The sequence below is a fragment of the Tamandua tetradactyla genome, chromosome 14, assembly GCF_023851605.1.
Source record: "Tamandua tetradactyla isolate mTamTet1 chromosome 14, mTamTet1.pri, whole genome shotgun sequence".
Classification (NCBI taxonomy): Eukaryota; Metazoa; Chordata; class Mammalia; order Pilosa; family Myrmecophagidae; genus Tamandua; species Tamandua tetradactyla.
The window spans coordinates 18,266,631-18,337,694 of NC_135340.1; the positions used below are offsets into that span (position 1 = coordinate 18,266,631).

At 48.9% G+C, this 71,064-nt stretch overlaps 1 protein-coding gene and 1 long non-coding RNA gene across 3 annotated transcripts; both read left to right on the top strand.

Moving 5' to 3' along the window:
- Window positions 1-14,691: 14,691 nt before the first annotated feature.
- NFKBIA (NFKB inhibitor alpha) lies at window positions 14,692-18,044 on the top strand. The gene is made up of 6 exons (XM_077126944.1): window positions 14,692-15,019; window positions 15,679-15,787; window positions 16,133-16,343; window positions 16,629-16,717; window positions 16,842-17,102; window positions 17,456-18,044. Exons 1-6 carry the CDS (start codon window positions 14,793-14,795, stop codon window positions 17,501-17,503), a joined length of 945 nt encoding a protein of 314 aa, XP_076983059.1. The 5' UTR covers window positions 14,692-14,792; the 3' UTR covers window positions 17,504-18,044.
- A 12,231-nt stretch (window positions 18,045-30,275) lies between these two features.
- Window positions 30,276-50,124, top strand: LOC143654826 (uncharacterized). 2 transcript variants are annotated; one of them, XR_013161987.1, is made up of 3 exons: window positions 30,276-30,364; window positions 31,368-31,547; window positions 49,717-50,124. It is a non-coding gene; the product is annotated as an uncharacterized LOC143654826 (long non-coding RNA). The 2 variants fall into 2 exon arrangements; XR_013161988.1 differs by lacking the exon at window positions 49,717-50,124 and adding an exon at window positions 38,104-38,211.
- The last annotated feature ends 20,940 nt before the right edge of the window (window positions 50,125-71,064 follow it).

The window sequence follows — 71,064 nt, forward strand, 5'->3', positions numbered from 1 at the left end:
ACTCAAGAATGGGAGCTAATAGTCCCTCAAAAGTAAATTCACTAAATGTTGTGAAAAATCAATCCCTGGGATCGCAGCATTGATAGAGCTTTCTGTCATCTCTGACTTCAGAGTCCTGTTATTCTTCCCCTGACTCTGTCTACTTCCTCCACACTGACTTCCTGCTGCCCCTCAAGCAGAGACTGCGCCCACCCCAGGGCCTTTGCACTCCCCGAACACCGCCTGGACTGGTGTTCCCTTACACAGCCACGGAGCCTGATCCCTCACGCCCTTCAGGTCTTGACTCTCATGTTGCCTTCTCATCTTCCTGAGCCATGCTGTCCAAAATTTCAGCATGCCCTTCTACTTTGACATTTCTGTTTTTTTATTTTTTCCTCCTTGGCATTAATCAACAACATATATATTTATTGATTTTGTATATCCATGTCTCCCTACACAAGGTAAGCTCCCTGGGGGCAGAGATTTTGACTGTCCCCAATGGCTAAACAGCGAAAGAGTTCAAGACAGTTTTGAATGGATAAATTTCAGATCCATATACCTATTTTGGGCAAAGACATTGATTCTCACCAAGAAAATTCTTTCCAAGCAAACTAATATTACAAAGAAGATTTTCTGAGAGGACAATTAAGCAGTGTTAGAGACCCAACTGCTTTATCTCTCACACCTAAAGTAAGAGATAAAATAACATATAGAACAGTGGTGGGTCTCAAGAACTGTGAGCCTGGCCCAGAAGTGATAGAGAAGCTAAGAAAGTGTAAAAAATGCATTCCTAGGCCCAATCCCAGGCCTACTGAGTAAAAATCTCTGAAGTAAGGCCCAGCAATCTGTGGGTTAGCAAGTCCTCCAGGTAAAGTTTGAAAACCAACCACTGATACAGACCAAAGAACAGTGGGCTAAATATCCAGAGATCTGGATTCTAGTCCTGGTATATTTAATTGTTACTTTGAATCTATCATGTAACGTCATTGAGCCTAGTCTGTTCATTTATAAATTGAAAAGAATACTAAATCTTCATTACAGTATGTATTTCTAATGTGCTAGTGGTAACTCTTTCCATCATAACCCTGAAGGGCCCCTTCAGTTAGCCTTGTAATTGTCTTTGAAAGTCATTAAACACCATGTCTTAAAACTTTCTTTTCTTTCAGTTTGGCCTTTTTCTTCTCAAGTCAGCCTGAACTGGTGAGGTTTACCATATCTGTGCAATTTCATAGAGACACCCAACCTTGCCTCATGACATTTTTACAAGGCTCATATTCTTGAACCTTTTACATCTTTCCGCTTCTGGGACAGCTCTCTCTTCTGATTTTCCTCCCCTCTTTTTGCATGTTCTTTCTCAGTTTCCTTTGCTGGCTTCTCAGCCTCAACTCACCCTTTAAATGCTGTGTTCTCCAGACTTGGTCCTTGAACAAAATTCTTGTGTGGTTTTGTCCTCACCCCAGCTTTAGTACTTCTGGAATAAGCTGATGACTTCCAGATAGCTCAGGCTCTTAAAACTCTCTACCTCAAACTGCCCATCAAATATCCCCAGGCCTCTTCATTTAACATGCCCAAGATGGAACTCATCATCTTTCCCCCAACCTGCTCTTTCTCCTGTTACCCCAACCCACTGTGTTTCCCAAGCCAGAAATGGAGAACAAGTGGACTCCCCCACCGCACTCTGCTTCACCCTCATTCATTCACCAAGATCTGTAGAGCCTTATTCTTAGATCTCTTTTCAGCCATCCTCCCTTCTTAACTTTCTAGCCATAGCCTTTAACCAAACTCATGCCCAAACCACTCCAGGCTATTCTCCACATCGCCATCTACAACACAAACCTGATCAGAGCCACCATTTAAAATCCCTGAGTGGTTCTCAGGGTGACATTCAAGCTTCTCTGCTTGTCATGTCCCCACACGCCACCTCTCCCACCCACCACCCTCACTCATCTCCCTCTACCACATGCCAAACCATGTGGCACTACTCATTTCACATCTCCATGCTCAGCCACAGGCTAGGGCCACTGCATGGCATATCCTTCTTCCCCGTCTCTGTCTAATTGACTTCTATATGTCCTTTAAAAGCCATCTTCAACCAACCCTCACAATCTGATTTAGCTGCCCCTATTCCATGTTCCCAGAGTATTTTATGCTTACTTCAACCCTAGGCCTTATCACTCCACACTAGAATCACTAATTTACCCAATTATTCCCCACCAGCCTATAAGCTCCTTGAAAGCAGGAGCCATGATTTATTTCCTTTGTCCCTCCAGGCCCCAGCGTGGTGCCTGGCACAAAATTAGAACTTAATAAATGTTTGATGAATTAATGTTTGTTTTTTCTTTATTTTAGAGATTCCTTTTTTCACATTAGCCCTCTTGCGTCGATAGTTCACATTACCTTTATCTTGATCTGTCCTTTGACTACCCACAGTTGCAGGCAGTCAGGGACAGATATCTGTGCTCAACCCTGGAGCAGAAACCAAGAAAGTGAATCTACCCTAAGCGAGAGCCTCTGATCAGAGCTCTGGAGGTGGACAGCATGAGAGGCTGTCTGCAGAAGCTGTGACATTCTGAAAGAACCTACCCACGGTCACCTTCGGTGGGGCAGAGGGGCAACAGAGGCGGGGGCTTTTGTCTGCACCCTTGTGGGCAGGGCACAAAGACAGATTTCCCCTGTGAGTTTTCTTTTTATGGTGCCTGTGGCCAGGAAGGAGCCTACCCCAGGAACCCCCTCACCTATTCTTAGCCTAAATTCAACACTACTCTATACACACAACCCTCCCCTAGACATCTTCATTTTCATTATTGCTATTGCCAATATGGATCACCCAGGCTGGTGTGACCAGAAGCGAGAACGAGACCTGAAGTGAGAGAGGAAGCCCTCTCTCAGTGGAAAGTTGCAGCGATGTCCTAATGTTTAATACAGTAACAGCTACCCTGTGCTACTTTCAGAAAACAATTTAGTGAGCTTTCATATATAATAGTATTTGAATGAAGTTCAATACTTCCATATACCGCTTATTCCTCTAAACTAAAACCTTTTTGCCCCAATTTCCTCTTTAATCTCATGCTCCTGGGGAGGTGGAGTAAGCCTCTGGGATCTCCTCGAGCTCCTTAACTAAAGGTTTTGAGGAAAAAGAGTCTTCCCCTTTACCCCGGGTCCCTCCCCAGAAGTTAGTCTCAGGCATCAGGAGGGGGAATGAGAAGAGGGGATGACTACCCCGTCTATTTATAGTCTCTTCAATCCTCCCACTAGCTCTCCAGTCCCCACTCCTGTAGTGCGGCTGGGCCGGGTTTTATGGTGGCTGCGGCTTGCCCCAACCCTCTGCCCTGTCCTCCCAACAGCCTCCATCCCAGAGCGCCCCATTCATGTGTAACATGGAAATTATAACCCTTTATATCACTTGAAGGGAGAAGCTGGACCAAATGACCTCTTGAGATAATTTCCAGACAGAGAAAAGGAAAGTTAATTGGATTAAAGTTTTAACAAAAAAGAGTGAAAGAATAATTATGACAGGTGTGAAGAAAAAGGTGCCCATGCCTTAAATAATGGACTGGGCAAGGAGGACACAGAAGAATTTAATGTTCCACCCCTCCACCCTGGTCTATCCCCACAGTCCCTGTCCCACCCCCCACGACCTTCCTTGTGTCTAATTAGGAATCAAAACGGGAATGAGGAGTTGCTAAGCTGGGTAGGGTCTGACTCTGATAAAGAAAACGACATGAGGAAAATGTGTGCTAGAAACAGCAGCCGAAAGAGTTTTCATTGTACAATTGTAACCCTTTTATACTGCTTGATTTACCTAGCTACTGTTAACTAGGTACAAGTATTGTATCCATTTAAAAACTAATTAATTTCTTTAAACTGTAGACAATACAATATATAATTTATGCCAATACCTTTGAAAATTTCAAAAGCAGGAACCGTCAAGCAACATTGTAGAGCATGGAGATTTACGGGAGGGGCCGCATGAAGCGGTGGGTTCTAATGCTAGTACTGAGGTTTCCTAGCTACAGCCTACTAGTGAATTGCTTCACCTTTCTGAGCCTCAGTTTCCCTTAAAACACTGTGATGGTTTGGAGGTTTTATGGACCCCTGAAAATCATGTTCGTAAAATTATTCCATTCCTGTGGGTATGGACCCATTGCAAGTAGGCTCTCTTTTGTTGAGTAGTATCTTAAGACCTTGTCATGCAGCTAGATCTCAATCCTCTTTTTGTGGTCCTTTAGCCATGGAAGCTGTGAGAGAAAGCCACAGACAGAGCAGCCGGAAGCTGAAGGCAACGAAACCCGGCAAGGCACAAGGCACAAGGCACGTGCCTTGTGCCTTGCCACGTGACAACAGAATCCATGACACGTGCAGCTGGGCTTTAGGGAGAAAGCACCACCTGCTGATGCCTCAATTTGGACATTTTCACAGCCTCAGAATGTAAGCTTGTAAGTTCATCAATCCCCATTGTAAAAGCCAACCCAGTTCTGGTATATTGTGTTTTGGCAGCTTTAGAAAACTAAAACTCTGAGATAACGATACCCACTTGTACTGGTTTGAAAGGATGTATGGACTCTAGAAAAGCCATGTGTTAATCAAAATCCCATTTTGTAAAATGGCAGAATAATCCCTATTCAATACTGTATGTTTGAAACTGTAATCAAATCATCTCCCTGGAGATGTGATTTACAAGAGTAGTTGTTAAGCTGGGTTAGGTGATGGCATGTCTCCACCCATTTGGGTGGGTCTTGAGAAGTTTCTGGAGTCCTATAAAAAGGAAACATTTTGGAGAATGAAAGAGATTCTGAGAGAGCAGAGAACAATGCAGCCATGAGAAGCAGAGTCCACCAGCCAGCGACCTTTGGAAACAAAGAAGGAAAATGTCTCCCGGGGAGCTTCATGAACCAGGAAGCCAGGAGAAGAAGCTAGAAGATGACGCCATGTTTGCCATGTGCCCTTCCAGATGAGAGAGGAATCCTGACCATGTTCACCATGTCCCTTTCCAGATGAGAGAGAAACTGTGACTGTGTTTGCCATGTGCCTTCTCACTAGAGAGAAACCCTGAACTTCATCATTCTTGAACCAAGGTATCTTTCTCTGGATGCCTTTGATTGGACATTTCTATAGACTTGTTGTAACTGGGATATTTTCTTGACCTTAGAACTGTAAACTGGCAACTTATTAAATTTCCCTTTTTAAAAGCCGTTCTGTTTCTGGTATATTGCATTCCAGCAGCTAGCAAACTAGAACACCACTGAACAGAATGGTTGTGAACATAGTGCTGACCCAAGTAAGTATAATGCATAAATAACAAATCAAGAGTATGGTAGAGTATGCACTAACATGGGGACAGTGGAAATGAAAGGGGATGGGCTGGGAGTCATTATAAAAGCAGGATGAACTGAACAGATGGGTGCAGAGACTGCAGGAGAAAAATGCTCAAAGTGGATTTGGTGGCGGAGCAGGGAAGGAATTTCCCTTGGGATTGTAATAAATGACACACTGTAGTCACACCTGAATGTCCAGTCTCAGTGCCACACTTTAAAATGTGATTCCTTAGAAAAAGTTATTCTACAGATGGCCAGCAGATGTCACTGAAGACAGTACTATCCATACTGTGCTCTCATCTTGGGTTTGGATTCTGTTCTGCCTTTCGTGAAGGAAAAATTTACTTCCATTGTGGCGTCTACCTAATGCACTTGCCTCATGCTGTTCCGTGGGTAGCCTCCTCTCTTTCTTCTGTGACTCCCTACCCTTCCTTCTACCTCCGCATCCAAACATCCGGCTTAATGCTTTCCTGATGCTCTGACAGCCTGTAAGGAGGTCTGAGACATTCGGGGCAGTAGAACCAACAGTGACCAGGTTCTGTGTGTGCGTCCCTGCTCGCTCTTCATTATCACATTCATCCCGGTTTATTTATAACACCTGCCCCCTTGCTGTCACCCCCACCCAGATTCCCCTATCCTCTTGGATTCCTATCAGTAGGTACCCCTATTCCCTCTCACATTTTTTAACTCCTTTTCTAAATTGGGCCAGTCTTCAAATATTCACGTTTAAAGATTTGGTGATGCATCAATCTACTATGCTTTTTAAAAAATCCCAGTGTTCTTGGTAAAATAATCCCTGAACTTTGGCCTATAGACAGCCCTGGAATATAGGAAATGATGAGCATTCCTGGGCAACTCTGTGACTTATCCAGAAGGAACATGTCACAGTCATGGGACTGGACTCTGACAGCTGATACCTGATAATAAAGAAAAAATGTTCCACGTCAATTTCCCCCTTTCTCTGTTCATGGGCTTCTGTTTGTGGTTCTTTTTACTCTATCTCTCACTTGCTTCCATTATTTAAAAATCAGCATAAGAATAACTTTCAGAGCCAATATTTTTTATAGGTATCTTTTCTCACTAATAGCTTTAGAGATAAGTTCAGAGATAAATCTAAATTTCTAGTAGTTAACCCAGCAATCTGGGCGCTATCCAGTGAACGAAGGCTCTAAATGGGAATTTGGAAAGAAAATAGTCTTAGTGATTACAAGAAAGAGATGAGGACCAAGTCTCCTGACTTTTCTCCATGTGTATCCTGAAGCAAGTTTTTAGCAGCTCGGATTCTGTTCACCTCTGCCTTAAAACATTCCCAAACAGATGAGTAAAACACATGGATTAAAAATTAATAAATAATAGGGGGAGAAAATGTTAAAATAAATTTGTCAATTGAAATGCTAGTGATCAATGAAAGGGAGGGGTAAGGGGTATGGCACGTATGAATTTTTTCTCTGTTTTCTTTTTATTTCTTTTTCTGAATTGATGCAAATGTTCTAAGAAATGATCATGATGGTGACTATACAACTATGCGATAAAAAAAATGTTCATATTGGATGTTGATTGGTTTTATTAATAAAATTTTTAAAATAAAATAATAAAATAAAAAATATAAACATTCCCAAGACCTTAGAACAGAGTGGGGGGGGGGGGGGATGTTCACTTCCTCTACCTTAATTTCTGCTGATGGACCTAGTTCCTGATGCTAAAAGGTATTATAAGCCCCTCACCTAATGAGATGTCCATGAATAGGGACCTCATATTATTTGGCCCCATATCTGCCAAGGTTTTGTGTGCAACTTGCCTCAGTGCTAGGTCTCCTGGTACCCCGATAAACTCCGGATGAATTTACACCCAAGACAAAATAGCAAACATATTACCTTACAGGGGAAGCAACGTTCTATTAAGCTTCCACCCTCTTCCTGATCCAACTGCTCCTCCCCGGACAAAACAGAACATGAACGATCCTACACACCTACAAACATTACCTGGTTACTGCCAACAAACAGTGAAAAGGGAGAGCCAGGAATCTTGGCCAAGGGTGACACGTGCAGGCCTCCTCCCTCCCCTGCAGCAGGTTACCCAACCAGCTGGCTGGGCATGTGGTTAGGGCACCGCCAAAGGTGATGATTGAAAGAATTCGATTTTAAAGAAAAAAATCTAAGAAGTCTTCCCGCAAGAAATCAGAACTTTGTTGGACTTCTTACCCTTTCTTTTCTTCCCCCCCCCCCTTTTTTTTTTTATAGTTTAGTGTTTTTAAAAATTGCTTTTGGGGAGGGATGACTCTGCAGAATTTAGAACTTCTAAGTCCAGCCCCACCTGTCAGAGCAGACCCACGCTTCCTGGATTGATGCTCTCCAATTCCAGCCTTCCCTTACCTGGGGGAGCAGAGACCCCACTTAAGACAGCGAAGGTGGGTGCCCACCCCCAAAGCGTCACTAAAACATCATACCTTGTCTGAAAGAGAGGCTGTGACCTCAGGGCCTACGGGGTATATCTGTCAAAAGATGCAAAAATACACCTTGTTTGGTTTTCATGATGTTTTAAAAATAGAAAAATTTCACATCAACATCTTTTTTTTTTTTTTTTTTGCCTGAGTTTTTCTTTAACAATGGACGCTTAGCACCAAGCTCAAAGCCCACATGTCAAAAATCATCTGAACTGAGTATGAGGGACATGAATTCTCTGGTTTAAGTTGTTAGATGTACATGGCTTACTTCAGTCAGCTATGAAAGTTGCCTGGTCTCTTCGGGCAGGTATTTGAGTTGGAGACCCCTTAAAGCTCTGCTTCTCATTAAACTGCAGAACCTTTAGCGAAGAGAACATTGAAGTTTTTGGCAGTCTTACCTTCAATTTACTGTGAACGAACGTTCTGACAGCTGCTCTTCTGGGAGGGAAAATCCACAGCCTGGGGACTCTAGGTTCCGAGGGGATGTAGGAGCTTTCTGACCAGGTGGCAGGAAAGAAGATAGAGCCTAAAGTTGGAACCAGAACATCAATTCAGTATTTCACAGCAGAGCTGGCCATCAGGAATGCACTGGCCTCACCTGCCCTTCAGGTCTCCTCTGAGATGTCACGGCTCCCCTCCCTTCAAACCTGGCTGCACTGAGCAATGATTAGCCTGGTTCAGGAACTCAATGTGCTGGGGCCAAAGCATTTTAGGTTTAAACTAGCTAGGACAATTGGCATAGGCCACCCTGACCATGATGTTAAGAAAAGCTGAAGATGTTGGACCATTTGACTGAACTTACAGAAAATCTTCAAGCTGCTGGGCCACTGGGCACACTGGGTAGAAGATTCAGCCTTTTTTGCCCTGTGTATTGCCCACCCAGGGAGAGGGCACTAAATGCCAGTGGCTGCATGGGGCCCTGGTGGTGCTTCTTTTCCCACAATGAAGCCATGGGGCATCACGGCCACCCTGGCATTCCCTATGATTCAACTTGGGCTAAACTACAAAGCAACGTCAAAGTGTGACATGTTAATTCTTTGGCCTTCTGCATTACAAAGGGAAAAAAAGCCAAATTACATTGAAAATTAGTTATCTAAGGTTTTAATATTTTTAAAATGATCAAGGTTGGCTAAAATGTTTGACAATGAAGTGCGGAGAATTCTTCGTGTCTAAGAGTCCATTAAGGTTTTCCTAAAATGCAAACGACACGTTTCCTGTCTCCTTCTGCCCCATCTGCTCATGTTTTCTCATTTCCAAGGGTGTCCCTTTTTACCCACATTGCAATATTTGTTTATTTAAACTGTATAGAGCTATATGTGAAGGGGAAAAAAACTGTGGATCGCATTATTCAACACTGTCTCCCAGGGCTGTAGGAAAACAAAAGCCATCTCTGTGGGAATCCCCACCGTAAGGACAGTTCACCAAACCCAAGACCTCCTCAAATTTCAAAAAGCTTCGTGACAAATCAGGGAACTCCTGGGCCTAACTTTTATCATTAGGTCAGAAATAACGACCCCCAGGTCAGGAGAGCCATCAGGAATATAAAACCACACAAGGCAGTACAAAGAAAGTGATTCTAGAAGACTTATTCCTGTGATACTTTTCACATATGCATGCTTTTTTTTTTTAACTTTATACTTTGAAATACTTTCAAACTAACAGAACACTTAGAAAAAATAATTCAAACCCCATACAGAGAACTCCAACATGTCCCTATTCCATCCTAGATACCCAGACCCACCAATTTTTTTTATTTTTTATTTTTTATTTTTTATTTTTTATTTATTTTTTTTTTTTTTAGAGAGAAAGACAGAGAAGGAAGGAAGGATGGAAGGAAGGAAGGGAGGAAGAAAGGGAAACATCTTTTAAACATTTTCTTATTTTATTATATTTTGTTTGTTTGTTTTGTTTTTTTTTTTTACATGGGCTGGGGCCGGGAATCGAACCGGGGTCCTCCGGCATGGCAGGCAAGCACTCTTGCCCGCTGAGCCACCGCGGCCCGCCCAGACCCACCAATTTTAACATTTTATCACATTGACAATAAAGTTATCTATCCATCATTTTACCTATCTACTTATCAGTCCATTTTCTGAACACTTGAGTGTAGATTCTTGAATCCTTAATACTGCTCTGGACATTTCCTAAGAACAAGGGTATTCACTGATGTATCTGCCCTAAGTGCAGTTATCAAGTTCAAGAAATTTAACATTCATATAATGCCTACAACATATATTCCATTTTTTTCATATGTCCCAATAATATTCTTTTTCAGCCTTCTCACCTCTCTTGCCGGATCCTGTCCAGGATCATGTAATGCTTTTAATTGTCATTGTTTCTTTAGTTGCTTGCTCTTTTTCTTTTTTATTATCATGGGAATGTTTATACAATATAAACTTTTCCACCTCAAGCACTCCCAAGCCTACCACTCAGTGGAATTAATCACATTCCTTATATTGTGCTATCCTCACCACCTTCTATTACTAAAACATTCTTATATCCCAAAGCAGAAACCCTATACACATTTTAAATTAACTCCCCATTTCCCCTGCTCCCTGTCCCTGGCACTCTGTACTCTACGAGTATGTATATTCTCCGATATTTTCTTTGTGTTACCAAGGAGCTTAAATTTAACATCTTAAATCTGGAACAATCTCATTTGCTTTGATACCGACCTAACTTCAATATATACACAAATTATATTTCTATAGCTCTCTGTCTCTCCACATTTTGTAGTTCCTGTCACAAATGAAATGTTTTTACATTATGTCTTAAACCACTGATTTCTCTTTATGTTTTATGAATTTGCCTTTTAAATTCTGTAGAAAGCAAAAAGTGGACTTACAAACCAAAAATACGATAGTACTGGCATTTATATGTACTCATGTCATTACCCTCATTGGAGATCTTAATCTCTTCATATGGCTTTGATCAATTGCCTATTGTCCTGTCTTTTTAAGCTGCAGAACTCTCTTTAGCATCTCTTGTGGTGCTGGTCTTGTGGTGACGAACTCCTCCAGCTGTTGTTTATCTGGAAATGTCTTAACTGCTCCCTTTTGAAAGACAGTTTTGCTGGGTATAGAATTCTTCACTGGCAATTATTTGCTCTCAGTATTTTAACTAAGTCATCCCAATGCCTTCTTGCTGCCAAGGTTTCTGATGAGAAATCCGCACGTAATCTCATTGAGGTTCCCTTATATGTGACAAATAGCTTTTCTCTTGAGGCTTTCAGAATCCACTATCTTTGGCATTTAACAGTTTGATTATAATATAATGCAGTGTGGGTCTATTGGGGTTTATCCTATCTGGAGTTTGTTGAGTGTCTTGGATAGTATGTTCATGTCTTTCATTAAATTTGGGAAGTTCTCAGCCATTATTTCTTTGAATATTCTCTCTGCCCCTTTTTCTCCGTCTTCTTCTGGAACTTCCACAATGAATATATTGGTAGACTTAAAGGTGTTCCACAGGTTCCTTAGGCTTTGTTCATTTTTCTTTCTTCTTTCTGCTCCTCAGATAGAATGATTTCAATTGTCTTCAAGTTCATGGATTCTTTCTTCTACCACTCCCAATCTGCTGTTGAACCCCTCCAGGAAATTATAAATTTCTGTTATTGGGGTCTTCAGCTCTATTTTATTCCTTTTCACAATTTCTATCTCTCTATTGATAATCTCTTTGTGCTCATCTGTCATTTTTCTGATTTTTTAAGTTCTTTGTTCATGTTTTCCTTCAGCTCTTTGAGCATTTTTAGGACATTTTTTAAAAGACTTTGTCTAGTATGTCACAGGTCTGGTCATCCTCATTGATGATTTCTAATACCTTAATTTTCTCCTTTGCCTAGGACATCACTTCCTATTCCTTTGTATGTTTTATAATCTTTGGTTGGAACCTGGGCATTTAATGCTTTAAGGTGTTATCACTGGAATTTAGACTCTGAGGCATCTATTTCCTTAAGCTTGGATCCAGCTAGCATAATGATAGAGCTTTCTTTAAATGCCAGGGCTAAGGGAAAAAATAAAAGACGGGGAAAAAAAAGAAAACACTTTTCCTAGTCTTTACAGATTGACCTCTATGAGTGCTTTTTCTTCAATGCTTATCTATACAAAGAATTTAGTGAATAGCTCCAGGCCAAAGCATGCAACCTCCTTCCTTTCTACCCACGGTCATGTGGCCCTAGGAATTTCCCTGTTTACACAGATACAATGTCCCCTCTTCCCTAGGAAAGAGCCTCCTCAGAGTCCCAGGCACAGCTCTGTATGTCCTAAAGCCAGCAAACCTTTGCCCCAAGCCTCCAACCAGCAATCCTTTGCCCCAGGTCCATGGCTTTATTGGCTGCCCATAGTATGTTGTAGGAGAGCTCCACATGCTGCTTCTTCGCTCAGGGCAAGTTCTGGGACACCACCAAACTGTGCCAGACCTACAGGTTCTGAGTATGTGCACAAGCGTTAACTCTGCTCCCTCTGAAACTGGGACTAAGCATCCACGCCCTGGGAGGATGGGCTGGCTCAGAGCCAAGTTGGTGAGGGCTGGGAAGGTGGCCAGCCAGGATACCAAGAGATTCTAGGCTCTTAAATTGCCTTTTTCTTGATTCAGTGCTCATCCTGTTTCTACAGTCCTTTAACTATTTTCCACTAGATCTTGCTGGTTGTTCAAAGCTTCTGTGGGGACACCTATAATTCTCTTTTTACTTTCTAAATATGAGACCTATAATTCATATTTTTAACTCTTTAGCTAAAAATCCTCTTCTAAGATATACTTTGTAAATAGGGCATTTAGTGTTTGCCATTTCTATAGCTTTTTTTTTTTTTAAAGAAGTTACTGTTCCCAGCTAGGGGAACACCTACCCTCTGTTTTACCTAACAGTTGGAGCAGAAAATACTCGAGTAACTTCCAAATTATAGTATATTCAGTCTCATTTTCACAATGTGTCTTCAAAATTGTTAATACTATGACTGCTTTGCTAAATGGTTAATATATTGGGATAGAAATTAGGTAAACTACCATGGGATGTCTGGGTAAATTTCTCTTTATTTCAGTTTCTTTTTAGGATTAACAATGTGATACATAAAGTGTTGGAGTCCTTACAAAAATTTATACCACAATATGCCAAGAGCTAGGGTCTCCCTTACAAATCAGGGTTAGAGATGCATTTGTGGCGACATAATATAGTTTATTAAGCTGGAAAAAACCCTAAATAGCATTAAACCCAATCTTATTATTTTAAAAGCATGTATGCTACTGAATAGTTAACTATCTACCAAAGTAACATACAGTTAATTAGAGGCAGAGCCTGGGGTTGAGATGCCCTATTTTTAGTCTCTATTCCACTTTGCCTCAAGAATTGTATATTTGCATATCAAATGCCTGCAGAGAGGATGTAGTCTATCCTGACAGTTTTCATTTTAATATATTATCATTGCCACTCTGAAGGCTTTATTTCTTGATTTTACTTTTTGTCCCCTCAGATTTCCTCTCTCAACCCCATTGACCCAGATTCCCCACATTGGCATGTTGGGGGTGGGGGTGAGATGTGGACAGGGGGAAAGTTTCACAGTAATGGCCAGTCAAGGCAAAGATGATTGCAGTAATCACCAGAAAGCTCTGCAGAACTGTAGAACCCACCCCACCCCCCCCCCACCCCCCCGGGGCTAATTCTCAAGACCTCTGACCTAAACTGTTTTCTTTTGCCTGGGCAATTCTATAAGCACATGAATTCAATTTATGGCTTGCTGACTTGGAGGTGGGGATAGGGACAGATAGAGTAAGTTTCTATATTTGCAGTTGAAACCAGAGGATGGTGAGCCCAAATCCCTTTCCCTTCTGTGTGGCTACCCACACTGTATGGGTAGGTCCAGCTGTGTCACCCCCCAGGTCAAGAGTAGCAAGCAAGGGCACCAGCGGGGTAGTGTTGGGGCTGCCTTGAGCCCCATACACGCTAGCTAGCAGCTACTTTTGTGGTGGTCCTTATGGTCCAACCTTGGGTAAGACGCTGCTAAACTCATGCTTCAGCATCCTTCTTCAAATGCTCCAGGGAAATTGCCCATCAGGCACCCAGTAGAAGGTTCTGGGCCTATTCCCTGCAGTTGCACAATGCAAATGAAAGAAAGAGACCTCACTGGTTATTTCTTATAGCAAATCTATAACTCCTCCTGCACAGATTCACAACTTGCCTTACTTCAAATGAATTATGATTATATATTGCACTTTCCAGAAAGAGGGGCAGGAGTGCTTGCCCCTTCCCCAGTCAACAGGATTAACAGTCCCAAGGAAATGATTTGAGGGCTTTCCAAGTATTTAGGTTTAAGGCCAAAGCTTTCACAATTTTTACCTGGGAAGGCAGGAAAAGCTAAATGCCTCTGCTCTGCAAAGAGGCACAGCGTTCCTGGTATTGGCAGGAACACAGTACGGCCCGCGACCTAACCACCTGACCGCCCTTCCCCGCAGACTGAATTTTGGGGAAGCGAATCCCTACACCCAGCCATCATTTCCACTCTTGGGTTTTCAAAAGAGCAAAAAACGGAAAGGCCCTGCAGGTTGGCAAACACCGGTGTGGATCCGCCCAACGGGTCTGCGTCCTGGGGATCGCAGCGCAGACGACCCTAAGTCGAATAAATCAAGGGAAACCCCAGGGAAAGAAGGATTTTTGCAGAGGACAGAATTACTGAGTGCAGACTGCAGGGAAGTACCTGGGGGGAGGGGCCCTTGTCAGAAGGACTTTCCAGCCACCCAGCGCTCATCAAAAAGTTCCCTGTATATGACCCCAGTGGCTCATCGCAGGGAGTTTCTCTGTTGAACCCCAGCACAGGGTTTAGGCTTCTTTTTTTCCCCCCCAGCATAGAATGGGGCCAGTTCTCATTTCTGGTCTGACTGGCTTGGAAATTCCCCGCGCCTGACCCCGCCCCGGAGAAATCCCCTGCCAGCGCTTATAGGGCGCCGGGGCGGCGCTGCCGAGCCACAACAGTGCTAGTCCGCAGCCCCAGCCGCCAGCGACACTGCGAGGAGGCGCGCAGCCCGTGGCCGAGCGCACCTGGGGAGCCGCGCCTGGAGACGGAACCCGCGCCATGTTCCAGCCCGCCGAGCACGCCCAGGCGTGGGCCATGGAGGGCCCCCGGGACGGGCTGAAGAAGGAGCGGCTGCTGGACGACCGCCACGACAGCGGCCTGGACTCCATGAAGGACGAGGAGTACGAGCAGATGGTGAAGGAGCTGCGCGAGATCCGCCTCGAGCCTCAGGAGGCGCCGCGCGGGGCCGAGCCTTGGAAGCAGCAGCTCACGGAGGACGGAGACTCGTAAGTGTGGCCGAGCCGGGGTGGGGAGGGTGGGTGCGCGCCGGGCCTGCAGCGGGAGCCGCCGGGGCCGCGGCGCAGCAGGGCAGGGGCGCGGCAGCGACCCCGGGGCTCGGGCACCGACCGCGAAAACGTTCGGAGCTGCACGTCTGCGCGGCGGGGGGAGGGCTGGGCTTGGGGCTCGCGGGCCCGGCTGCAGCTCGGCGACGCGCTCCGGCGTTTCCTCACACGCCCCCCCTCCTCTGCCTCCTCCCCTTCCCCTCCCCCCTCCTCCTGGAGGCTCGGGCCTCGGGGCCGGGGGCGGGGCGGCGGCGGGGACGCGAAGTCCTGGGTTGCATAAGGGGTGGGGGGGCTGGGTGGGCAGGACTTTCTGCCCCGCTGGCAGGCGCCTCGCAGCCCCGAGGGGAAGTACAGGGCGTTCCGGGCCGGCGCGAGGGCGGGGCGGTCTGGCCGGCGCCCGCCGAGGAGGAGGAAGGGGGGGCCCGGAAAGTCCCTGGGCGCCTGCCAGGAACACTCAGCTCATAATAACCTCGCGGAAAACACCGCGGCCTCGGCCTCCAGAAACCCCGGCCTTGCGCAATCCCCCGCAGCCCGCACCTCCCTGGGCCCCACACGGTGCACTCATCACCCCCTGGTTTTTTTTCCCCCTCTCTTCCCCTCAGGTTCCTGCACTTGGCCATCATTCATGAAGAGAAGGCCCTGACGGTGGAAGTGATCCGCCAAGTGAAGGGGGACCTGGCGTTCCTCAACTTCCAGAACAACCTGCAGCAGGTGCGCTGCTCGCCTAGCCCGGGGCCCTTTCTGACCCTGTGATGGAGCTGGATTGACAAATTGGCCCTGACACAATTGCCACCAAATCCTTTCTAAACCAACAGTCACTGATCTTTAAAGGCCCCGGCCTTTTACATTTTAATCAGCAAATATCCAACAGAGAAAAGCATATCCCATGGACTGGGTGATTTAGAGTCCACCTGGGGCCTCTGGTGTTTTCCTCGCCCCTTGGCCTGTCTGGGAGGAGCAGCACCCACCACTGGGAGGGGCCTGGGGTTTCAGGAGACCCTGACTGCAGGTTTGGCCCATGGTTTATTCTGTTTCTATTCCTTTTTATTTTTGTAGACTCCACTCCATTTGGCTGTGATCACTAACCAGCCAGAAATTGCTGAGGCTCTTTTGCAAGCTGGCTGTGATCCTGAGCTTCGAGACTTTCGAGGAAATACCCCCCTGCACCTTGCCTGTGAGCAGGGCTGCCTGGCCAGCGTGGGAGTCCTGACGCAGAGCTGCCAGGCCCAGCACCTCCACTCCATCCTGCAGGCCACCAACTACAATGGTACGCGAGTCGGCCTGCCCCGCCAGGGGACGGGTGGCATGGAGGAGGGGGGAGGTGGGCCAACAGTCTGAGTCCTGGTGAGACCCTAAACTCTCAACATGAGAAAGTTTGAGAGAATAGACCCACTATTTGATGCCTTTATAATGTTAATTCAGACCCCAAATTCGAGATCCTTCAAATTTAGAAGACATGGCTGATTGTCCCTTAAAAGAATAAGTGGAAGGTTCTGTTTGAGGTGTGAGGCTTGAAACAAATGGTTAAACTTTTTTCCTTTTGTTCTTCTAGGTCACACGTGTCTACACTTAGCCTCTATCCATGGCTACCTGGGCATCGTGGAGCTCTTGGTGTCTTTGGGTGCTGATGTCAATGCTCAGGTGAGTGCTTCCTGCTCCCAGATGGAGTGAGTCCGGCTTTAGAGCCCCTTTCCTGAATAAGACTTCTTGCAAGCAGAAATCCCAAATTCAGCTGTAAGCATCTCTTAATTCTCTTTGGTCTCAGGAGCCCTGTAATGGCCGGACTGCCCTCCACCTTGCAGTGGACCTGCAGAATCCTGACTTGGTGTCCCTCTTGTTGAAGTGTGGGGCTGACGTCAACAGAGTTACCTACCAGGGTTACTCCCCCTACCAGCTCACCTGGGGCCGTCCAAGCACCCGGATACAGCAGCAGCTGGGCCAGCTGACCCTGGAGAACCTTCAGCTGCTGCCAGAGAGTGAAGATGAGGAGAGCTATGACACGGAGTCAGAGTTCACAGAGGACGAGGTGAGTCTCCATTGAACTTCTTCAACACCCACAAAAAAGATGAGGGGCCCGTCACCTTCCCATGCCCCGAGAGCTACTCTTAATCACAGAGTCTCAACAATGAAGTTCTCAAACTTGAGTGCAATAACACTATCCCCGAAGCGTGTCTTTTCTGTTTGTAGCTTAACCTTTTTAGAGGAGAGGAACATTAAAGAAAAACTCCCTCAGCCTGCAAAGTTCATTTATGTTTTGGGTTGTTGAGAATGGAGTCCAAGAAGACTTAAATTATTTCCCAATAGGAATCCTCACTGTCTTCCCAACGTCTTGTTAAAGTTCTGGAAGTTTAATGTGCTTTTCTTCCCTCTCATTTTTAGCTGCCCTATGATGACTGTGTGCTTGGAGGCCAGCGGCTGACATTATAAATGGAACATGTATAAAAGAACCTGGACTTGTATATTTGTACAAAAGGAGAGCTTTATTTTTCTAAAAAAAAGGAAAAAAGAAAAAAATTCAAAGGGTGTACATAAAACCACACTGCCCACTGCTTGGCCCAAAATATTTTACTGTGGTGGATCAGCCTTTATTTTTGTGAATTCTATGAGTGAGACAAGAAAAATCCTTGGACTCCAAAGAAAGCCTATTAAGCTTCACCTTTGTAGAGTTTTTTGTTGTTGTTGTTGTTTGTTTGTTTTCTTGGAGAGGGTTATCCAGAATTGGATAAATTTTATTTATTTTGCTTTTTGACTGAAGCACCATGGATTTAGTGGCTGAATCCAGTTATATCCTGTGACATGTATAACAGCCAGGTGTGTTGTTAACCTTTTCGTAGTGTGGGGTTAAAACCTTAAGGTGCTACCTGTGAAGGTTTGTGTTGCCCTCCTGTAAATGATGTAAATAGTGTATTTTGTTGTATTTTAAATACTTCTAAGATGTATATTTATTAAACAGATTTTTACAAGCAGAGTTATCCTGTTTTTCCCTGGTTGCTGAAATTCACAAAGGGTATAATTCTGAGAGTCGGTGGAGCCTCGGGTGGAGGTGGAGAGTCGTGTGGAAACACTCATTATAGCCACGGAACCCTTTCGGAGAGGAGTTTCTCACGGTGTGCACACCACCGCACTGCGAAGTTTTGTCGGCAGCCCCGAGACCCGGTGCGTGGGAGGCTGCTGCTAGAGCATAGGAAATACCGCTCTCAGGCCCGGGGATGTCAGCAAGCTGCCTGCCTGTGGTTGGAAGGGTCTCCACCGTCAGTCACTTTCATCCCTTTGGGTTAAGCAAATTATTTTGGCAAAGAGGAATATGCTGAATTCACACTTCATGGAGAAAGGATCTCATCTATAATATTGGAAGCTCCTGAGAACATGGGCTCAGGAATGGGGACTCTTGTTTTCCGGCTGACAACGCCTGGTTTAAGTGCATTTCACCTCTAAATTTACTTATTTTGTACTGGCTAGAATATAAAAGTGATAACAAAACCTGGCCGAGTTTAGCAGCTCACAAATCAGTAGAATCAGAATTACAGATGATGTCACAAGGAATCAGTAACTTGTGATACTTTGGTTTAGAGGTGCTCCTCTCAATCATCTCATCCCTAAAACTTATCTCTTGCCTAGGTGGGGAGAGGAGTAAAGGAAAATTTATGGCATTCTGTAAAATGCAGAATGGTGCCTAAACACAATTTGTGGACTTTGGCTTACACCTAAGAAAACATTACGAGGTACCGCCCACAGATGATTGTCAAAAGTCAAATGAGCATGATGGTCGCCTTCCTTTCAGGCCAAAAAGGAGCCAGTGCTTAGTGGATCTTCCATATGTAAAGAGCATTGCTGCAGACCTACTGGTCAAAGCCAGCTCTGTCCGCCTCCTGCAGCCTCAGGAGCCAAGCACTGTGGTGGCCCCTCTACCAGTCTCGTCCTCTCCCAGAGTGCCCCAGTTTCACTGGAATTCCCTGTCCATTCCCAGGACACCTGAACACCAGTGTTAAATTATCTAACAGGAATATGGATTAGGTTCAGGTATCTCAGCTGATGACTAAAAGTAAAGAGGGCTGGGAGCTGAGGAGTAGGGGAGGGGCCACATCTTAACCCCCCGAAACAGCAGGTTGAAAGCTTGTCCTCCCTAGTTTTGGAAGGATGTCCTTAGCACTACTCAGACTGAGTTAGAAGTGTTAGAAATTACAGAATTTCCCCCTGTAATAGTGTTGAACTTGTGCCAAATTGCCCCCACACACAAGCTCTGGGTTAGAGGTTGGGAAAACAGGACAAAAGGATGTGGCCCATTCCTCCTCAGCCTCCTTGGTGTTGAGCTTTTGTGTAGGGTGAAGGAGACTGAAGATTGCTAGGGCAGGAGGAGGCTCTTCTGACCCTCTTGAGCCCCCTTCTTCCTTTCTAGGCTTTTCTCCTATGTAAGAGCCCCAACTTTTCAGTGCATTGGTCATCTGCTTAAATCCTGAGGTATCTGGGCAAAGTTAAGGACTGATGTCTGCCCCAGTTCCTTAGGCTCTCCAGTTCCTCTCCCTATTTCTCCATCTCCTTCCTTCCCTCCTTCCCTCCTTCCCTCCTTCCCTCTCTTCCTCTCCTCCTCCTCCTGCTTTGCTCTTTCTTTTTCAACCTCCTTTCTTTCCTTCATGCCAGTTGCATAGCTGGCTGGAGCCTGGAGATCCCTGGAGTTCAATTTCAGAACTGAAATATTTTAATCTTTAGAAAGTCTTTCTCCAATTTCTAAGTAAACAAGAATAAAAATTTTCAAGAAAAACTTATGCCTACTGAGCAATTTCTTTTATGCACTCTGATTTTCTCCAAGAAGCTAAGGACTCTGTCAGGACAGGTAGAAATAAGGGAGCCTTGGGAAAGAGGGAAGTGAGATAAGGGGGAAATAAATAGTCACGTCAGCAACTTCCTTGAATGTAGTTCCTTGATTTTTTATGCCTGCCTCATCCATCAAGACAAATTCCCTTTATAGATCATGTGTTCCAAGTCCCTTCCAGAAGGAAGGGTTTTTCCTAGTGTTTGTGTTTTTTTTTGAAGAGGAAACAAACTCCAGCTTGAGCAATATGAAGGCTTTATTTCATCTGAGGTCTGGAAATGTTGTTTCCATCCCCTAAGGCTGGGTGCTTGGGGTGATTTGCATTGAAACTTGAATTGTTGCTAGAAGTGATTAAGTGGTGACGGTCAGAAGTGAGTCAGGGTGATGGGTCTTCCGTTGCCTCCCCCCACCTTTCGTCCCAATTTTCATTAACTCACTTTTGAGGTAGCTGAGGTTTCATTTGACAAGTAAGGTCCGAGTTGTTGAACTCAGATCAAACACATGGCCAAGAAGCGTGCCCCCAGCCCCCACTACCTACACAAGAATATCTCAATGAGTTTCCCCAAACAATGTGTGTTTCCTTCCTGGGGAAGTGGGACTCTTCAATGATTCACATTACAAAGCACTACTATCCTCCAGGCCCCACCCTAGGGCCAGAGACACGAAGATGAAATCTTGCACCTGTACAACTTGCGACACCATGACAGCACGGTGACACGTCTGGAGAGCAGAGCAGAGGGTGGGAGAGGGGAATCAAGAGGTTATGCCCAGGTAGCTATTCATGCAGCAGAACTATCTATTCTATTCTCTTATGCCCTGTGTCTCTCATGACCAGTGGCACCCTTTTGACAGGTGGCAGGGAACCAACCTGTGCTCAGAAAAAAACTAACTTCCAGCTTGGGATCAAAACAACCATCCTCAGCAGGCTATGCCATTCAATTATCACAGCTGTGGGTGGCCCCAGATTCCAAAGCTGAGCCAGGAAGGAGTTTGCCACAAGCCACTGAATTAGCAGCAAACCACGTGCATGCTTTAGTTCAGAGCTTCTCAAACTAAATGCGTCCTTGAATCACTAGGAGATCTTTCTGGACCACAGGTTCTAATCCAGGTGCTGGCCTGAGATTCTGCCTTTCTAACAAGCTCCCAGCTGAGGCTAGTGTTGGCAGTTGGGTGGCCACACTCAGAAGAGCTAGGCCTCAGGACTCTCTGCAACCCACCTCGGTGTAACTGCATAGCAGGACAGGTGCTTCTGCAGCTGATCATGAGTGAGGATGATCTAGGATCGGGCAGGGAGGGTCTCTTGAAAGGTAGGACTGAATCCTGAGCACTGATTTTAAAATAGGAGCCAAGGCCAACACACCTGCCATCAAAACAGGTAGTGTAATAAGGGAGGTGGTCAATTCAACGCAAGGCCAAAGGCTTGATCATCTGAGTTCCGAGAAAGGAACAAATGTCATAAAGGAGATGCATTTGAAAGGGTAATTCAATGAAGAAGAAAACCTGGCTTAAAAATGAGTTTATCCTACCTTTGTATGGAGTTCCTGTGCCATGTGGGAGGGGCCCCGGCCAGGCCATGGATAAGCAGCCACTGCCCCATGACCAAGTTCCCATCCTCCTTATAAGAATCTAGGAAGGGTTCACAAGCAGTTGACTGAAGTGCATCAGGGAAAACCTTAAGTGAAGAATAACTTCCCCTTAAGTATTGTCATAATTTCATATTTTCTTTTTGAATTTTTCAAGTATAGCCTATATGGAAGATATTCAGAGGTCAAAAGATCAGTTAAAAAGGACTTCTAAATGGCCATATTATCCTTTTGTACAATATTTTATTCAATGTGTTCTTTAATTACCTATGATAATATAAATCATGGTATAAAAAATGGAATAAATTTCCTTTTTTAATTTATTAAATGCATATATAGCACTCACCACATGTAGACACTATTCTAAGTGGCTTACAAATATTAAATTAACTCCCTTATTCCTCAACCCTCCCTGTAAAGGTGGGTACTATTCTTATTTTCATATTTTAGACAAGGAAATGGAAGCACAGTAAAGTGAGGAGACTCAGCTCAGGTGTCACAGCTAATAGATGGCAAAGGCAGGCTCGGGGCAATTCAGAAGCCCGCGATCCCAACCCATGGTATAAAGCAGATCCCAATGTGTATTGGTATGTTAATGCCACCGGAATGCAATATATCAGAAATGGGTTGGCTTTTATCAAGGGAATTTATTAAGTTGTAAGTTTACAGTTCTAAGGCCATAAAAATGTTCAAACTAAGGCATCCAGAGAAAGATACCTTGACTCAAGAAAGGCTGATGGGTCCAGAACACCCGTCAGCTGGGAAGGCACGTGGCTGGCATCTGCTGGGGTCTTTGGCTTGTGGTTTCAAACAGCTTCCCCAGGGGCATTTACTTTCTGCATCTCCAAACATCCAGGTCTCCTGTGGGCTCTGTGGGCTCTGCTGACCTTGAGCTTTTTCCAAAATGATTCCCCCTAAAGGACTCCAGTAGATGGATTAAGATCCACCCTGAATAGGTGGAGATACATCTCTATGCAAACCAACTAATCAAAAGGTCCCACCCACATTTGGGTGGTTCACATTTCCATGGAAACAACTTAAAATGATTCCACTCAACAATACTGAATGAGGATGAAAGAACACGGCTTTTCCATGTTACACAACAGTTTCAAACCGGCACACAAGGATACATGGGAATTCCCACAACAACAGAGTTCAGGTCATCAATTCTGAATACGTAGTTTCCCCATTTATTACCAAAATCTGAAAAAAATTGGGTACATATTGCAAAAGACAGTTTGACTTTCTGATGCTTCATGTTAATGGAAAAGTTTCTCCTAGATACTGTAACAATGTAGAGAATGCAAACTCTTAGATGATAAGGAAATGCAGTAAACTGAACAGTAATGTGCGACTCAGATAGTACCCAAATCCTATTTCATCGCCTATGAAATTCTGAGCATGTTAAGTTTCATACGGTGCTAAATAAAGGAAGTGAGGTAAGGTCTCTCCTTCCAGGAGTTTCCATTTGTTTGGTCTGTGTTTGCCTCTGACTGAGAAGCTTGGTCTGCCCGTGCAGACCCACATTACCACATTACACATTTTGGTCAGACTTTTAAAAGCTTTGCAGTATTTTAATATTCATCTTCAGGGAAATATAAAACAAACCAGCAAATGCAATTTTTAAGTTCCAAAGAGTGAGCTTTTTTTTTTTTTCAGATGAAATGTTGTAGTCATTCAGTTTTAAACAAAACTGTTGGTTTGGTTTTTGGTTTTCATAAAATAATTTATCCTGAAATGAATCTAGTTATCCTTTCACAAAATGCTCTAGTTCCCCTCCAAGCTTTGCAATTAACATTTTGCATAAACCATAGATCAATCACAACTTGATAAATAACACATACCACATATTTAGGCCATAAGCAGATGCAACATAAGGAAAAGGTGGCAGTGATTAGTAAGTAGTTATTAGAATTAATAGAGTACCTTGGTTTCTGTGCAGATACTTTGATTCCTCTAACCCCCAACACTCAGTTTTCCAAGTAGAGGGTGATGACTACAATATCATTTTGTCATTAACACATTGACAACAAATAAATAAACGGGATGAGTGTTTTGGGATTTCTACTGATTCCATTTTAAGTTGACTTTTAATGTTCTCCTTTGAATGCCTTCCCACCCCCATCACTGGGGGCAACTTCCCAGGACCACGCAGGGGCTGAATTGGGATTGGGAAAGGATCATGACATAGCTGTCCTAGACTGGTGGAAACAGCAAGGGGAAGATTTTTCAGGTGAGGGGTTTGAAACATTTTGAGGCATGAGCTGTCTGTTTGATCAGTCGATGGAAGTTTCCAGAAAGTCCTGTAATGAACAATCAAGTTATTTCCTGGGGAGAAGTTTTGGAGTGATAAAGCTGTAGTAATGAGGATAAGGGAAGAATAAAGTTGACAGCAAACTGGAGGGGGCAGGGAGAGGGCGGGGTATGGAAGTTTGGGCCGCGATCTGACAAGTCCTCAGGCCTCGAGTGAGGTCTCCAGGAAGGGGACACGTCTCTATAGATGAAAGAGGTTAACAGGTTCAGGACAGGGATTGAGCAATAGGGTGCCCCGAGCAGCACAGGGAGTGCAGGGGAAGAGAGGAGGGATCAGAAAACAAGTTTTACCTAGTCTATAATTTCACCCATAACTGATGGATCTCTGCGGTTAGAAAAGTATTAATTCAACCTGGGAAATCCAGCTACTGGTGAATAACAATAACAAAAAAAAATAATAATAAGCCTCATTTAGCAAACATACGTGATTGCTACAACTGGGGAAGAGAAGGGAGGCATTATTATCCCCATTTTACAGATGAGGAAACTGAGGTTCAGAGTTTAGTAACATGTCTGAGGTAATGCAGCCAAGAGAAGTGGCAGTGCCGGGACTCAGCCGCGACGCATCTGTCCCCAAAGCTCTTTCTTGGCCCCCCAGGCCGGCTGGGCCTGGTTGCTTTGCTGAGGATGGTGGAAGCTCCTCAGCAGCCGCCAATTCCCATGGCTGCTGCCCTTCACATTAAGTAGCTCTGGCTACCACAGAAACCCAATTTATTCTGAGATGCCATTTGTTACTGTCTCTATTTCATTACATTTCCTTATCAGAAAAAGTGGGTCGATAACCTGCTGGCTCACCTCGCAGGAGTGTTTGGGAAAGTAACTGGCGGCGGCGGCGGTGGGAGGCAGGGTGGGGGGCGCGCGGGCGGGGCTGGGAGGGACCAACTTCAGACCTGGGGACGGACGCGGCTGCAACGAGCCACCGGGCCGCTTCAGGGGGCCGCGGTCTAAAAGGACCAGACAAGGCGCAGGGCAGACCTCGGAGTTGGCCTCCCTGTGCCTGCCTCTGCCAAACCCCAACAACGAGGACAACTTAAGGCCCGAGGGCCCCATACCTGATGTTGATCCTGAGGCCAGAGGCGACCTCCAGGATAATCACACATCCATGTGAAGTTCACAGCAACTTGGGTTTCAATCCCAGCCACCACCTGGGCCAGCTCATGACCTTGGGCTATTGGCTTGACCTTTCTGTGCCTCACTTTGTCATCAATAAAATGGGGTGATGGCCGCTGCTTTAGGGGGCTGCTGTGATGCTTTGCTAAGGCGCCCAACACATAGCAAGTGCTCAGTAGATGACTGACTGGCACTAGGAATTTTGATGAATTAATGGTGATGTCGGCAGCTGACCGCACTCCCTCTCGGGTTACCCAGGAGCTGAAGAACTGGATTCCCTAAGGACAAGCTGGAGCATCCAGTCTTCCCTCTTGACCCTCCCTAACCTTGCCTCCCCTCCCCAGGGCCCCATCCTTACCCAGACAGAGTCCCCTAACCCACAAACGAAGGGACAGAACAGACCAGCTGAGGCTTTTTATTGGCCCCAGCCCTCTCCAGACTTAGTTCCTGACATCCGGGGGTCCCGTGAGGCTGTGGGAGGAGAGAGACACCTCCGCTCCCGGGGTCCAAGGAGGGCCGGGCTGCAGGCTGTGAAGGGTGAGGCGACTCAGCGGGCTGCTTATGGGGTGTGATGGCCACACCTTCTCCTGGGGCCTTGGCTGGAGCCACTGAAGGGGGCCGCCTGTGGGGCAGACCCTTGGGCCCCCTGCCTCATTAATGTGGAGAGTAAGTCTTTGTATGGAGACCCTTTCTTTTTGCTCTAGCAGCCCCCTTGTGGGAAAGGGGGGGGGGTCGTCCTGGAGGAGCATTAACTGTGCTTCAGAGAATGAGGTGGGGAGGTCTGTGTACCTGCCCCAAATGCATCCTCCCAGACTATTAAGTAGAAGAACAAAAACAGGTTACAGAGCAGTTTCCATAGTGTAATCCTTCTCTTAATTGAAAGACTACACTCCAATGGGCAATCCAGTAGGATTCTTAGTTTTAAGCAACAGCTACTAAATCGGGATAATTTAGGCAAAAAGGGGGAGCCTTCAGAATCTCCACTCAGGAGCCAGAGGGAGGATCCGGTAAGCTTCACTGTGGCCTGCAACACAAGCACCCCTCACCTGGTCACTGCCTACTGACCTTAGCTGTCCCCGTTCTGGTCAGAATGGATCCCACCCACGCCTTCCCATTACTAGCCTCTAATTCAAGGTGTGGGGCAGACAGGTATGATTGCAGGAGCTTCGGCCATGTCCCCATGCAAGGGGGGCTGGGAAAGTGTGTGTCTAGCATTTCTGCTTCAAGTTAGAGCATCCCCCAAACATGAGAAATGAGATCCAATGAGGGTGTGGAGTGAGTTGCTACACTGTGTGTCCTGGGAACACACAGTAGGAACTCTCAATGGCAGGGCCCCGCAGAAACTTTCCACAATGACTGCTGTATTATTTACACAGCACAAAGGGTCCAAAGGAGCAGGGGAAGAGTTCCCATTGTGGCCAGTTCCCCTGGGAGGCCAAAGTGCTGGCAGCTTGGCATGCTCCACTTTGTGTCAGAGAGGAAAGGCAAATCTGTGCTGCCAAGGGTGGGGTATTTATACAGCCTAGTGGAGGGGCCCTGTCATTGAACGTTCCCAACCTGATGAGCAGCTGGGACTGCTTGTCCCTGGTTTCCAGGTTCAAGGTATGGTTGGGCCTTTTCATTAGACCTGACGTCTCCTCTGGTTGCAGAATGGAACAACTGAAACATCTGCACACAACAGAGAGGTGAAGGTCGGCAAGGGCTGGGAGATGGCCACTAGGTGTGTCGGTGGCCTCCCCAACAGCCCACCCCTTTGCCTTTCAGTCAGGCCTAGCCTACTTCTCTGGATTAGCTCCTACCTTGGACATGACTCCAAGCAGGATGATCAGGTTGTCAGAAGTAATGGTTACGTCTATGCCTTCCACTGCCTGTGAGACAGTTGAAGAGGTCCTACACAGAATCTATTTGTACATTTTCCAGCCGGTGGGCTGCTTTTGGATTTTAGTCACCTCCTCTTCCACCTCCCCCAAGGTATTAACCCATGTATAGCAGGAGGTGTTAGCTATAGCACATACACCCTCTTGTTGGGGTAGGAGGAAGTCTAAGACAATGTGATCATCAAACACTGTTTGGCTGGAGTCTGATGATTTCTGCTGAGCCTGAAGGGCTCATGCTGTGAACCCAGCAATGTCAGCCACACAGATTGTATGTCATGTATTCATTGGTGTTTACTCCCAACCAGGGCAAACATGATCTGCCAAAAGAGGTGAATCCAGAATCTTGGCCCACCACCCCAGGCAAATCATGCTTCACTGGAGATAATAAATTGGAAATATGCTGAGCCATTTGCCAGTTTTATTACACTGGGAGTTGTCGCGTCCCAACAGGTTGTCCAGGGGCATGGAGAAGAAGAGAGCACAGCCAGTGGGTATACTGTTATTTTTGTCACAGGGTATAAATGAAAGACTTCCTGGTGTTAGTTCAAACATGAGGCAGAGGAAATCGGCTCCTTGGCAAAGAGGCAAGAGGGAGTGAGGGATCAGATGGCAGATAGACAGCTCTCAGTCAGGCCCCCTGCTCCCATGATGGCCCTGGTCAGCTGGACAAAGCTGTCTTCCTTCCAGGTTGCTGCCAGATCAAATCTGTAGAAAACAGAAGGGAACAGTAAACAGTAACTAGTCCTGACAAGGTAGTTGTCTAGCCACTTCCCCTGGGAGACACTTCTCTCGGCCTATTTGCAGTAGCTTATCTTTTCCCTCTAAAGTCGTCTGGTCTTTCTGTCCTTTGCCCTGAGCTATAACCTCATCCCATTCCTATGACTCTGAGTAATCCCTTCCCCACATCTTCCGGCCCACTTCCACCCCTACTTGAAAGATGGGAGTTGTCAGGACTCTTCGAAGTTTTCCCATGCCCGTTCCCAAAAGGACTGGTGGCCCTACCAGGGCATGTGTGTGCCAGGCTCTCCAGGCCCAGCCCACTGGACTGTTGCTCATGTGTCTTAAGCACTTCTAGGCCTGCTTCCATCACACCACCCCTCCAGTTGGAGGCCCTGACCTCCCGCCATCTTGGAATCATGTGGCGGGTGTAATGGGTGTGCAAAAGCAGGACAATGCCCTGAAGGGGGCTGGGAAGGAAAGTCCCAAGTGATGCATCCTTGGTCACCCTTTCAGGAGCCAGTCCTCATCCTAGTGGGTGTAAGGGCAGACACACAGCAAAGCCTGGGCTTCTTCCCGACCCTCGTCCCCTCCCAGTGCTAAGAAGTGGGATGGGCCACCCTTCCGGTAACTGCTGAGTTCAGCTTCCAGAGGGCCTGAGTGAGACAGACAGTCCATGTAATAAGACATGTTTCAGGGTGCAGATACCAAAGCTCCTTTTTTAAGTAGCCACTGAAGTTCTCCATAATGTCAGCCACCTGTGGGTGGCAGGTGGAATGGAAGGTTGATCTCATTCTGCGAGTCTTAATCCACTGTTGAGTGGATCATGCAGTACAGTGGGGTCCTTGGCCAGAGGAAAAGTCATTAGGGGTGACAGAGCTGCCTTCACAACGTATCCCACATGTATACTGCATCCACACAATGAATGAGGAAGGCAAGGCTTTAGGCTGAATAGGTGTCTACTGTGACCAAGGCATAGGACACACTTGGGCTGTGAGGAAAGGGCCAATATAGTCCACTTGCCATGAGCAGCCTGATGCAGCCCCTCTGGGAATAGCCCCTAATGCCCTTTCTGGGTTCTGGCTTGTGCTTGACATCTCTCACATTGGTAAGTGGCAGATTGGACCTCCTTTAATGGGAGAGTTTCTTGGTGTCAGAATTTCCATGTCTAGTTCAGTGGTGGATCCACCCAGTGGTGGAAGCAGCCATGGGAAACTCAGCTATTTCACAGATGTCACCACGGGTAAGTTCATTGTCCTCATCCTCTGTCCAGGGCTCTTCCTCTGCGTCTCTCCCAGGAGGGCCTGTGACCTCATTGGTTGCAAAGTGCAGCCCCATGCATCCTTTATCAGCCAGGTCATTCTACTGATGTTCATCGCATTCTGGGCCCTTGCCATGTGCATCAACATGAGTAACAAAGATGGTGCCTTTCCACAATGCCAATTGTTTCCAAAGGTCCCTTCCCCGTAGGTTCTTCAATCACATTCCCTCCATGAACCTGACGAGACTGCTAAGCCGTTGACAATGGCCCATGAGTCAGTAAACAGATAGATGGAGGTGCATGAGTCTAAATGTTCCAGGGCTAAGGGACTGCTTACAGTTTAGGCCATTGGGCACTCTTTCCCATGCCAGAGATGGCATACAATCTATCTGAGACAAAGAAACCAGCAGCTGCTGCCCAATGGACACCAGGTGACTTCAGCATGGCCAATCCATCGGCGAACCAGCACTGAGCATCTGGTGGGGAATCTCTGAGTCAGGGTCCCTAAGATGCCAATGCAGGGAGGGAAGGGTGTCACCTGGTGTTACAAGAGGATCATGCAAAGTGCGTCACTCCCTAGGGGACTGAGCAGGCGCAGTCCTGAATATAATGCAGCCATTTAAAGATGTCTTGGTGTTGGGCACTGCCTGGCTGAATGTTCTGATTACCCAGAACCCAAGACATGATGGGGATTTCTGCCCCCAGGAGGACCTGGGAGTTCTTGGTGATCCTTTCCATTTCCACCAATATCCACTATCACACCAGAAGTTGCATCTTGAAGCAAATGCAGTGCTGGGCTGGGTCTGGGAACTTCCTGGTTCAAACCCTTGGGGTCTGTGAATTCCTGTTGCTCCCTCCTTCTACCAGAAGCACCAGTCATCATGGGTCTGAGTAGCAGAAATCTTTAACTTGAACAGAGATCCAGGCTGTAACGGTCCTAGAGGCGGGGTGGCTGAAACAATTTTTTACCTCTTTCAGAGCCTGGTCCTTCCCCATTCCCCAGTGAAAGAAAGTACCTTTCTGTGTCACCAGATATAGAGGTGCCAGGAAGATAATGAGATGGGGAACATGCTGGCCCCTATATGCAAATATAGGGCCACTGGCACCAAAGGAAGCACTTCTGCATTCAAACACCCATAATCTATAGTTACCTGCCTTACTCCACTTTTCTTTTTCACTGGCCACCCTGGGCTGTTATAGTAGAAATAGTGGAACAGAAAACACCCCCAAATAGAGGTTCCTTTACAAGTTCAGTAACATCCTTTTCCCCACCAGGAAAGGTGGCATATCCACTGCTGGACAATGCAATGAGGAGAGGGGAGCCCTGGGGCTGTACGGTCTGTCACTCACCCAGTCACGATGACCAGAATTTGTTGGGATGGGGGAGCATGTCCTTGCAGTCGCTGCTGGGCAGCGCATCTCCTATAATGCATCTCCCTAGCAGGGAACATAGCCACAGGGTAGCCATAGGGACCAACCCACAGGGTGGCAGCAACCTTCCGTCCCCATATACATTGGAATGCCTGAAACCTCACAATGCTTTTCGCCACATCCCCCGAATCTGAATCTTCTAGAATGACAGTGGTCTGGATGCCTGTATCCAGAACTGTAATAAAGGTTTGTTCACTTCCCCCATTGTATGCACATCAGGCTGGTAGTGTCTGGTCCTGGGATGGGGTGGTGGTGCTGGTGGAGGAACCTTGGTCCCACCACTGGGTCATTTTTAATGTAGTCAAGTCTGGGTAGACAGGTCCTTCTGGGAAAGAAAAGTCAAGAGATCCTCTACGGCCCATCCCTGGGGACTGTGGGGAAGGGGTTGGGCAGAGGTGAATTTTCCCTGTCCAGCCCATGGCCCTCCTTCCAGTTTATATTTCCCCCAAAGTTCTCCATTGAACATCTCATGTATGGTGCTCTGGGGTCCCTTCCTCTAGTAGCCCCCAAAACATAGCTTAGCAAGTGGGGTCCTGGGAGGAGGGGACTGCCGCCGACCCATCCCACATGTCTCTAGACTTGCTGGGTTAATAGGTGTGTGCCTACTGTGGCCTGGATCCTTCATCAGTCACCACCATGGCCATCTCCCTAGCACTGGAGCCCTTGCCCAAACCCACTAAGTCACATCTCCAGGGGAGTCCCTGGGGTGAGGAGCAGAACCGCCCCCCACTCAAGAGGGCCCTTTCAAATAAAATTGTGTCCTGCCACGAAATAGGAACCAGGTGACGGTCTATATCCCTCCAGTGGGGGTGGAACATCCACGTGCCAATGCCCAGTTGTCACAGCATGACCCCGGTTTTGTCCTTGTTATTCCAAGGCTTACTTCGTATCCAGGGGAGGTCACCCAGAGTGGCATATGCTTGTCTGACCCCCTGAAGAATCCAGTCAAACAGCCTGTGGCTGCAGCATCAACGGCTCCCTCCCTCACCCCAGCCTCTCCACCCTCTCCTCCCAGTCTCCTTCTCTCTTGACATCAGCTAAGAGTTTTTGGAGGACGTGAATGGATGCAAAGCGGAAAGACTCCTCCATCCAGCCTGGCGGATCAGGGTGGAGGTGGCACACTCATTGTAAAGTCAGAAAAGCCTCGAGAGGAGATCCTCTCCAAGTTTCTGTCTTACCTATCTTTCAGGCACCATAACTCCTTCTCTGCAAAAACTCTCACCTTCATTTTCACCTCGGAATCCCCATCTTCACTTCTAACAGTGGCCTGGATAATGACGAGCCTTACGCTGACCTCAAGATCAGCCTGGGGGACCTGAGCGTGGTATGCCTGGTTCCAGAAGGACAGAGACAAGAGGCCATGAGTCAGGTGAGTGTACACCAGGCGGCGGAAGCCCCAACCTCACTGATCTCAGCATGGAACCTGCTAGCACACCCTGGCATTCTTAGGGGGATTCTCAAAGTTCCCTTCATCACCGCCTCTTCCCTGGAGAATGGAGACAGCAGGCCCAGGTCCCCGACCGTAGGTCAGTACCTCTACCCAGGCTGGTAGGGTGGCGGGCACCCTTCAGTTTAGCCCCAGAGCCCTGAGTCCTGTATCGCCCAAGACACTCCCGTACGAAAGGAATGCGAGAGTAATGAAAAGGACAGCCCAAAACTCAGCCCACTCCATGCTTTCCCGTGCACCTTGCTTGCTGTGTCAGAAGCTGTGCAGTGGGTTGCTATACCATGCATCGTAGAAACACAGGCTCAGACACAACAGAAACTTTCAGCAAATGATACTTTATTATTTACACGAGCACAAAGAACACAAAAGAGAAGGAGGAGAGATTCCATCACAGCTGTTCTCCCAGTGAAGCAGACTGCTAGGTCATGCTCGGTGGATGGCAGCTCCATACACCCCACTTCGTGGAGAGGAGCGACCCTGTGCTGTTGGAGTGTGGAAGGTTTACGCACCCCCGGGGAGGGGGTGGGGGCTGCCACTGAGCGTTCCTGCCCTGAGAAGCAGCTGGGGCTGCTTGTCCCCAGTTTCTGGGTTCAAGGTATGTTCTGGCCTTTTCCTTAGACCCACGTCTCCCCTGGGCTGTGGAATGAAAACAGCTAGAAACACCCACACCCAATAGAAAAGGACTCGGGGGTAGGCCAGGTCTGGGAGATGGCCTCTGAGTGTGTGTGTCTTCCCCTGTGGAGGATGGTGACAAATGTCTAAAGGCGTTAGCAGTGCTTGTTTCAGTTTCCTGGCTGCTGAAACAAATACCACACAATGGGTTGGCTTAACAACAAGAATTTATTGGCTCGGGGTTTCAAAGGCTAGAACACGTGCTTCTTTCAGGCTTGGTATCTTCTATCTGGCCAGCGATTATTGGGATTTCCTGGGTATTCTGTAGCACATAGCAATGCAAATGGCAGCATTTTCTCCTTTCTCTTCTGGGTTCCATTGACTTCCAGCTTCTGGTTTTCCCTGTGGCTTCTCTTTCCATTGGACTTTCACTCTACTTATAAAAGACTCCAGTAATCTGGATTAAAACCCAGCGTGATCCTGTTGGGCCACCCCTTAACTGAAGTAGCATTTGAAAAAGTCTTATTTACAATGAATCTACACCCATTACCGTGCAAACCCAAGATTCAGGACGTGTCCAAACTGGAGCACACAACTCGATCCATCGCAGTGCCTGTCTCTGGGTAGTTGGGTTCTAGGTTTGTTTCTTTTTTGTAAATTTATTATGGAGAATATCAAACAAAAGTTGCCAGAATATTAAAATGAATCCTTTTTTTTCACGGCTTCTGTTACAAACTTGTGAGCAATTTTATCTCATTTGTATGTCCATTCGCCTCCTTTCCTACATCTTATTCTGAGGCAAATGCCAGACAGCACATCATATAAATTCATCCTTAAATATTTTAGTATGTAGCCTGAAAGATAAGGGCTTAAAAAAGCATATCTTCAGTTCCACTGTCACATCTAAAAAAAAAAAGCTAATTAATAATATTTCAAGATTTGTTTTATGCTCTTCTTTATGCTTTGTCTATTAGTTTGATTATCAGAAAAAAGTAATAAAACTATTCCCATTTTTACTTTGTTCTCAAAAATATCTGGTCTTGAGGAGAAAGGCGAGGCAGGAGACAGGGAAGCGGAAGCAGGTTGTCACTGACGACGGCTTGTGTCCTGTGGAACAGAAACCGTGGGGCAAGAGCAGAGGGAGTGAAGCCGTCTGTAACGCAGCCCCTGCCTGCTCGCGCTCTGCCGTGGCTTCCTCTGTGTGTGCTGCCCCCATGGCAAGAGAGAGAGAGGGTCGCCACACTCACAGGTGACAAGCACGGCCCCTGGGACAGGCCAGCCCCTCAATCAACCCCCAACCACTCCATACCCCGCAAACACACACACATACACAAGCATACACAGTCCCAGGGAGGGGACTCCGGTTGGTCAAGTTACATCCCAGGCAGCAGGATATGTAGTACAGCATTTTGACTCCTGAGCGCTAAGCCCTGGGGTGGGTCCTAACAACCAAGGGCAATGTCCAGCAGAAGCAGTGCAGGAGCAGTGCAGTGCAGGAGCAGGAGCAGTGCAGTGCAGTGCAGGAGCAAAACATTGCAGTGCAGTGCAGGAGCAGCGCAGTGGAGGAGCTGTGCCATGGGCTGGGGAGACAGCCGGGTGTCTCCCACCTAGGAGGAGGTCTGTGCTAGCAGAGCGCTTGGCTGCGGGGAGGAGTCAAGTGCCCACAATGATCAGAGAGTGACTCAGGACAGCAGGATGCAGGGCCGGAGCATGGCCAGTAGGTCACAGAGGAAGCATCCTGAGTTCTGTGGTGTCACAGGAGCGCAGGCTCTGCACAGAGGATTGGCGATGTGGCTGGAGCCATGGCTGAGCTCTGTGGCCTCTGCAGCCTGTGCTGAGCGTCTATTTCTGCATCTTCCCTGCAGTTCTGCAGTGCAAGGCCGATGGCACCCATCTGGCTCGCAGGGCTGTGATGAGGAGGGAAGGAGGCAGAGAACGGGGAGCTTTTGGATGTTCCCTCCATAGCTTCCACCAGGGCTGGGTGCGTACGAAGGAAAGTGGGATGAACAGGGGCCTTTGCATAGTAATAGTTCAAGTCAGATCCGTGAGGACTGATCAAAAAGCACCTAGCCCCATCCAGACTTTCATAGTTGATGGCAGCAGCCCCCAGGGAGGGTGAGTGACTGCCCCGACTAGATGCAAATTCCTGGGAGCACATGACCCACAGCCAGAGAGCCAACCCCCGGCCCCAAGCCCTTAGCAGGGTTTGGACAGACAAGAAGGGAACAAGGCTTTCCAGCAAGGGAAGGCACCAAGATGGTGCCACTTGGAGGACCTCAAGGAAGATGCAGGGCTTCTACAGCTGGGTGGCAGGGTAGGAACCAGATCACAGAAAGCCATGGATGCCTGGACTTGACCTACAGGCAGGGGTGGGGGGCACACTGGGTTCTTGAGCAGAGAACTCATCCCATAAAAGTCCAACAGTGGCTCTCAGGAGCCCACGGGAGGCAGAGCTGTCAGGCAACCCAGCTAGGAAGCAGCTGCAGTTGGCCAGGAGTGAGAACACACAGAACCCATTGGCGGTCTTGGGGAAGGAGTAGACACAAGGCCTACCGGGAAGAGAGAAGCACAGGATGCTGCCTGGCTCTCGGATGAGTAGTTCGACTCAGGGCTGATGCTTCTGTCTGTGAGCCGAAAAACAGCTCTAGCTAACTGAAGCAAAGGAGGATGGAGTGGAAGCCTGCGTGGGGGTTGAGAGGACCCTGAATGGATGCGAGATGGGGGAGACCAGGCTGGGGAACAGCAGGAACCGAGGGTTGTAGAGGGCCAGGGGAAAGTCAGAGCAGCTTAGCCAGGCCCCCGAGGCCGCAGCCTGCTTTACTACACCTACTTTTGTAAAATGACCTCAACCCATTGGCTGAGGCAGCAGTGCCCATTTGGCCTGGCACAGGCACACTCCTGTGCTAACTGGGGTGGGGGGTGGGGTGAGAAGGAACCGCCCTTTGGCTGTCTCGGAGGGAAGTGGGGATGAGCTGACCTCCCCAGAGGAGGCCAGGATGCCCTTAGAGTGGGGTGATGGACACTCCCAAAATGACAGACAGTCCCCTTCTGGCCCCTGTTTCCATCTCACTAAAAATGGCCCAGTTTGCTGAGGCCTCTTGTCACTGCCCTGCCTCTCCTGAAACTGCTCTCTCCCATTACTGCTGCCTCTAAGGACCGTCCCTGAATCTGTGCCCTGTGGCCGTGCCGCACCCCAGTTCAGTTCCTCCATGATGGACTCTCCATCACCCTCAGGATGGAGCCCACCGTCCTTTGGGGGCACACAAGGCCTTCCTGAATTTTCACCCCCTCCCCGCCCCCATGCAGCCTCCTGCCTGCCGCCACGGGCCTCAGTCTCTGCAGCAGGAAAGGTCCCTGCCCCCCACCCGCCAGCCCACCGCCCCAGCTGGCTGACTTTGGAGCCTGAAGCCCCACCTCCCCAGCTTCCCCCTGGTTCCTAAACACCCTGCTTTTGGTCCCACCACATTTGTGCATATCTCAACCACAGCATTCTTTTTTAACCCAGAAATATCACATTGTGTGATGTGCACTTGCAATCCCTTTTTCATTTCAGTAAGAAATAGGTCTTGAGCTATACAACGCAAGTTCCCTTTAACCACCACTCCTGGCTCCATTCTCCTCCCTCTTCCCTTTCCCTGGACGTAATACTTTCTTGAATTTGGTGCGTATTTGACATTATTTTATATGCTTGTGTTTACCCATAGCCAGAGCTTGGCACTGTTGATCTTATTTTTATCCGTGTTGATTTTATTCAAAGTTGGTTTGAATAAAGTTGATTTTATTAAAAAAGCGTCCTCAGGCACCATTCCACGCCCTCATTTTCCCTCCATGCGCCACCACAGCAGTGCCTAGGCTTGTGCTGTAACCATTTCCCTCTCACTGCCTCGGGTCTCCCCTTGGAGGGCAGGGCCTCTTCTCTGTCTCTCTGCTCTGTCTTCCGCTCAGTAAATACTTCCGAATGCATACGAGTGTGGTTTAGGGGTTATTTACAGCAGCAGCTTCCTTTCCCTTTGTCTCTGTCCCCATCACAGTGCCCGGGGCTCCCTTAGCACTAAATTTTAAATCCACCTGGATCCTTTCTTTCACTGCCTCCCTGCACCCCTGCCTCCCCACCCCTACCCCGGCTGTTCTGCTGATCTTTGAGAGACCGTTTGAATAAACATTTGAGAAAGAGAAATTCAGATGAATATAAATGACCCCTCTAAGCCAGCAGGGATTCAGCAAATGGCCAAACCCAGGTGACAGAGAGGAAGGGCCAATTATGCCTTGTTGGTGCCACTGCAAGTTTTGTTCTTTCTAGACATTTTTTACAATTATACATTTTTTTCATTATAAAAGAGCAAAAGTAGCCTTTACAAAAGTGTACTTGCTCCAGACTTTTACTGATGTTAATCTGTCTTTGATTCTCCACACCTCCTAGTATGTTCACTAATGTGTTGCTGGTGAGAACATATATTAAAATCAGTATAGAAAAATATTAATTTAATTAAAAGCTTGAAATGTATGTTTCCTAAAGAAAATACAAAAAAAGGAGGAACTGGCTTTCCCTTACCCAAATACAAAACGCATCTTGCCTATAGGATGGTTCTCAAAATTGCTATTTTGAATGATTTTTTTCTGACTTTTCACTGTGCAGTTTATTTCTCTGTATTGTGTATATATATATATATATATAATTTTGTAATCTATTAAAAAATTTTATTATGGTAGCATATATACCATAACATGCCCTATCTGAACTGCTTTCAAGTATAGAATTCAGTGGTGTTCATACTACAATGTTGTGCCGCCATCACCACCATCCACTACAAAAACTTTTCCATCACCCCTGCAGAAACCCTGCACCCAGTAAGCATTAACTCCCCATGTTTCTTCCACCCACTCCCCACCCACCCCAGCCTGTAACCTACTTTCTGTCTCTGCAAATTTGCATATTCTAATTATTTCATATAAGTGAAATCATGCACTATCTATCCTTTTGTGTCTGGCTTATTTCTGTAACCTATTTTGAAATATATTACTATTATACTCATATAACATAATATCAAATGCTAATATATTATAAAAGCTATTTAAACATGTCTTAATGGCTGCATAATGTCTGTATTAGTTAGGGTTCCCTAGAGAAACAGAATCAACAGGGAACACTCGCCAATATAAAATTTATAAGTATCTCATGTGTCCGTGGGAACGCAGAGTCCAAAATCCGCAGGGCAGGCTGTGAAGCCGACAATTCCTATGGAGGGTCTGGATGAACTCCATAGGAGAGGCTCGCCAGCCGAAGCAGGAAGGAAGAGGGCCTTTCTCTTCTGAATCCTCCTTAAAAGGTTTCCAGTGATTAGACTGAGCATCACTCATTGCAGAAGACACTCCCCTTTGGCTGATTACAAATGGAATCAGCTGTGGATGCAGCTGACATGATCATGATTTAATTCTATGAAATGTCCTCATTGTGACAGACAGGCCAGCACTTGCCCAACCAGACAAACAGGTACCATCACTTGGCCAAGTTGACACATGAACCTATGACAATGTCAAACAAGTGACTATTGTAATTGCCCCAATCACTTTCATAGCATCAAACATGTATTATATTCTCCATTTTTTAACATTGAAAATAATGTTGGATGCAGAGCTTCTTACATATTTAGTGTTATTTCTTTAGGATGGGGTTTCATGAGAGGACATATTGGAGCACAGAGCATGCATTTGTTAAGATTCTTTACAAGGCTAGGTTAGTGCACTACTAGAAGGCAAGCTGCTCTCCTGCCAGCAGAGGGTTAATAAAACCATTTGTGCTACAACAGCCCTTTTTCTAAACCTGGAAGTTATATTTTAAAAACCTTCATTAATTTTTTTTGCACAGCAGGCACCGGGAATCGAACCTGGGTCTCTGGCATGGCAGGCAAGAATTCTGACACTGAGCCATCGTCATGCTGCCCCTTTCATTAATTTTTATATATGGAAAATACAAATTGTTTTAAATGTGCATTTCTTTGACTACTGTACTCTTTTCAACCATTTAATAATCAATTGTGCTTTTGTGATTTGTCTGCTCATATTTTTATTTATTGTGGAGTAATATTATTTTTCCTTTTCATTAATGGTGTAGCAAGAATTTCACCTTTGTCAATTTGCCTATCAATGTCTTTTACCAGATTTCTTTTAATGTTATTAACTTTATAATTTTGGTACTTGACTTAGTTGAAATGTTTAGTTGCAACCTCACAGTTTAGACATAGCACATGTTTTTGCATGCTGTTTTCCAAGCAGAGTGTATTTTATCCTGCATGGCACATGTTCATCATGATTTCTGTAATAGTCCTGAGAAGGGACTTCACTGCCCACACCTTAATGTGATCCAGAGGGGGTTATGGCCTTTTACTTCAAAGTCTATTTCCCTTATTGCTGTAGGAGGTAGTCATAGGTCAACCCAATGCAGTGCAGCTTAAAATATTTTTAAATCAAATCTATCAGTCTTCCCTCATATAATTACTTCTCTTTTAAACTTAGAAAGCCCTCTCACCTCCAAAGATTGTATTACTTATATTTTTTTCAACTTGATTAGTTTTGGGTGGGTTTATTTTTGCCTGCTTATTTATCTCTAGCTCCAAATCACCTGGAATTTATTTTCATGGAGTGGATCTAGGAAGAGTCTAGAAATATGCAAGAATTGCTATATTTATACCCCTTGACCCAATGATCCCACTTTAGAGGCTGTACATCCCAAGAAAAGATCCAAAATAAAAGACTTACAAAGCTGTTCCCAGCAGCACTATTTATAATAGTGACTGTGAGGAAAGCCCATATACGTGACAGCAGAGAAAGAGTTAAACAAATTGCAACACAGAATTGGGGCTAAAAGGTGTGTCCAAAGAATTATACTGGGAAAGTTTATGTTGCATATATGTTGCCACAATAAATTTGTTTTTAAAGGTGTGTATGATGAGTGTTTTTAGAAGTCCAATTGTTCCTACTCTGTGCTCACAGCTACATGAAATCATGCAGGAAGATGACCACAGACCAGGGAAAAGATGCAAGTGGCCGAGTTATGAGTAAATTATTTGATTGCCCCTGGGCAGGGAAGTGAACCCTGGCTGTGTGTCTTTTCCTTTGAGAGGTATTCAGTAGGGGGATCTGGAGATGGACAGGTGCTGTTGGGCAAATTATTTTCCTTTTATATTCAAATTCTATTCATATGAGAAAATATGTGATACATTAACACAGTAACCACCTGACATTTGCAACACATGCTAACCTCCAAATCTGCACATAAGGAAATATCCCTCCAGCTCCTCGCCTTCTGATCATGTCATGTACATCAGGTACTTATTCTCTCATCTTTTGAATAATGATTAAAATTTTATCTCTCACATGATGTCTTTTTTTTTAAAAAAAAACAAAGATAAAAAGTGTTGATTTTTTTTAACCCTCTCCCCCTTTGGGAGAGCCACCCTGTAACCGAGCTGAGTAAGACCAGCAAAGCCTGGTCAGGACCAGGTGTGGGGCTGACAGCCAAGCACTCTGGCCTGGAGGTGCCTGATTCAAACTGGGTTCATGCACATCACAATTCCAGCATCAAGTTTGCTATCAAATAGTTGAACCTGAAAATGTCAAACCTATAAATAAATAGTAATAGCCTTCTGGAATCGGGACGAGTTGGCGTACACTGTACATCGGCACACTGGTGGCCCCCAAGGAAGCACACATCTTTGTGCAGTCCCATCCCACGTGGACACGAGCCTTGGCTGTGTGACTGGCTTTGCCCAATCTTTCATTTAGGAGGCGAGACTCGAGCAGAGCCGTGAGAGCTTGTGCTTTAGGGCCTGCCATCTTGGAAGAGTTCCTCTTAAAACCCCGGTGTCATGCTTTAAGGAAGTCCTGGCCAGTTTGAGTTTGAAGAGGCCCAGGAGGGTTCAGACAGCGTGTGGAGAGCAGCCATACAAGGAAGAAACTTCCTGTCAACCCACAGAATCGGGAGAAATAATGCACTGAGGCTGTTTTATGCCACCAAGTTTTGGGGTAGTTTGTCACAGAGCAACAGATAACTTAAGAACATGGAAATGCGTATGTGGTTGTTGGGGTTGAATCATGTCCCCCATACAGAAATTTTCAATCTTAATCCACATTCCTGTGGGTGTGAATGCATTGCAGATAAGGCCTGTTTGGGTTTGCTAAAGCTGCCAGAATGCAATATACTGGAAATGGATTGGCTTTATAAAGGGGATGTATTAAGTTGCAAGCTACAATTCTAAGGCTGTGAAAATGTCCAAATTAAGGCACCCAACAAGAGGATATTGTGCTGGTTTGAAAGGAAGTATGCCCCCTAGAAAAGCCATGTTTTGATCAAAATCCCATTTCATAAAGGTTAGAATAATCCTTATTCAATACCGTATGTTTGAAACTTTAATCAGATCATCTCCCTGGATGATGTGATTTAGTCAAGAGTGGTTGTTAAGCTGGATTAGGTGACGACATGTCTCCATCCATTTGGGTGGCTCTTTTATATATATATACTTTTTTTTTTTTTTTTGCATGGGCAGGCACCAGGAAACAAACCCGGGTCTCCAGCATGGCAGGCGAGAACTCTACCTGCTGAGCCATCGTGGCCTGCCCTTTTGATTGGTTTATTGGAGTCCTATAAAAGAGGAAACATTTTGGAGAATGAGAGATTCAGAGAGAGCAGAGATGAACGACATAGCTATGAAAAGCAGAGTTCACCAGCCAGCGACCTTTGGAGATGAAGAAGGAAAATGCCTCCTGGGGAGCTTCATGAAACAGGAAGCCAGGAGAAGAAGCTAGCAGATGACGCTGTGTTCACCATGTGCCCTTCCAGAAGAGAGAGGAACCCTGACCATGTTCACTATGTGCCTTTCCAGATGAGAGTGAAACTCTGACTGTGTTCATGTGCCTTCTCACTTGAGAGAAACCCTGAACTTCACTGGCCTTCTTGAACCAAGGTATCTTTCCCTGGATACCTTTGATTGGACATTTCTATAGACTTGTTTTAACTGGGACATTTTCTTGGGCTTAGAATTGTAAGCTAGCAACCCATTAAATTCCTCTTTTTAAAAGCTATTCTGTTTCTAGAATATTGCATTCCAGCAGCTAGCAAACTATAACAGATATCTTCTCAGAAGAAAGGCTGATTTTCTCTGTTAAGGGTTTCTCTGGCATATGGCAACATCTGCTGTCCTTCCCTCCCAGCTTCTGGTTTCATACAGCTTTCTTAGCTGCAGGTATCTTCTGGGGCTTCTGGCATCTTCTGCATCTCCAAATGTCTGTATCTTGGTTTCAGCTCTCCAAGCATCTAAACTCTCTGCTTCCTGTGTTGGATCTTTTAAGGACTTCAGTAAATTAATTAAGACCCACCTTGAATGGGTGGAGTCACACTCCCATCTAATTAAAGGGTTCCACCCACAATTGAGTGGGTCACATCTCCATGGAAACAACCTAATCAAAAGCTCCCACCCTACAAATGGGTTTGTCCCCACAAGATTGGATTAGGATTAAGAGAGCCTGTCAATTCTGGGGTACATAACAGTTTCAAACCAGCACAGGACCTTAGAAGACTTGTTATTAGCTAAAGTGTGGACTTATTTGTGAATAGGATCTTTGGAGATCCTATTTTCAATGAGGCTAAATTGAATCAAGGTGACTTAATCCATATGACTGAAGTCCTTATAAGGAGAGGAAAGCTAGACAGGCACACTGACTAAGCAGGAGGAGTAGAAGCCACGATGGAGGCAGAGATGCATTTATGAGCCATAGAACCCTAAGCATTGCAGCACGCCGGGGCCAGGACGCTACAGGAAAAAAACACCGCCTTTCGAGATCTTGATTTTGTATTTCTGGCCTCCAAAACTGTGAGACACAAATTCTCATTATTTAAGTCAACTCATCGTGTGGTATTTGTCATAGCAGCCCTGGTAAACTAAGACAGTGGTATAAATAGCAGAATATTAAGGCAGAACGAATATAAAGGAAAATACACACAGTAATCAAGACTGTAAAAAAAGATGCCTATAGCACAATACAGTATTAAAAGTATTTTAAAATTATATTGCATTTGCTGCCCATAAGGTACTTTTTAAACACATATTGCTTTAAAAGTGCTGTAAGAGATATAAAAAAATGCATATGCCGTGGCTCTGATACTCAAGGACTTCTAGGCAGTGCCAGGCAGCTCTTAGGGAAAGGTCTGTTTCCTGCAATCAAGAAAGGCGCAGTGTGATTGGGAGAAGATCTGCGGCTGCGGAAGTCCCATGTGGCTTCCAGGAGAAGTGATGGAATCCTCTTTATAAAGAGAGGTGTCTCTCAAAAAGGAAGAAGCTCCACTGTCAAACAAAATTATTATGTATGGGTGTGTATGCGTGCACATGTGTGCATCCACACGTGTGTGTGTGCACCAGCAAGAAGTAATCTGGCTTCAGAAAAAACCCCTTCCTGACCATCCCTGCTTGCAGCAGTGCTGGGTTCCACCCCAAGCACAGGGGCCTTTTGGAAACTCATTGACAAGTCTTGAACTCTCTCAACTCTTCAGGCCAGCTAGCTGCAGAGTAAACTTTGCTGTGGTTCCATCAGTAAGTGGGTGACGTGATGTGACACGTGCAGGTGGGATGTTCTGAAGTTAACTGAACTCCTGATGGCTGAAACACCCCAAACGTGAGGCATTTGCAAAATTAGGAAAAATTATAGCCTTGGCCAGGAGGGCATGACGGCTAGGAAAGTACCTTTTACAAAAAAACAATAATGAACAATTTAAATAACTGAAAAACAGCTGTGATAAGAGCGTAACACTTCATGTCCATCCTTCTAATTTCTTGACTAATTATAGTTAGTGTGCAGATATGTTTTACATAATAAATTTATAAGCAATTGGATATTAATGAAAAAACTAGGAAACCATCGATCAGGCTGTGTGTGAAAGCTTTCTTTTTTCTTTTCGACACCTGTTTGTGGTTGTGATTTCATGGTCTAATTATAGACAAATTTTCTGTCAGCCCTATTGCTTCTGGTTCATGAGATGGGTTAATGATTAGCCATTTCCTGGTGTTCCAGAAAGAGTGCCCTGGCCGCCCAGCCTTGAAGGAATCTGTGATCCTCTGCAGAAGTACGTGGCATCACTCAGGCTTTCCAGACTCGAACAATTCTGTAAAGGTGAGGGCCTCCCTCCTGCCAAGCCAGGGTCTTCTGTACCTGAATCCGCGGCTTCCGCAGAGTTTGGGGGCCAGGAGCCTGGTTTCCATCCGCTTACTGATGGGGAACAGCGCTGTGCTTACGACATCTCTGGTTTCCTTTGTGAAAGGAGGAAATGCTGAGTCACCTTTCCACAGCATTCCAGTAATGAGCTTCCTAGGTTTCCCAAGTCTCTCTCTCTTTTTTTATTTTCATTTTTCCTCAATTAAGAAATTAGTGCCGTGAGCAGCCAAGTAAATGTCACAGAAGGCAGTGTTGACAGGTAGGCCTGTTTCAGGTCAGGAAATTTTCAAGCTGAACGTGCCCTTTCCGTTCACTGAGGGCTCCATTCACAGGTGCAGGAAAGCTCGCCCAGACCTAGCCCGGGAAAGGAAGGGATCAGCTACACAGTGCTGGCTTTCCTCTCAAATTATCTCCTTCCATGGCCACTTTGCGTTTTAGTTGGAACTTTTTGTTCCAGCTGCTCATTGAACCAGGCCTCTGAATTCTTGATAAGGTTGGAGGCACATTTCCTATTTTTTTCTGGCCTTGCCATTTGCTGCCTTGGCTCACTCTCAGCCAAGGATTCCATGGCCCGCCCTCCATGACCCACTGTGACACTGGTGGGGTCAGGCTCCGCCTGGATGTACACCTCACCATGTCCTCTCAGAGGCCCCTGGGCACCCAAGGGCACAGGCCGGGGAAGGACTTCTCACCGCTCAGGAGTCCTCTGGTGACATAGTGAAAAAAAAAAGCTGCTTGTACTTGGAACCCAGCTTGTCGCAGCAGCCCTTGTGAACCTCTGCTCAGAGGCCCTCCCCACGCCCCAGCCAGGTCAGGAGACCATCATGGGGTCACTTTCAGGGGGAGGCGGGGAGAGGGCAGTAGAGCGGAGTGGTTAACCCCCCTGAGGCCTTGGGCATGTCACTTAACCTTTCTGTGTCTCGGTTGACTCATCTCTACATTGGGGGTTTTGGTAGTTTCATCTATAGGGTTGAAAGAAGTAATCCAAATGCCTGCCCCATACTGGGCTCTCAGAAAGGGATAGCTATGAATATTTGCTGGAGGATGGGGGGGCAATATGAAGTCTTTTTATCAGCCCTGCTTCAGGAAGCAATGCCAGCTGGCCCTTGCTAACCCAGTGCCCTCTCTCAATCACTACCTCAGCCGCAGGGGCCTTGTCCCATCCAGGATGGCCGAGGCGATGCTGGCAACCAGACCTTATTCAGTCCTGGTCCTTGGATTTTATGGTCTGTCCTAGAATGACCATCCATCCAGATTTAAATGGGGAGGTGGAAAATTGCTTGTGAATCTGTCTATTGTGCAGGAAGAAAGAACACTGAGATTGCATGGGAAAATGTTGACTGATAGAGATAAATGTTCACAGTCCACTTTGGAAGTTCCTGAGAGACAGAGGATTTCAGAAAAGGGAGCTATCACCCCAATGGGGTCATGAGGGTGGGCTTCAGAAGGAGGCAGCATTTTCTTTCCTTAGTGTGTTGGGAATCATCCCTCCCAGGCTCTGAACAACCACTTTTCAACAAAGCCTCTCTGATCTGAGACGCCAGGGCTTTGGCAAGGGATTTGGAAAAGGGGCTTAGAAGAGAGCTCAGTGCCAGACAAGAGCAGGATTGAAGGATGATGTGCTGATCAAGGTCTCCTGAATTCCAGCCCCATCTCCGCAACTCACGAGCTAATTCCAGCTCACAGGCCCTTGTCTGTGAACTCAGGGTGAATGGGAAGTTGGCCAGAAGCTCCCCAGCCTTTCCTGAGACTTGCAAAGTCTAGGATTCCCTGCTGTCCGTCCCCACCCCCAGCCCTACATCTGTGCACCTGGAAAAGGCACCACAAGGGATTGATCTGACTCATGTTACGGGAACAGGATGCGTTTCATATTTCTCTCTGGACCTGGAAAAAACCTAGAGTACCCAGAGTGGACTAGCCTGTGTGCGTTTCCTGTTTCTCCGAAAGCTGACGGCCGTCATTATCCTGGGAGCAGCGTGTGCCAAAAAAGAAAGACAGCATCTCCCACTGGACCACACCTCCCACCTGCCCTGCTCCTTAGCGGCTGGGTGAGGCCTCTTGCCTCCCACTGGTGGCTGACCCAGGAGCTGGGAGGTACCACCCCTGCCTTGCGTCCCCCTCACTAGTGGACAGGAACCGGAGGCTCCTGAAGGGTGCGGGGCACCAGGGCGCCGTAGCACAGGGCCTGGCACAGGCGGTCACAGCTGGTTTTGCTGCCCCCAGAGGCTCCACTTCTGGAGGACTGTGCCCGGCGCATCTATCTGTCAGTTCCCTGCAGAACCCGGCCCAGGTGTAGGCCAGCCTGGGCAGACCCGGCCCACCCATTCCTTTCAGTAAAGCGAGCTGGATGAGACCCAAGTCTCCAGATAGGATCGTCCCCCGCCCTGGGACCCCCAGCATGGGGGGTGTTGGTGAGGCCATTTTGACTGGATAAGGTGGGGGTGAGGGACTGAATAAGAGGAGGGGGTTGGAAAGATCTGCTGTGCACAGCACCAGTGTAACAGATAGGGATCAACTGTTACACACACGGTGGGCATTTAAAGAAAATTACCGTGCTAACTTATATCCAACACATTTTTCATTTTCAACGCTTTCATATGTACAGTTCGGTGGTATTCATTCACAATACTGTGCTACTGAGGCAGTTAGATGGGGAAGGAGGGTGGGGGAAGTGACCCTAAAACCTGTAACAAGAGGGTCCTTCGGGCGGGCACACACTTAGCCCTCGCACACCCAGCTTCCACTCAGGTGGGCGCCCGAAAAGATTCAAGAAAAGTGCAGCGCGTGGATCCTGGAGTCACATGATCAGAGGGGGCGGGGCCCCTCCGGGTCCTTATAAGGTAAAGACTCCGCCCTCAGAGGCGGCGGCTCCTTCGGTGCAGGGCGCGCTCAGCTCCGGAGGAGCATGGTAAGCGTCCGCTGTGCGCACTGTGGGTCCTCGGAGCCTTCCTGGCGCCAGAGTCAAGAACCTGCAGAGCAGCAGCCCCTGGTTGAGGCCTTGACTTCTCCGAGGACTCCCAGGGCTCTCCAGCATCGAGCTTAGAGCTCCCGGGGCGCTCCAAGATCGAGCTGAATACAATTTTTGGCCATGCACATTGGCTAGTCCTTGAATTCTTCCCTGTGACTGAGCCCAGGGCCCTCAGGGCGGCGGGCCCTGGTTGGGGTCTTCAACTCTCCAAGGACCCCGAGGTGCTCTGGCATCTCTCACCTCACTGCCATCCATTACTAAAAGTTTTCGTAGACCCTCGGGGCCCCTTAAGCAATGACTCCTCATCTCATACACACCCTCGAACCCCTGGTTACCTCGGATCTGTTTCTTTTGTCTCTGAATTTGCCTATTCTAGGTATTTCATATAAGTGAGCTGTAGACATCTTGAAGTATGTTGGATAAAGAGACAATCTAGGAAGGCGAGGGCCAGGGTGTCGGGAAGCCACGTGGGTAAGTGCTGCGCTCGGGGCTGGCGCAGGTGGCCGGACAGGGAGACAGGGCCGCGGGCCCCCGAGCGCAGAGGTGGCCCCAAGGGCGCCGGTGCGCAGAGCTGCAGGGGAACGTGCGCTCGCCCACCGCCCAGCGCCTGCCCGGCTTCCCCACTGGCCCAACTGACCCCAACTGGAATCCCGCAGGCGGGGGGCCTCGTGGCCCATGGGTGCCGTCCCCATTAGATGGTGTCCCGCTCAGGGCAGCGACAAATAGAAGATGACCAGTGTGACTGGCTACTTTTGAAGTGGTTCTGTTTTCTCTTTGCAGTTTAGTGATAGACGCATAAGAACGTGGCATCCAGATGTCTGGAGAGCCAAACATCCCCACCCCAGATGCTCTGATCCACCCCCGTGCTGTGTCCTGGGGCCTATGCAAGGGTGGGCGTCGCTGGAGAACCCCAGGCCCACTGCCCCAGGCCACACTTTCCTGCCCGGTGGTGACCCGGGAGTAGGCGAGCCGCCCTGCCCTCTCTCCAGGAAAGCCCCTGGAGTGGCTGCCCAGCTCTGAATCACACTTTCCACCCTGGGAGACCATTTAGAAACTTGAGTTACTCTGCCATGGTCCCTTCTAAAGGCCACTTTTGTGCAAAGGAGGAATGTACCATTGGCTGAAAATTGTTTAAAAATAAAAATAAACATTTTGTTATCCTAATAATATAAAATAGTAAAAGGAATTTTGCTTTTGCCAAAATATATATATGTATCCACCCACAAATGTACCTACAAAAGAAAAGTACACCTTTGCTTGTTTATAAACAGGCGCATGATGAAACAGACTGGAGATGCCTGAACTTGTGCTTCAGGAACTGGTCTCATTTGCTGCCCACAATGAGCTAATGATCTAACAGAAGTTGAAGAAAAGTAAATGATCTGAAAGAAGTTGAAGAAAAGTAACCTGCATTGGATACTTTCTAGCTGTGTGAACTTGACCAAGTGTCTTAACCTCTCTGCGCCTCCATCTTCTCATCTGTAAAATGGGAATCATTGTACTGCCTCTTAGGGTTGAGTGTGGATTCAGTGAGTCCAGTTGAGGAAAGCATTTGAACTTTTTTGGTGCATAGTGAAGTGGTATTTAAGTGTGCACTGAGCTAGAGAGGGCAGTACATTGTCTGTTTTCCAGTCGCGGTGACTGCAGCTGACAGCTTCTTCAACACGCAGGGCCAGCCAGCCATTAAGTGGAGCCATGGATCGCCTGGGTCTTTGTTCCCTGGGGAGAGGTGTTCCCAGAACCAACTCTCTGAGCCCTGCCCCCACGCCTACCTGTTCTAGCCCAAGACCAGCTACTTGCACATGCCCATGTGGCAACTGGTGACAAGTGGCCCTGCCATGATGTAGCAGTAACGTGACCTTAATCAGTGTACTTAGCCTCTCCAGGTCTCAGGGCTTCTGTGGGTAAATTAAAGCTAATGCTTGCCCCCCCCACCCACGAACACACAAGGTAATTGTAAAGATCAAATTCAGAATAACTGCAAAGGTGCTCCTAGGTATTAGAGTCTCTATTACACTGCCAACCCCAAAGCTGCCTTTTACCCCCCAACCACACTCTTAAGTGCTCAGCTGGGAGTGGATTAAAATAAACCCACCTCACTCTCTGTGCAGGGGGTACCAGGGGAGTTCCTTAGCAATGCAGAGTCCCATTCTGCAGGGAGGGGGTCATTAACCCAAGTGAACCCTGGAAATGTTGGGGGGGGGAGGGATCAATTGGAGCAGAGGTGACATCCCTGGTGGGTCCCAGGTCCCAGGGGGAGGCAGGAATCCTAGCCTACCTCCCACCCCCTTTTGGCCCACGGTGGGACACGGGAGTTCCCGCAGGAGAAGAAGGATCTGGGACCTGGGGAGTCAATTCCAGTAGCTTTGAGAGGGAGCCCAGGTGCTGCAGGACTCAGGGGAAGGGGGTAGAGTGGTTGGATGTGAAGCAACAAGTTCCCTTTGCAAACCTAAAGCTTCTAGCTGCGACCGACCTACCGGATGTAGGGGAAAGTGCCAGGGGAGAGAAGGGGCCCCTTGTGCAGCCCAGCAGTGATGGGGAAGATAAAATCAGAAATAGCATTCTCCATGCCCCACCCCCAACCGAGGAATCTCTGCATGAAAAGCCACTTAGGAGCTATGCGGAAGCAACCGCACTGATCAAATGAATCACCTGGAGCGCAGGGCCTCACACTCGCGCAACACATGCTAGGTGCACAATGAATGTCGTTCCCCTTACACACCGCACACCACACACCACACACATGCACATACACACCACACACACACTGCACACACCCCACACCACACACATACCACACACACTCCACACCCAGCTGTGTCCTGCCCCGTCACAAGCCTTTCTGCAAACACCACGAGCCGGCTGTGAGGTAGGCCCTGGGCAAGGCGGGGGCCCCGGGCCCTCCGGGAGAGAGCCGGCCTCAGCCTCTGGGACACCTCATCTGGTGGGAGAAACCTGAGGCTGTGGAGAATCTGACCCCTAGTAGGAGCCCCAGGGAGGTGCTGCGGAGCTGGGGGTGCTAGTAGACGGGACTTCCAGGCTGAGGGAGTAGCAGGAGCTTCAGGGTGACCAAGGAGCACAGGTTACCGAGGAGCAAGGGCCATGAGCAGCTTTCTTCTTTGTTACACACCCAGCCGATCTGCTCAGCTTGTGCCTCCTTGAGAGGCGGGGCCTGGGCTCTCCAGCCTTGCCGACCTCCCCACACGGGCCCTGGGTGGTCCCCACGTGCACCCCTGTCACGGAGGGTGGCCCTTGTCAGCGAAGGTGGGTTAGAAGACTCTAAAAAGAGCCCTTTCGTCTGGTGTCCAGGTGAACACTGTACATGTTACAGAGCGCTGGGAGCTCCTGGAACCCCGTCTGCCCTGGCCCCGCCCCCGCCCAGGAGAGGCTGCCCTGCAGGATGGCTCTGGGGTGTCCCATCTGCGGTGAGCAAGGAGGAGGGGAGAGGAGGCCAACGAGAGCTCTCAGGGACGAGATGAACCCTTCCTCAGTTACGAAGATGGAGCCTCGGCCTCCTGGACCAGCCACACGTTTCTGTGACTCCGGGTACGGGGGAGGGGTCAGGGCCTGAACCTTGGTGGTGCCAACCCGAATTTTGCATCAGAGCAGGCCTGAGAACAAGCAGCATATAGGGAGCACCGACGCGGTGCCCGGCAGTGTGCCAGGCCCTCTGCACACATTCGCATTTAATCCTAACCACAGCTCAGTGAGGTAGGTGTTGCTATGCCCTGTTTTCTTGGGGGGCAGGGGGGATGGGTGCATGGTGCCAGAATCAAACCTGGGTCTCCTGCATGGAAGGCATGCATCCTACCACTGAACCACCTGTGCACCCTGTTACACCCATTTTATAGAAGCGGAAATGGAGGCATAGTAAGTTAAATTTAGTTGACCAGGGTCACTCAGCTACCCGACTGGACGGGCCTCTGTTCCCACTGGAGGCACTGTATTTTCCCACTGAGGGTCCCTCAGCAAGCTCCTGGGGTGGGCATGGATTCTGGCTGGGGCTGCAGCCAAGGAGCTGATTGGGGCAAGACGGGCTTGGGGGAGTGTGGCAGCCCTGCGGCGGACAGTACAGGATTGTGGGTTTCCTGCAGCTCAGTGTGGAGCTGTGGGAGGGCTTTGCACAGACCACCCCATTCCTGCAGTTACCAGGCTCTCTGTAAGTGAGGTTCCTGAGCCTCCCACTTTGACATGGGTAAAAGCTGCTTTCTGCCTTCCCTGATGATGCACTTGGAAAAGTCCCTGACTCTGCCACGGGCTGCGGAGTGCTGTGTAATTTCCTCTGTGGGTCAGTCCCCTACTGAAGGCTGGGATGGGGCCATGACTCAGGCCTCTGCCTGTCACTGACGAGCCACCAGCTGCCTGGCTGCCAGCTGGCTCGTGGGAAACAGGAGCAGCTGCCACTGCCTTCTCCCATCTCTGCTCCAGGGATGAGCCAGGCAGACATCCACTGCAGATCCAGAGCCTGTCAGAAGCTAGGACCAGTTCTGGGTTGTGGCCAGGGTGACCCATGCCTGAGGCTGACCTTCAGCCAGCTTCCAGACAGGTCAGGATGGTTCTGCCAACCAGCCACCAGCCCCCACCACCCAGCTGCTTGATCTGGCCTCATCTCCTCCATCAACTCTCCAAGCAACAACAGACTCCACCTTCCTGCCAAGCTCAGAAGACCTGCAGGGGAATTTGCTACCCTCAGAGAAAGGTGCTTTATTTAGGTAATTAAAACCACACAAAAAATTAGTGGTTACTTCAAACTGCCTTCAAGGAATTCACCATGTAGTGACAGAGCCTTGAAACTCAGCAGCCTCGTAGAAAAGAAGGATCACCTTTGGAGTCCTTGTTCTAAGCTGACGGTGGCCTACGCAGAGCCCCCCAGGGTGGGGAGGTGCAGGCCAGGGACCCATTCATACTTCTGGGGAGCTTAAAGCCACGTGCGCTGTGTCACCAAAGCTGTGACTCAGCCGTGGACTTGCCAAGGCTCATTCACAAAGGGTAAAACTGCTCTGTGGGCATTTTCAAAGCGAGGGCCCTACACCTCCTGGAGGGAAGACTCGAGAAACACAGGAGCTGGGCCTTTCCAGCTGTGCAGGCTGCCGCCACTCAGAGCCAGGACCAGGAGCTGTGCAGCTCTTTCGCCCCAGCCTTGGCTGTCAGTGGATGCTGGTCAGATGACTGAACGAACAACAGAAAAAAAGAAGTGAAGTGGATCGAAAAGCCTAAAGCCAATACTTTTCACTGCAGGCATTCCCTGTTGTCCTGCTTCTCCTGAAGAGGAGTAATGCCCACCTGTTCCGTGGTCCCCAGGAAGCAGCCACCTGGCCTGCTCACTCCCGGGAAGAGGCCCATGGGAATTGCCCTTCCTTTAGATTCCCTGGGAGGGAGTGGGGCCTGGGGCCCAGGGAGAGCCATCTGGTACTGGGCAACATTTGGAATTATGTGGAACTCGTGTTGGCTGGGGCCCTGAGAAGAGCTGATTAATTATTGTTATTATTCTTGCCCCTCTTAAGAAAATTAAGAGACCTGGGGGCAGGTGCCGCGAGCCCAGGCTAGACCAGATGGGACGGAGGGAGTGGGCGTGGCCAGTGGGGGGGGTGTCAGAGGCCGCCCTTGGGGAGGACCCGCCACCCTTCCGCGGCTCTCGCGGGTTAGAGGACCTGGGTCGGGGCAGCTGCCCCCCCCCCCCCCCCCCGAGTCCTAGTCCCTGTCGCAGAGAAAGGGACCCAGGCACCTCGGCGTGGGGCAGGCTCTTTCCCCCTTCCCTTCCTTTTCCTCCACTATCCTTTCCTTTCCTCGTTCTCCCTTTTCTTTCTTCCTTTTTCTCCTAGGTTTCCTTTCTTTACCGTCGAAAGTAAATCGAATGGCCCGACTGTCAGTGACGGGTGGACCCCGCGGCCCGGAGCCTCGCAGTGGAGCTGAGAGCCGCCGGCCGTCCCGCCGCGCACGCGGCCCCCGCGTGTCTCCCTGCACCCTCCGATTCCCAGGCTCTGCAGAGAACAGACGCCGGGGAAGACGCCAAGGCGTTGGGCCCCGAAGAGGAAGTGGCCTCTGCAGATCATGAGGCTGCTCGCAGCAGCAGTGCAGCAGGTTCCAGCGCCCACCTGCAGAACCCACGCCAGCTCCGCGCCCAGGGCCGCCAACTTCTCGTGGCGGGATTTCTCCTTCCCGGGACCTTCCACCCAAGGACATTTTTACCAGTCTCTGGTCATAAACCAATGAAAACCCTCGTGGCAAGCCACTTTCAGGCATCATTGTCTCTAAAAGGAAATTGGGACTGCATTTTCCCATAAGAATTTCAAGGGATTGCGATTACTCAGAACTTCCTCTCCACATTCTTGTGCGCATTTGAGAAATTCCCAGTGCCTCGTGCTGCCGCCTGGGTGGGAAGCCAGGGATGTGCCGACTCACACAGAGGAACAAGAGCTTTCCAGGCTCCTAGCAACTGCATAAAACATTGCATAACTGCGCTTGAGCCTGTACGTGTGTATGCACACGCATGTGTGTGTGCTTGATAATGAAACGACATGCAAATAAAGAAATAAGGACTTCTAGTAAAATTACACCTACAACACAACTTTCTTCCTACTCTCTATCCCTCCCATTTCCTGAAAATCCCTCCTCTGAAGGAGCTTATTTCCCAGAGCAGTTCTGCAGGATTGCCAAGTGATATGTGACCGTTTATACAATTAACTCTGTGAGACCCCCGACTCTGGGTGGGGGGGAGGGCTGGCCAGATTACCCTCCAGCCCAGGGAAGGACGCAGGAACTCTCCGGGCCTCCAGCCAACTTCTACTACAAAGTGAAAACTCCATCAAGAAAAAGACTGGGAGTCTTGCCAAAAACCGAAGGCTCGGCTAGGAAAGAATAAGGGGCCTAGGTAAGCCTGCCTCCTTCACTCCACAGAGAGCAAGGCTGCTCGCCTGCTTGCCCACAGGCCTGGGGGATGAGTCAGGGGGAGGCTGCCTGTGTGCCCGGGAGTCCTTCGGGCCTTGCTAACCTGGGACCTGTCAGAAGCCCAGAGAAGGTGTCTGCTCGCCTCTGTGCTGCAGCGAGCCGAGACCGAGCAGCTCCTGGAAAGCAGAGAATTCTGGAAAATAAAGTTTCCCAGGATTCTCTGCCTGGGAGGATGCCGTTGGCAAGGAGACAGCAGTCTCGATTTCTAAAGAACAGGGTGTTTCTGTAAGGGAGATGAGAGAAAGAAAGAAAAAGAAAAGGAAGGAGGGAAGAAGGAAGGGAGGGAAGAAAGGGGAAAAGAAAAAAGACAGGTAAAAGTTCTGGATCTGTGATGTTTCATTTAGGAGCTACCAGCTACATACAGCTTTTGAGCATTTGAAATGTGGCTAGTCCAAATTGAGATGCACAGAAAGTATAAATAATACATTGGATTTCAGAGACTGAATACAAAAAAAAAGTAAAATAAAAAACTTAATTTTTATCATTTACACATTGAAATGATAATATTTTGGAGATTTGAGTTTAAGTAAAATATACTATTAAAAATTAATTTGGCCTATTTCTTTTTGATTTTTAAAAAAGGTTGCTACATGGGGTGCGAGGGTAGTTCAGTGGTAGAATTCTTGCCTGCCAGGGGGGAGACTCAGGTTCGATTCCCAGTCCATGTACTTCCCAAACAAGCAAAGAAACCAACCAACCAACAAATAAGCAAACAAAAATTCAGCGAGTGGTACTGCAATAACAGGATACTCACATGGAAAAAGAATGAAATGTTACCCCCACCATACAGCATACAAAAAAAAAGGTAGCTACTAGAAAATTTTCATCTGTGTCCTGCCTCCTGTTTCTCTTGGCAGTACCATTGTAGGTCCTGCCTCCTAAGCAGCTCGTGCCACCACTGGGACCAGCCCCACTTCTAGTTTCCGCTGAACTGCCAAGGAGGTCTTTTAACTCAGCCCCCCCGTCAGGCAAGACTGAAAGTGAACTAACCCAGGTGTGTAGGTTCTCCAGCTAAGAGCCAAGCATCTCCCTGGAAAGCCCTTTCACTTTTTACGTAGCTGTTTTCTGTGAGTGCTGCATGACCTTCTAGAATCCTGGCTCCACCTAAAGGCACATGTGGGCTCTCTTGTAACTCCTTTGTGATCGGCATGGACACTGAATAGAATGCATGAGCCACAGGAGGGTTTGGTTAGGTTCGGACGGGACTAAGGACAGTGTTCTAGTACATTCTAGTTTGAATCCAGCTTCACTGGTACTTGATTTTTTTTTAAGTGGTACTACATGGAACATCAGGGCAAAATTAACAGAACATTTCTTCCATGAGCACGTGTTGAACACCTTCTCCGTGCCTGGGAGTGCATGGAATTCATCTCAGCGGTGTGTGTGTGGGGGGGGGGGTTGCTGGAGGAGGGAGGAAAAGGCCCCTGTGCCATCAGGCCCAGCTGCTTACAGTACCAGGCTGCAAACCTGCTCGTGCAGACTTTCTTGCAGTGTTAACTACAACATAGTAGGGTTTTTCTTTATACTTCTTTCTCGTAAGCATTTTCCATGTTCCTATAGAGTCCTCATATTGTTCTCTTTAATAATTGAATACTGTTCCAATAAGGAATACTATACAAGGGCTGTATCAGTTTGTAATTTTCTGTAGGCGATTTGGATAGCTTCAGGTTTTATACATTTAAATAAGATGGCAGAAAAAAATGCAATGTGCTTTCTTCTCTGTCTATTTTTTGGATTTAGATTCCAGACAAATTCTCAGAAAAGAAACTACTGTGTTAAAGGGTATGAATGTTTTTCTGGTTCTTGAGAAATGTTGCCAAGGTGCTGCTCAAAAGGCATGTATCAGCCTACACTGCTCACAGCAATGGGTGTGTGTACTAAGGTTTTTGCAGCTTTACCAGGATCGGGGTGTTGCAGCTTGTGTGTGTGTGTGTGTGTGTGCGCGTGTGTGACTGTGCGTGTGGCAAATGTAAAAATGGTACCTCTCTGAGATTTTTGAAGCTCTTCCTAGCAAAATATGTATAGGCAAGTAACAAGGATATGTGGACTCTTTTTTTTTGAAAATGCCAAGACCTTATCTTGAATATTTCTGGACTTGGCATGCAGCTTTAAATTCTTCTGTACAGAAGATTTGTCTATTCTCCCCCTATTTATTAATTTATCCAATCATTTATTTATGTCAGTATGGACTCATGGATATTTATTTCACACACTGGGTTACAACCCAATGCTCTTTTATTTATCTTATTGCTCAAATTGTTCCAGCTCTGGCCATTGGCAGTTCTTTTACTCACTCCAATCCATGCATTCATGGGTGTGTGTGTGTGTGTGTGTGTGTGTGTGTGTGTGTGTGTGTTCTGAGCACTTCCTTACTTTCTGACACTACAAGATGCTCCAGGCTCATCTTGCATATTTCCTGCCCCTGTCCTAGAATCAGCCTTTTCTCCAAGGAGCTCTGGTTCCTTTTATTGGAAAATGGGTGCCAGGTGTCCTCATTACTACTAGGATGTCATTTTTTTAAAGCCCTTCTTAGCTGATAGAGCAAAAAAGCATGTATATATGCATATTAATATATGTAACATATTTATATATGTATATATTTCTATATGTAACCATCCGTATCTATAGTAAGTTAAACACGAATTCGCTAACCCATTTCCTTATGTCACCCTAGCCTTGTTTTCTTGCTAATCTGTAAATCCCCACTCTACACGTGCATGCGTTTTAAATCCTCATTCCAAGGAGGGCTGATCACCCTTACAACAGAACTTCCCTTCCAAAAGTATGTATGCTTGTGAAAGAAAAAAATGCGCGTGATTTCTATTAATGCAGAGAGAACGTCATCAAAATGTGCAAAAAATGAAAAATGTCCTTCAAGTTGTCTGTGGAATCTGTCACTGTTCTCAAACCTGTGCTCATGTGAGCTTTGGCCTTATTCATTTGGGAAATGACGTTAACATTTGAAATATTTCTTAAGCATAATTAAAGAAACCTAAATTAAGATTATAATTAAGATACTATTTTTTCACCTATCAGGTGGGCATAGAGTTACACATTTAATAAGCCATGACCCAGGCAAGAGGGTGGGGAAAGAGCCTCTCTCGATGGCCGTGTGTGGGAGGTAAACTGGCACAGCCTCTTTGGGTAGAAATTTGGCAATATTTATCAAAATTCAAGTACACATTTCCTTTGACCCTGCAATTCCAGTTCTAGGAATTTACCCTGAAGGTGCATCCTCACATGTCCACAAGGATGTTTGTTCAAGGATGTTCATAGTAGCGTTATTTGTAATGGAAAAGAAAAAAGAAAGAGACAAACCCAATATCTATTAATAGGGGACTGGCTAAGAAAATAAATAATGACACACTGGTGGAATATTATGTGGCTATTTGAGATGAAATAGATCTGTATATGCTGATATGGAATGATCTCTGAAGAACAGTACTAATTTTAAAAATGAAAGCATAATTTCCCATTTGCATTCTTAAAAAAGAATTCACACATGGACATTTCTAAAAGAGTACACAGAATTTTAAAAATATATCTATATGTTCTCATGGGAGAATTTTTTACTCTGAGTAGCTAAGCATTCCGTAAATATTTAATATTTATAATATATATTATATATTCACACCAAATGTGGAGGAAGCCAGAGCTTACTCAATCCTCCAGGCCAGCAATCCACCCAGCATCCCCTGGAATTCCTGCCTGGTCACTTCCGGGCTCTGCCTGTTCTTGTCCATAAAGCCCCTCTGCAGTGTCCCTCCTCCCCGCCGTGCATAGGAATCTCTGCAGCCCACAGGGGATGCAGAGGCCCATCGGCCTGGACGCACCACGTGGCCATTTCTAACCTGGAGCTTTGCCACTTCACCAGACCTGTCCCAAGAAACCCACAGGCGGGGTCCTTATTTCAGGGATGCACCGACAACTCACTATTTCTGTCAATGGCCAGGACGGAATACCGAGTGTGTGTGTGAGTACTGAGGTGGGGAGGGGCCAAAGTTGCAAGGAACTACCAGGAGTTAAAGTCAGACAGGTTTGAGACTTAATGGGGGGCGGGGGCCTAGCCCATCCGCCTCAGTGGCCTCTCGCCCTGAGGGCCTTGTACCTCTGGGGACTCAGGCAGGGTCTGCGGCGTGGAGCAGCCTGCTGGTTGGGGTAGGCCAGCTGTCCTTGGACTCAGGGCTCACCAAGGAGGCCTGGAAGGGTAGGCTTTAGTGATGGGGTGGGTGCTGAGGGTGCCCACTATTGGCCTCCTGGGCTTCTGCTCTCTCCTGAAGGCTGTCCTCATCTATCTCCCAAGGGTCCAGGGTAAAAAGAACACTTTCTCCAGAAAATATCCTTGAGGCTGAGGCCTCATCGCGCCCACGTTTATTTCCCCCCAGCCTCCAGCCTGCTCCACTGGTGTTTCTTCAAGCCAGGAGGCCCGGGCAGTGTGAAACGACCTCGGGGTCTGCAGGGTGGGGCGTGGTGGGGTCGCCTCTCATCATCTCATCCTTCCTGGGGCCATCTCTGCTTCTGCCTCCGGGCGAATCGCAGTGGACTTTCGGCCATCAGGGCCGTCCTCCTGCAGACCCGCACTCTCTCTGCTCCTCTTTCTCTTTCCCGGGCAGCCTCCTGGGCAGGCGAGACCCCAAGGCCTCCCCTGCCAGCTCTCCCCTTTCCCCAGCCTCCGGCTCCTAAGGGCCCCTCCAGCATCCTGCGGGTACAGCCTGCAACCTGACCTAGATTTTCTGGCCCGGCCCCCACATCTGCAAGGGGGTCCCCCCAGGGCTTTGCTGCCTCTAGCTCTTCTGTGTTAACTAATCCCCCCTTCACAGTGGCTCTCTGAGCTCCCCAGGCAGGCTCGTCTCAGGGCTGCCGGCCAAGTTCATCTGAAACGCACCTTAGTGGGGATTTGGAGTCACGAGGCGGGGTCTGGTCCTCCGCTGGCCTCCACTGACTGGTCCCTTGTCTTCTCTGAGCCTCTTTCCTCTTCAGCAAATGGTAAAACACACACACACACACACACACAGTGCTGAGGGCTCCCAGAGGGTCATATGCATATTTACAAAATTTTATATATATGCTGCCTATTATTATTAGCATTACATGACAAGCACTTTTCATTGCACTCCAGCTGGTCTCACCTAGCATTAATCTTTGAGTCTCAATTTTTTTTTTTTTTTTTTTTTGCAGGGGGGCTTTGCTCTACCATTTTCTCCCTCTTCATATATACAGGAAGCTGGAGGTGGTGGCGGCAAGGGTAAGGAGAAGTAACGGTGTAAGAGTTCGATGGAAGGCGGCATTTCCCCACCTCCATCCCTGCCCCATCTGCTGCCCAGGGAATGTGGCAGCAAATTTTCAGCTGTTAGTGCATAAAGCTAGGAAACCTGGCACTGGGCTCCTCATCTCTGCCGATGCAAGTCAGGCCCCCATCCCTATAGATGCAGGGTGGGTGCCCCCAGGAGAAGCCCACCACGGATGCCACGGGCCATCGGTGCCCGCCTCGCTGCCCTGTCATTGTGGTTTGTCACACCTGGAACACAGGTCACCGGGCAGGGTGCTGGGTCCCGGAGACAAGGCCCACGCGAGGCGCGTGCTGGGATCCTGCCCAGCCAGGAGGGAAGGACGGGGCATGCCTGAGAGGGTGCAGCAAGGGAGGAAGCCAGGGGCTCGGCAACGTATGACGACGGGGGGTCCCGAAGGTCGCGGTGGTGGCAGGTCTAGACTGTAGGGAGGCAGGGTGGGAGATGTGGGGTCAGGAGTCAGGAGAGGAAACTGGAAATTAGAGGCTTACGGAACTCATCGCAACACTACTTGCATAGCAAAAGACTGGAAACACCTTTGGTATCCGTGAATGTGGGAGCAAAATGGCCAAATATAGGTGGAGCATCCATACGATGGAAGGGTGAGCAGAAAGATGAGAGGTTGCCTGTGCATTGGTGTGACCCGGTAGCCAAGCTCATGTTAAGTGAAAAAAAAAAAGCAAGGTGCAGAATGGTGGGTGAAATATGTTACCATTTGTGTGTGTGTGTATTTTGAGGAAGAATATGTAAATGTATTTGCTTGATGCATAAAGTGTCCCTGGAAGGATCCACAAAAATCCATTGCACTGGTTGGCTGTGGGGAGAACTGGGTGTGTGAGAAAGACAGGGGGTGGAGGACTCTCATTGTACATGCTTTGTACGCATTGAAATCTTTTTTTAAAAAAATAAGTAAACACAATTAAAAATAAAAAGCAGCCAACCATTAGGGCCCGAGACCAGGGTGAGCTTTCCTAAGTCTTCAGCTGGAAGGCAGTAAAAGTGGGGGGGGAGGGTCCTTTTACAAAGGGGCTGTTTTCAAAGATGTAAAGGGCGCGGGGGGAGCACGGGGCCTTTGCAGCAACCCGGGCACAGTGGCAACAGCAGTTAATACCACATCCTGGAGTCCAGGTGGAGAGAGCCGTGGGGGTAGAAGCTGTAACCTTCCTTCCAGGGTCACAGGCAGCTGGCGTGACCTTGCAGAGAGGGGTCAGGGGCCTTAGCGTCTCCCTGCTCTCCTCCCTCCCTCTGATTGCGCAGGTGGCAATGGGTGGGGAGAGGATCTGGAGGGACAAAGGGACACTCTGACGTGAGCTTGCAGGCCATGGGGCAGCCCACCTGGGCGTGAGCCCGGCTTCCAGCACTGACGAGCTGGGCGTCCTCGGGCACCACTATGGGCAAGACGGGGGCAGGCAGCTTCCCTATCCCAGCAGGCTCCGAGGAGAATTAAATCCGTTAATCCATGTAAAGCGCACCAAACAATCCAGGCACAGAGTAAACCTACAGATGTGAGCTCTGGCTGTCATTTATGACAGCGTCCTGGTAAGACCTACAGCTTTCTGTAGCTCCTACCGAAGCAGAGTGCAGGTGAGCAGCCTCGACTGCAGGGAATAATGACCGCAGCACCTGTTCCTCGAGGACCTTAAGGGGCCGGCGTGTGCCAGGTGTGGGCATGTGCTGTCATCAGAACCCCCCCCCCACACACACACACGTGCAGGCTGGGGGAGGCACCCCCATCTTACAGAAGCCCCAGGTCCAGTGTGCACTAGGGTTTTGGACAAGAGGGTGACATGACGTGACACAACCCGTACCTTACGGGAGATGTATCTCACCTGGGGTGAGGAAGAGTGAGAGGAGAAGAGGCTCGTGGCAGGGCTGCCATTTAGAGTCATGAGGGCATGAGGGCAAGGGGAGGGAAGGGAAGGAAGCTGAGAGGTGGCAAAGAGAGAACAGCAGGGCCTGGGTTGGGGCCTAGGAAAGGGCGGGGGTGGGGACTGAGCGGCAGCAACACGGAGCAAGCCCGGGAAGAGGCTCAGCGAGGCAGCTGTGCCACCTGCCTCCTAAGGGGGTCGTCGAGGTGCATTCTCACGTCAGGACTTCAAGTCTCCTTAATGCCCGTGATGGAGGACAAAGCCAAGCTCACAGCACTCCCTCTTATTCTGGCCCTGTTTCCAAGTGCCGGGGTCTTCTCCTCTTAGGGTGAAAGGGTGGCCGATGGGAGGTCCCCGAGACTTCTCCCAGGCAGACAGACCCTGGCCAAGACATTTTCCAGTCAGGTTTTGTATCCTTTCGTGTGTCTCAAGGCTACACAGTGGACAGCTTCTCACCCACCTGAGCTCATCGGCTGTGCTGAATTCTAAGGGGCGGAGAGAGCACTAGGAACAGGAGATTCCAGATCACCTCTCCCTTGTTCTCTCCACTCCTACCTTGAATGCCAAGTTCAAGTTGAGCTGGACGTAAGAGAGAAGTAAGACGAACCGTAAAGGAACTGGCTGCCCCTTCCATTCATGCGCGTAGAGGCATTCCGGGAAAGAGGCCAAGGGACCACCGTCGGCAGCTTCTGGCTGTTGTGTTTAGGGCCAGTGCTGGGCAGATGGGACATTTATCAGCAAGATCATCGCTCCAGCGGCCAGCCGCCCCTTCCCCCTGACCGGCGTCCCACGGAGGGCAGCCGCTGCCCACCAGCCCCAGGCTGACGTCACACCTCTGCGGGAGAAGCGATGGGGGCAAGTCCCTCCCTCCAAGCAGCCTGAGTGGAAGAACCCTGTAGCAGGGGTTTTCACCTGGACTTCCAAGTCTGTACCTGCCTGGCAGAAGGACAGAGCTAGACCACAAACTGCAAAACATGCTGACATTTCATTCATTCAACAAATGTTTTTGTGCTATGCCCCGTCCTGGATACGAGGAGATGGTGGTGAATAAAACGGGAGTCTCTGCCCTCGGGGAGCTTACGATCTAGCGGTGGGAAACCACATGACAGACAGTACGATCATTTGAAATGGTGATATGTACAATGAAAGAAACATAAAGAGTGACAGAGTACGGGAATGTGAGGGAGTCCTTTAGAAATGATGGCCAAGGAAGCCTCTCAGCATTCCCACTTGGGCGTTTCACCTGAAAGAAGGTGAAGGATCTGAGAGAAACCGTCTGGACAGAGGGATCTGCGAGTGGCAAAGGCTCCGAGGTGGGAAGTGACTTGGCTTGTCCAAGGAGTAGGAAAGAGGCTTTGTGGACTGTGAGAACTGCTTGGGGACCGAGGGCTGAAGTTCCTAAATGTACCTGTGTGGGGAACACCGTCCTGTTACGGCTTTAAGATGCTGTTCGGGTAAAGCATGTCCAAGGCTCTGGCCCTCACGTGGGCCTTTACTTTAGGGCTGCGTGGTGGCGTTCCCTTCTGAGCCCCCCTTCAGCAGAACCTGGAATGGCTCCCGGACGGAGGGGGATGCATCTGCCACAATCTGTCCAGCTCTCCTCGGCCACAGACGCCCGGGCCCGCAGCGGGTGGGTGGGGGCCAGGGGCCGTGGGTCAGCGGAGGCCCCTGAAATCCTGGGCAGGCAGGTTGTTCAAACGCACAATCGCTTGAAACCCATCGCCTGGGACAGCTGAGACCCTGCGGGCAGCCCCGACAGCCCAGGAAGTTTCGGCAGCGGAAATCCCCTGGCCAGCGTGGGCAGCCGCCGGCTGGAGATGCCTAAAACCCAAGGGAGCCAAGCGGCCCTGGCATCTTCCCACCCACCCATGCCCTGAGCCGGGGTGGCCGAGGTCGGCTGCGGAACCCAGCCGCCCGCTCGGGCCTCTCCGTCTCGGCTCTGTCTCCTCCTCTGCTCGCCCACTTGCTCTCCCCCGACGGAAGGGGGGCCGGGAGGCCGGCTGCTCGGGGTTGCCGCCGGGCCCGTGGACGGCCGAGGCCTGGGCAGGCGCCCCGGGTCGCCTCTGTGGGAGCAGCAGGTCTGAGCACAGGCGGCTGGCGGCCGCGGAGGCCCGGAGTGGCCCAGCTTGGGGGCGGCTCTGGGCATGGCCTGCACCGCAGGGGGTGTGGAGGGAGCGGGAGGGGCTCCGCCAGGCCCACCCGGGCGCCACCTACAATCCTAGACTTAGAGAGGGCCGCCTCCCCGAGGCCACCCAGCTGGGTTCTGGGGGAGCCGGAACGGGCCGGAAGGGGGGCCTGAGGGAGAGGGTGCCGGGTCTGCCTCGTCCCTGCAACCCTCGGGCACTTTCCCAGGGTGGGGGCCGCCGTGACGGGCCGAGCGGGACCAACCCAGTCCGTGCCTTGCCCGGGGCTTGTCCAACTGGACGATGGGCCGCCCTTTTCCAGGTCACACAAAGTCTCTGTGCCGGCTAGTGCCTGGCAGTGCCCCGTGGCCCGGGCACCCGGGGTAGCTGCTGGCTGGGAGCCCTTCCCCGGGGCAGGGATGGGTCTCCACGGAGACAGGAGCGGCAGTTTTCGGGACTGCGCGTCTGGCCTGGTGTGTCAGTATCCCTGGGACGCACTTTTCAGCCCTGGCGATGGCCAGCACGTCCGCAGGTGCTCTGAGCTCCTGGCTCGGGAGGGCCAGGCCTCCTTTAACCTTCCCAGGCTGTTTTTGTCCACATCCTTCCCTGCCCAGGTACTGCCTTCCGCCTCCGGGGCAGGGTTGCCTCACTCAACCAGTGGAATTTCATCTCAGGGAGCCTGAGTCATGAGGAACTAGGCCTATGGAAGTCCAGGCCAGGAGTTGGTGTGCAACCTGCATTCGATCTGAAAAAAAAAAAAATACAAACCATAAAAGTAGATTACCTGTTTAGTGAGTGCACTGGGGCAGGACCAGTTATTTAATTTCATACCTGCCCTCACAGAGCTTTCAAGGATGCTTTGATGCTTAATTAGATTTACAAAAACAAACCTCAAAACCCTGTTCATTCAGTCAGTAAACATCTCTCGAACACCTGCTGGGTCCCACTCAACATCACCTCTGGAGACTCAGCAGGGAAGCAAATAGATCCAAGACCCACGCTCACAGAGCTTCCCTTCTAGTGGGTGAGACAGACCAAAACACAAGGAAACAAATAACAATAATAAAAAAGTGCAATAAGCATTATGGTGGAAACAGGTTGCCAAAGTAGAGATTTAATGGACCTACTTACAGCGCTAAGGGTGTGACAGAGCTTGTCTTACTTCACTTCTGAAATAAAGTAGTAAGATCACAGAAAACCCACCCAGTCTATGTCAGAAGAGAAATGAGCCTTGGAGCTACCTCTGGATAACCGAGCTAGGGGAAGATTCCCAATTTCCCTCCCCTGAGCTGCACAGAGGCCTACAGGGGCTTTGCCCACTGAGGGGAGGATGTGGGTGACAGAGGGACATGAGGGCTGGCAGGCACCACAGGAAGGGGTGACCGGTTCTCTCTTGGGCTGGCAGGAAGGATTTGTGGAAAAGGTGAGGGGGCTGAGGTTGGCTTTGAAAGATGAATACAAGCTTGCAGGCTGGAGAGAGGGAGATCTTCCGGGCAAGGGAGCAGATGCCCACCTGGGGAGCCCGGAGGAGGTGGGTGCTGCTGGAATGGGGTGCAGTGGGCACCAAGGGGAGGCCTGAGGTCAGGCCGAAAGTGGGCCTGGGGCCTCTGCCAGGGCAGTGACACAACCACCAAATGGAAGATGTGTCCCCGGCCTTCTATGGCACCCTCCCCTTCCTGCGAGCAGCTGCAGCTGTTTCTCTGGCTCCCGTGGGACTGTCCTGTGCTGTCACCCGGCCACGGTTCTGCTTGGCAAGGTCCAGGCAGGGTTCCTGGGGGCAGAGGGCTCTGCAGGGGGCCCTGGCAGGAGAGACTGCTTCTCCTCAGGCCCAGTGACCTGTTCCTCCTCAGAGAGATCCAGGAGTCTGAGAAGTGCTGCTGCCGTGGCGTGTTTGACCATTAACACAGAAACTTAGCGTGGGCGAGCCATTAGGGAAGAGGAAGCTTTGTACAGAGATGCCCTTGCTCTGGGTTTGGCTTGAGGGTGCAGGGCAGTGGTCCTCAAACTTGAAAACCATGTCTCCTCGGGGTGGACGTGTCTGCTAGCGTGAAATTCCCCGTCCCTCCTCTCCTCTGAGACCAGAATGACAGGGTGAGACCTGGCATGTGCAATTATCACAAGCAAACAGGTGGCTCCCATGCAGGTGGCCGGTGTGTCCAGAAAGCTGGAGGTTGGGCCTGCACGGCCCAGAAGCCACCGGGAGGCTGGGAACTGGTGGCCCACACTGCAGCATGGAGCTCTGGAGACCCAGGACTTTTCCTTTGATCAGTATCTGACCCACCTCCCTGGATATGCACACCTCACTGTGAAGTCTCAGATGGGGACCTTTCTCTCCCTGGTATCCCCACCTGCTCAACCTGTGCTCCAACAGACCAGTAAAGGCCACACTGGAGGCACAAGAGGCCCCCTTCCCAAATGATCAACCATGTTTTGTTTTGTTTCTTCACCAGAACAACAGCCAGCAGAGAGGAGACATGAGGATTTGTGGTGGCCTTGGGGCTGGAAATCCAAGGCTGAAATGCCTTTTACCTACACATAAACCCTTCATTCCTCAGGCTTACAGTTTATGGTGATGCTGTCAGTGGACAAAGACGGATATTCCAGAAGAAAAGATTGAACCCACCAGGACAACAGAGAGTTCACAGCCACTGAGAACCTGGAAGTGTCAAAGTAGAAATTCTCTGTCAGACCCTCAGCTGCCAGGCCGCAGAGGCACAGGGAGGACAAGAGTCTAGGTAGGTGAGAAGGTCGGTATGGGACGCGAGGAGGCCCTAGGGGGCTGCAGCCCTCAGGCAGCCACAGCTCTCCTGCCGAGGCCACACTGCCCGAGCCTGCAGGTTTCCATCAAGGTTCTCACGTGTCCGCGGCCTGCTTCCTGGGCCCTGAGCTGCGGCCCCAAGGCCCTTGCTGAGGGGCTGGACAGAACGGGCCTTTGTTAGGGCTCACCAAACTAGGCCAGGATTTCCCTAACCTTTGTGGGAGGCAGAGATGTTGGCCTTCTCTCCCCACCCGAGCCCCAGTCCGCGGTCTGCCCTGCAGCCCTCCTTCCACCCACCACGGGCTTCCAGGCTGAGTGGAAGAAAGGCCCATGGGCTGAGCTCCAGGGCCCCAACCCCTCTCTGACTTCACAGCGATTAGCCAAAATGAATACACTTAGATGGATAAGACCAACAGGAGGAAAATTCTGCTTTTGAACAAGGCGGCATTGCTTTGGCTTGCTTCTTAGTTGGACTTCTGCCTCACTTGGTCTGTGTCCTAATTCAGAGGATTCAATCTGTGAAAAATGGGAATGTTTCAACTGCTCTATTATTATTATTACATTTCATTGTCAGCTCCCTGTAATCAGTCCCAAGCCTGTCAAGAAAGTTGAGCTGTATTCCAATACCCATGTCTTTTGGAGGTGTCTGGGCTCCATTTCATAGATTCTGTGAGTCCTGGCTTGTGGAGCTGGGTGAGAATGGCAGGACTCGGAGCTCTTTGTGAATGAACAGCGCTGGATTCCATGTGGCACAAAGCAAGGGCTGCACGCGATGGTTGGCGGCAGCCTTGTGTAACCGCAGAGAAGCCAGGTGGCCCGGGAATGTCAAAGAGACCTGGTTTTAAATCATCAGGTGCCATCGATGTGACTCCTTGGAAAGTCACAGGTCTCTGTGAGCCTCAGCCTGTCATATAGGCATGAAGACATCCACCTCATAGGATTGCCACTGAGAGTCAAAGGAGGCAGGGTTTGTTTCTAAAGCACCTACCTGCGGCCCTGACACTCAGTCGACGGTTGCTACCTGCTTGTCCCACCTCTCCTAACTGAGGAGCAGAGTCCCTGGGATTTCTGGCTTCTCCTGAGTCATCACGGAAGGTAGCAATGGCAGGAGAGGGAGGGAGCTGGAAGAGCAAATAAACATCACGTCAGGCCCTGAGCCCAGGGACCACGCACAGGGGAGAGGGGTGGAGGGGGCTGCAGGACTCAGATGGCTGAGAGGTTTCTCTCTTCCTGTGTGCGTGGCCCCCATCATCTCCCCATTCTCTGCAGACGGTGGTCCTGGGCGCCCCCACCCCCACCCCCCCACGTGCACAGGGGCACAGCAGGGTGCCGCCAGTGGGCTCTGCGGTCACAGCTCCTTTCCCAAAGGTCTCGGGATCTGCGGCCACCTTGGGGTGTCCCCACATCCGTCCCCACCCAGACCGTGGGGCTTAGCCGTGCCCATCCACATCTTCACTTTCTCCTCCAGACAAGTGTAAGGTACATTCCATAGAGATTTTAAAAATATTAAATGTAAACATTGGTATATACAAACCATTTGAATGTATTAAATAGAGGGTGAAAAGACCTCAGAGCATCTGAGGGTTTTGTACAGGTTTTTCCTGAGTTGCAGGGAGCCCTCAGACTCCCTGAGCTCTGTTTCCTTAGGCGGAAAGCCCAAGCCTGGGCTCATGGCCCCAGCTGCACTGATGCCCCCAGGAAGTGCTCTTTGCCCCCATTGGGGTGATAGGGGAGGCCCCTGACCCCCCACCTTCCAGTTTTCTATGAGACGGACGTGCACTTTGTCTAGGCCTCAGGAGCAGATTTCTTTCTTTCTTTTTTTTTTGGTGTCAACAAGCTAATTTCCTGGAGGGGGTTTTTGAAAGAGCCGGGAGCCGCCCAGAGGGAAAGCTGGAGGAAATCTGAGCGGGAGGCCACAAGGAAAGGTACTGGGGCAGAGCCAGGGGCCATGGGGTCAGAAGCAATCGCTGCCTTGGCCTGAGGCCTGTGAGCTGAAGGGCCTCTGTGCAGGAGGGCTGCATCGGCCCGAACCCCCCACCCCTCCGGCTGCAGGGCCCCGAACCCCCCGCCCCTCCAGCTGCATCGGCCCGAACCCCCCACCCCTCCGGCTGCAGGGCCGGGGAGCACAGCCACCTGCCCTGGCCTGCCGGGGAGCCTGCCCAGTCCAGGCCCGGGTCTGCGCAAGATGATTTATGAAGAGGAGTCCACAGACCTGCCTGGTATGATGGGAAATTCCTGCGGCGACTCTGCATCTGAGGCTGCACCCTCAGCTCCGCGCTCCGCTCCAGCCCCGACTCCCTGGTGGGGGCCTGTGGGGTTTGTGGGGGTCAGGGCTGCAGGCAACCACAGCCGAACAGCGGCAAAGCAGGGTGAATGGGGACGTGGCCTTTCACCTCCCACTTTGTTCTTTGCGTCTCTGGGACTTGCTGGACTGTGTGTGGGCTTGGTACGCGTGTTGGAAGGAACGGAGAGGTGGCTAGGAAATGTGGGAAGACACATCTGCTTTCTGTACATACAGAAGGTCCAACACCCCTCCAAAATATGCTAAGACTCTGTAAAAACATTGGGCCAGGTTGGCTGAAAGAAACCAAGCAGCACTCTACAGGCATAGAGAGACTTAGAATTGAATTTAGGTAACGATGAAAGCTGAGATACGCACAATCCTGGTCTGTGTGCTGGTCCCGTTCACGCAGGGACTCTTGTTCAATCCTGGGCTAGAGGGAAGCGCTTTCCGCGCAGCACAAGGCAAGGTGGAAATGCTCCTGACCAAGGCTTGTTCTCAGTTTCTCCCAGGAATCAGTCGCTTTCTGATCAGTTGATCTCGAGAACAGGAGCCTCGTGCCCTCTGTGCCCCAGAAAGATGAGAAGGATCGAATGCCAGGAGGAGTCTCCTCTGGACACTGGGCTGGGAGCCCAGGTGCCAGGCCCAGGAAGGCCTCCCCACCTGCTGTGGGGCCCGCCAGAGGGAGGAAGCAAGGAAGCCCTGCAAGATAGGATTTCCCCGCCCCAAGTTTGCAATCCTCCTGGCTCCAATCACCTGATAAGCAAGCTGGTTTGTTTCTGTAGGTGACAAAAGCCAGTAGAAGGTTGCAAAATCCCTTCTTAGCAAGTAGGCTTCAAGAGGCCCTGTTCTCTCAACAAGGATGTGGACAGAAGGAGGAAAAGCCCTGGACATTCTGTAAGAGCTGATTCACTTCAGCACCCCCTGGCACAGACCAAAGCTGCAAAGAGGAATTTGGCATCCTAGGAGGAGTTTTGTTTTCTGGCTTCTCCTCCCTTTTCCTCTTTGCCCAGTAGGGCTTCTCCACCTCTGCTCCGCCCTCCGCAGCTGATCTTGGCTCCCACACTCCCTGGATGAGGCACTCTTGGCTAGCCACTGTCAGCTGGGCCCCCATGCCCAGGGAAGGCAGGCTCTGGGTACAGGCTGCTGGCCTCACGGCTCTGTGCTGGGGCCCAGCTGAACTAGAGCTGCCAGGGCTCTTGAGATGGCAGATGACCCTGAGCTCAGATGCTCTTCAGAACTCCACGAGACTTTCCAGTTCATGGGAAGGTCAGAAGTGGTTTGCTTTCTGATGTCATCTCGTGTTCCTCCAGGAGGAGAAAGCTTTTGTCAGAGCAGGACTTACCCTAAAGTTCAGAAACTCCCATGGATGTCATGAGTAAACAAGAGGTGGAAGGTTCAGGAAGAAACCTCTCCACCTGGAAAAAAGTATGAGAAGTTTGCTCCCAGGCTGAACTGCATGGCCTGTGCAAGTCACCTGGAGCCACACCTGCTCTGTCCTGGTTGTCTCTTGTCTTGCTGTTGCCTCGACTTGGGTGGAATCACATTTTGACATTTAAGATCCATTATGGAAGAGCTACCCCATACCTGTTGACAGAATAGTATCCAGCGTTCTTTTGAGCACTTTCAATGTATTATCTCATTTAATCCTCATAATATCCCCTTGAGATGGTCCTATGGCTATACTTATTTTACAGAAGAGAAAACTGAGGCTGCAGATTCCTCAGTGGTGGAATGAGAATTCAGTCAAGCTGCTGGACTGTGGGAAGGTCCTAGCACCTGACTGTAGCAGATAGAGACCCGGGGATGCAAATGCCCCTTTCCCCACCTCTCTAGTCAGTGGTCTGTCACCCAGGTCTCTCTGAAGTCCAGTGTGACACGGGGTAGTGCATGGCTGGCACTTTGATTCTGGGTGCGCAGCTACTAGGAGCACCCCACTCCCTGTTTTGCTGTGTTGTCTACTGTCCAAGTGGTTGGACAGGTGTCCGTGAGCCTATTTAGCCCCTTTCTGGAAAGATCCTCCCTACAAGCGCATGCATGGGTCTGGGGTGCTTTAGAAATGTGGAATTTAAGCTGCGAGCACCTGCAGCTCTTCCTGCCTTAGAAGAAACTGTATAACACCCTGTTTTACAATATCTTGTTTTTTAGGTACACATCACCAAGTTAAAAAAAAAAAAAAGAACAGAAATGAAAAAGCCAGAAGAGATCTCCACGTAGTTCGTGTTGGGAAAGGGTCATATTACATGTTTTAACAAATTACAGTTGTTCCAAGCATTCTCTTCCCAGTCATGGACAGGTCCCGGGGGGTGCCCCTGACAGAGCCTGTCTGGAAAGAGGTCTGGACATGACTTTACACAGATGCCTTCATGTCCGATATGACTCTGGAAAGCGGCAAGCCCATTATTGGATGTGGACAGGATATGAAGCTGTGCAAATATCTCAATGACAGCTCACTTGGGGATGCAAAGGCTTAAATCCTAAGCCACTGGAGACTTCATATATGTCTGCTTATCCATCACTGTGTCCCTGGGCCCAGCAGCAGGGTTTGACTTGTTGGAGGGGCTCAAAAATATTTGATCAACAAGAACTAGAAAATGTCCTAAATTGAAAAGCAGACTGTGCAATAACATGGTTCTGGTATCTGGTATCTCTTACCTGGATTCCCTGACTGAGAAGCGAGAGGGCTTCTCCAGGTCACCCTGCAATGGGTGAGGCTCACTGTGCTACTTTTTTGGCAGGAGTGATTTTGCCCCATGTGGACTCTGTTTATCCAAAATTTAGAGCTTGATGCCAGCTTGGCCCTCTTCACAGAAGCTTTTTTTTTTTTTTTGCTAGATCTGGTTGATAACTAAGGTGCTGCTCGAAGCCTCTATCCCTGGAAAACCCCAGTTAGGCTGGGGACTCTGGGGCTGTCAGCTGGGGCTCTCCCCAACCCATCCCTACTCTGCCCAAGGAAACCAGGCCTTTCCTGTGCTTCTGCTTCTCTTTTTCATCCTCATTCCAGGCCCAATGCTTAATCACTGCAGCTCTTGGTAAAACCTAAACAGCTGGTTTAACACTAAAAAAACAATTGTGTTAACATATATAAAACAAAATATTTCCCATTTTAACCTCTTTTGAGTATACATTCAGTGTATTAATTACATTCATAATGTTGTGCTACCATCACCACCGCGACTGGTTTAACTCAGGTTTGCAGGGCCTCTCTTGCAGAAAGGTCAGATGTTGATTTCTGTGCCAAGGACGCCTCTAATCTGGACAGCCTTTGCGTGGTAACTGCTTAAAAGAGGGCATTAATAGCGTCACCAAAGTTTATGCAATACCACTTGCCATCTGGTACAGAGACGCATTCCCATCTAAATCCATTCCTATCCCTTCACGTCTGGGAGGG

Coding starts and splice junctions, on each gene's coding strand:
- NFKBIA (XM_077126944.1), top strand. CDS start 14,793: ATGTTCCAGCCCGCCGAGCACGCCCAGGCGTGGGCCATGGAGGGCCCC. Junction 15,788..16,132: donor TCCAGAACAACCTGCAGCAG/GTGCGCTGCTCG, acceptor TTATTTTTGTAG/ACTCCACTCCATTTGGCTGT. Junction 16,344..16,628: donor GCAGGCCACCAACTACAATG/GTACGCGAGTCG, acceptor TTGTTCTTCTAG/GTCACACGTGTCTACACTTA.